Raw genomic sequence first — 71,722 nt, 5'->3', positions numbered from 1 at the left:
GGGCATCTGGAACATTCAAGGTCCCGAATCCTCACAGCCTCGAAGCCTGCTCACGACTATGAGTTACTTTGTGCCCAGCCTGGGACCTGATGCTTCCTTTTTCTTCTACACTTGCTCAGCCACAACCGACCCTTACAGACTACCTTCCTTCCATCCGCACCCTCCCAACTCTCTTCTTTCACATGCCCGGTGTCTTGTCGCTGGGTGTAGCTCTGTTTTCATGCCTGTTCCCAACAGTATGGCCAGGGTCTCCGTCTCTTCTTGGAACGGGTGTCTCCTTCTTCGAAGGATCAGACTCATAACTATGCATCACCACCGCCCACAGACTTGTGACAAACCTGGGACGTGGTGCCACGCTAAGTGCTTCCCGACCCTTTCTCTCAGACCTCTGCAGTCACAACTGCCCGGCACCACGCGCAACCCAGAATTCACAAAACCAGAATTAACTGCAGCTGCAATTGTTTGTCCTTCTCCCGCTCTCGAGTTTTGCCCCTGGGGACAGGGAGATTTCCAAGTCTCCTTGCCTCCTCCTCCTCCTCTTCCTGCCATCTGCAAGCCTTGCTCGGCCTGGCTGAGTCCCACACCATGACACAGGCAACAGTCATGCGTGAACTAAAAGTTATGGCCACAACGAGAAGAGCCAAACTTTTAGCAAGCAGGGAAAACTTCAGGGCCCCATGCAAATCCTCTCCAAGTATAAAATGCCTGAAAGTGAGGAGAAGACAAAATGCTCTCTAGTTTCCCTATTCCTTTCTTTTACATTCTGGAACATTCTTACAAAGCTATCCGTAGGGTACCGTTTGCACTGTTTTCTTGTATGCTAACCTCTCTCGTGATGTGATCGTGTTATTTTATATAAATCATCTTGATGTGTCCTCAGAGGATATTAGAGGTAGCAGGAAATTATGGTGGTGGTGGTGGTGGTGGTGGTGTGCTCTGTCCTGGTCCAGTGTCCCTGGAATATAGTAGATGTCTGAACTAACCTTCAAGGGCCTTGCCCTTCCCATCTGTGAAAAGGAACATTTCTCTGCCCTCCCGCCTGCCTTGCAAGCTTGCGAAGATGAAACAACAAATCCCTTTATATGGATGTCACAGATAGGGCTGTGAGAACGAGGCTCTTTTGGCCTTGTTACCAAGGACGTGCATCTTGGGCTCTTTGTAAACCTTTCTTTAAAATCACCTTTGTCTTATCTTTTATTGCAAACTGCTCCGAGGAATAGGTTGAAAAGCATCATTGTTTCACTTTATGGACGAGAAAATGGAGAGTCCCGCAAGATAAAGCATGGGATTTACCCAAGATATCAGTGATAAGCAGACAGGAGAGAGGAAGGGAGTACTGAGTCGGCATCTTCTCTCCGGTTCACTCAGGCCTCGGTCTACCCCACGCGAACACCCTATCCTGCGTTTGTTTAGTCTTTGGGAGCCAGGAAGCTCTCCTTGCCAGGCATGGGGCAGGAGCTGTGAACACTTACGGTCAGGTTGAGGGGCTGGGCTCGTCAGAGTAATGAACCAAAGTTGAATCGCAGGGAAGGAGCAAAGTTCAGGATGTCTAGCCCAAGATCAATTATCAAAAGATTAAAAAAGAAGATCTGAGTGGATAACTAGGACGGCAAGAGCTGTACACACAAGGCCAAGATCAAGCCACCTGTGTGGCTAGTTGTAAAAGGAGCCAGGTTCCGACTGGGGATAGTCTGGATTCCTTTTCCGGGAAGGGGTCTGTTGACATGCCTTTGGAGGCTCACACCTGACTCTGAATATGTACACTTCCTCATCCCAGGCCTCCTACCCACTTAGCCAGTCCGCACACATGAGCCAGGGCAGATTTGCTGAGACGTGCCAGGGCAGGCGTAGGGTTCTTACTGTCCCATGACACATGGTCTAGTGCAGGGCATCCACCAGGGCATTGATGGCATTTTACACAGGCCGCTTCTTGGACATTGGAGAGTATTTAGGACAGCTGCTGTCTAGAGGTCACTACAGACTATTTCTACCCCTCTAATTGTGACAACCCAAAATGTCAAGACATGTTTAAATGTTCCCTGGAGGTAGGCAGACACAGGTGACCTAAGGCTGAGAACCAATGGTTTAGTATTAATAAGCAACAATTACCAATTACTTACTAAGCACCAGGCCATGCACAAGGAAAAGCAGCTGAAATGGAAATAACAGAAACATGGAAACAGGCTCTCCTCTACACAATTAATCAGATCTCCAAGGCTTCCCATGTTCTTCAAACCATTTTCAAGGACATGTAGACCATTTCCAGCCAAGGACTATCGTTTGCCTGTGTGCTTCCTCTCCACAGAGTACACACACAGAGTTATATGCTAAATATATATATTTCCCCCTAGACCTCAAGTAAATGATGTCCCACTGTATTTATTATGATGGTTTCATTTAGTTACAGAGTATATAAGCTGAGTAGGTCTGAGCCTGAAGGGCTGTCACTAAGAAAATTAAGTTGAATGCTTTGGGAAAATATGATAAGCAATTATTTGACAAGTTAAATATGACGAAGAGAACCTCTAAAGAGGCATAGAAAAAAAAATCACAGAATTCTCAGAGAGTGTAAATTCTTCATACATTTGAAAGGCTTCAAAACTGGAAATTGCCACCAATGAATTGTAGATCTGGATTAGATAATACAAAGATGTAAAGTTCAGTGAGCTCAAGGAATAGACCTACGCCTTATAGAAAGATGAATAAAAGTGCATAATGTGTATGTTTAGGTTGGGAGAAGATGCAATGCCTCCTTCTGTATTTAGTGATTCTTTTTATTTACCAACCTGTTACCTACCTCTGTAGCTGAAGTTTACCTGTGTCCTGCCGGGCCCATAGTCAGGACAAATCTCTCTCACCAGCCAGTCCCGCAGCCACTCAGACCCAAGTACACACAGAGAGGCTTTTATTATTTTTAAACTATGGCCACGGCAGGCTTCCTGCTAGCTAGGTCTTATATCTTAAATTAACCCATTCCTATTAATCTATGTTTTGCCACATTTTCTGTGGCTTTACCTGCATCCCATTACATGTTGCTCCTAGGGCAGCAGGCTGGGGTCTCCTGACTCAGTCTTCCATTCCCAGAATTCTCCTTGTCTGTTTATCCCACCTATCCTTCCTGCCTGGCTACTGGCCAGTCAGCGTTTTATTTATCAGCCAATCAGAGCAACACATTCACAGCGTACAGAACATCCCACAGCATGCCTCAGTTGCTTCAGACAGCTGGGATCTCTCAGATTACCCCCACTTTTGATCTGAGAAGTTAAAATCATGGGAACTTACTGGTCTCTTCCTAAAGAAGATGTAACCTTCAAATTATTTGGACAATTGAATGTAAAACATGGATAGCAGATTAAATCATACTATTTATTTAATTTAAATTGTTTCCATACAAGGTATCATAGCTTAGGTCAGTTGGCAATGAATTTCCTAGGTAGCCCGACTGGTCTCATGGCAATTCTCTTGCCGCAGCCTCTAAATGTTGGGATTATAGGCTTGTACTACCACATACATGAAACCACAAAATTTACATCAGCAATATGAATGGCAAAATTAAATAGGGAGGACTGAAGAGCTCCTTGTATGTACTGTTTCCTGTTTAGTTTCATGACAGATACTGTGGCTTTAAAGGCCATTTAGAGGAGGGGGCAAGAATTTGCTGGATTGAAAGAACTGGCCCATCCCTGAAAAACCAGAAATAGTTACAACAATTTCCATATTACGGGAAACCAATGCAAATCCATCGTGAAAAGACAGATATAACATCTGCGTTGACTTGGAATGCTTAGGGAAGGACCTAACTGGGAATGAAGAAACAATAGACACACACACAGAAACACTGGGATCAGGTGGGTCATGAGCTCTATGGCGACACACCATCAGCAGCCTGGAAACTCAGCTGTAGGAGATCTCCGTGGGGGAGCAGTCTCAGGCTGTAGTCATCTAGGAAGAAGAAGTTTCAGTGAAGAGTTCCTACAGACATTGGTTTTAGCTGAAAGTCAATCATTGCTCCAACCAGGGCAAGACTTTGGTATTCTGATGGGCCTGACTTGGGGGAAGGCTTTGCCATTCCTATGGGTCTGAGGCACTGGGGTGCATGACATGACCATGCTCATGCCAATAATACACATCCACTCAGGGCTCTATCTACTCCCTACAAATATCAAAATGTTTTACCTTGTTCCAGCATGGTAGCTCATACCTGTAATTGTAGCACTCAGAAAAATGAGGCAGAATGTTGAGTGCTGACATCTGTTCTCCACATACACAGGCACCCACTTATGCACACTCATATGTGTGAGTGAGTTCATAAACTCAAAATAGAAGAGTATTACTTAGTATATAACTAGGTAATATAGTAAATCAGACATGGTAAGTCTTAAGCAAAATCTGGGTGAGCCTGCCATGGTTCAAACTTTTGACCAAGACATAATGCACAAACACTGTCCAGTCCTAGATTATATTAAAATTAAGAACTTTAGTTCAACTCAAGACATCATGCATACAATTCCTAGATGGTAAATTGGGAAGTGTTTGCAATGTGCAAGGCCCATAAGGGTTCAACATTCAGAACCTGCAAGCAGTTTTTAAACCAAAAAGTAAGCAAACATTGTTTCTTTCATAATTTAAATATAAAAATAGGAAAAGTGAGAGTCAGGTGTGGTTGCATATGCCTTCAATCCTAGCACTTGGGAAGCATATTTAGATGGATCTCTGTGATTTCAAGGCCAGCTTGGTCTACATAGTTAACTCCAGGAAGCCAGAGCTATAATAGTGAGACCCTGACTGAACAAACAAACAAACAAAACAAAAAAAAAAAGTGTATAATAGGAAAAAGAACTCATACAGATCATTAAGTATTGAAGAAAAGGTAATAATTTTAGTAATCAGAGAAAAAAATGATATCATTCTATGTCTCCTAAATATGAAATTATGGATAATGCCCCGAGTAGCAGGGAGGCAGGGGTTATCAGCCTAATGAGATTATGATGGGAACAGCCACTCCAGGGCATCTGATTCAGCAACTCCCCTTCCATGTAAGCATCTCCAAGGGATCGCCATGGAATTTTTATTAGGTTATATCACATACACACACTCACAAACACACACACACACATCACACATAGCATATAACCATATAACATATATGGTATCACATGATAGGTGAGCTTGATCTTCTGTGAAACAGATACCAAGATAAATATACCAAGATATTGTTAGCTAATATTAGAGGAAACACCTGGGAGTGTAACGTGGGCGGGATGGCGACTTCATCCCACAATGAAAGTCTAACCCCAAGTGAAAGAGGAATAGAAAGAAGATTGGTGGGTGTATCCTAAGGAAGGTTGGGAGAACCCCCCAGGAAGACCTCAGATAGACCTAACTCCGAGGAGCATCCCCCTCTCTTAGATGGGGCTTATCTCAGTGTCACTGTTGGGACAATCCGTTTGCATTGTCAACTCCGACGGGGCCAAGACAGAGAAAAGGGGAAAGGAAGAAAGCCAGATGGGCATGGAAATTCTGTTTCACCATTTCCTTTCCCCCAGTGAAGATGCTGCTTTGCAGGGCTGCCTCGTGGTTAGACACATGTATAGCTCTTACAGAGGACCTGAGTTCGATTCCAGCACATAGAGGGAGCAACTCACCCCTGCCTGTAACTTCAGCTCTAGGGGGATCCACCACCTCTGGCCTCCATGGGTGCTTGAATTCACATCTACATTCACAGACACAGACACAGACAGACACAGACACACAGAGACAGACAGACAGACAGACACACACACACACACACACACAGAGAGAGAGAGAGAGAGAAGAGAGAGAGAGAGAGAGAGAGAGAGAGAGATAAATAAATCTTAAAGAAAATAATAAAAGATCCTCTGCCACACAGGACCTGCCTCTGTGATGTCCTGCCTCACAGCCAGCCAAGTGAACACATACTGCACCCTCTGCTGAAATGATGGGCCCCTGGAAACCATTGGTCTATTGTCTGTCTTGACAGACATACTTCTGGATCATTCCGATATGTGGAATCCTATGATCTGTGGTCCTTTGTGACTGGCTTCTTTCACGCAGCGTAAGGTTTGCAGGAGCCATGTATTCTGTGGCATGAATCAGCACTGCACCCTTCCTTAGCACTGAGCATCCATCCTTCATCTCTCAGTTCTGCGGCGGGTTGGCGTCCCTGCTGTTTTCGTGTCTGGTGATTATGACTAATGCTGTATGGCATTTGTATGCAAGCTTTTGTGTAGTGATATACTTTCGCTGAGCACATTCCTAGCAGTGAAATGCCGGGTGGTAGGCTGACTCTACATTCAACCTTGTGAAGAACTGATAGGCTACTCTCTAAAGCAATCTACACCATTTCACATTCCCACCAGTGACATATAAGGGCTCTAGTTTTCCCACATCCTCGACAACATTTGTTACTTTTTATTATGGTTCCCTCTCTAGCGCTTGCTCTTGGCTCCCAGATCCTCCTAGGCTCACAGGCTCTGAGCTACCTTCCATTCATTTGCCATGCTTCCTTCTGACAGGGTTCTTCATCCAATAGAAAGGGACTGTAGATAGATCAGAATCCCACTCTCAAAGAGATAGGAAAATGTGACCGAGTTACTTTTGACTTTGTGATAATTCTGTATATTTACTTGACTGATGCTGTGGAATATTCCTTTACACTGTGTGAAGATATGTCACTGTGGTTGGTTTAATACAAAGCTAAATGGCCAATAGCTAGGCAGAATTTTCAGGGCAGAGAGGATGCGGGGGATAAGAAGGCAGAGTCACTAGCCAGATGCAAAGGAAGCATGACATGTAGGAAATGAGGTAACAAGCCATGAACCACGTGGCAGCATGTAAATCAACAGAAATGGGTTACTTTAAGTTCTAAGAACTAGTTAGAAACAAGCCTAAGCTATTGGCTGAGCTTTCATAATTAATAGTAAGTCTTCATATCATTACTGGGGAGCCGATCTCCCAATGAAAAAGTCCGATTACAGGCTGAGCTAGCAAATAGCTGAGAAAACATTACTTCTGGGTATGTCGGAAAAGATGCTTCTGGGAGAGACTGGCATTTGAGTCAGCAAACTGAGTAAAGGTAGTCACACTTACCATTGGTAGGCATCATTGGTTAGTTGATTAACAACAAAAAGTTGATTGATTAACAACAAAAGGCAGAAGCATGAACTGGCTATCTTCTTAAGCTGGGATGTCTATTTTCTTCAGTCCTCAGACACTGGAGTGCCTTGTCCTCCACCCACAGACAAGGAGACGTTCACACCTCTGGCTTTGCTGGGACTCCATCATCTAGAAGGCAAATCTCGAGACATTTTTGCCTGTCCAGGAGCATAAATTAATTTCTATAGTAAGTCTGTTTATCTGTCTATCTATCTATCTATCTATCTATCTATCTATCTATCTATCATCTCTTCTATCTAGAAAATATAATCCTTTTTATCTTCCATCCTGTTCCTGGGAAGAGCTGATGGGTCCAGGTGTGGGTGACCTGGGGACAGAAGCCAACCTGAAAGTGGCGTGAATGACAGCAAGACTTGGGTGATTAGCCATTTACAGGAAAATCCTCATTCCTTTCTTTCTTTCTTTCTTTCTTTCTTTCTTTCTTTCTTTCTTTCTTTCTTTCTTCCTTCCTTCCTTCCTTCCTTCCTTCCTTCCTTCCTTCCTTCCTTCCTCTCTTCCTTCCCCGCCCCCAAAAAAATAGTGTTTCTTTAAACACCAGAGTTGTACTCAAGGCAGCAAGATGTTCCCACGATGAAGAGCCAGCCAGCGCTGTGGAAGGTTTCCCTTTTCCACCCAAAGCTAAACCTGGAGCGCATGAGAGCAGAGTCCCCGGCTTCTTCGAGCTCGTTCATCCAGATGTTCTAGTGACTAGCTCTGCAATACACTGGGGGGCACATGGAAGAGAGCCCCCTTTCTGATCATTCACCAGGGGACACATGTAAGAGAGCCCCCTTTCTGATCATTCACTGGGGGACACATGTGAGAGAGCCCCCTTTCTGATCATTCACTGGGGGACACATGTGAGAGAGCCCCCCTTTCTGATCATTCACTGGGGGACACATGTGAGAGAGCCCCCTTTTACTTCTGCACAAGCCTGGTTCCCCGATATGCACGGGTCCAGTTCCTTTTTTGCATTTTTTGCCTTTCTTCGCCTTCATTTTCCTTTATTTCTCTTCCCTTCCCTCCATCCCCATCTGTTCCTACCCATTCCATTTTTGAGACAACATTTTGCATGTAGCATAGTCTAGCCTGGAACTGGCTATGTGTAGCCCAGGTTGGCCATTAACTTGCAATCCTCCTGCCTCAGTCTACCAAGTGCTGGGATTTATATATGCTACCATGCTCAACTAGTGCTAAAATTATTTTTAGTGTTATTTTATGCAGTGTGTGTGTGTGTGTGTGTGTGTGTGTGTGTGTGTGTGGTGTGCACACGTGCATACCAGACAGCACATATGTGAAGGTCACATGACAACCTCCAGTGTCAGCCTTTGCTTTCTGCTTGCTTTGAGGTAGAATCCCTTGTGGTTTCCCTGCAGCAGCTACAAGGTCAGCTGGTCACAGGACTCCAGTAGTTTCTGAGGGGTCTTCACACCTCTGCCTCCCACCCTGCTGTAGGAATGAGGTTACAGGGTCTGGTCTCACATAGGTGCTGGGGTTTGAACTCGGGTCTTCGCACTTGCATGGCAAATGCTTTTCTCCACGGAATCATCTCCTGTGTGAAAATTCCTAAATTACGCCTTGAGATTTTTCCAAAGTCTGTCTGGCTTCCACATGCGGTACAGCAGAAAACTACAAAAAACGACTGTCAGTACTTTGTGTTGAGATTTCTGTCCTTTTTGGTTAAGCTTAGAGAGGTGCTATTTTTATATAATTGGTTAATTAAGATATAAGTACAAATCTTCATAGCATGTCTTTTGAAACACACGTTGAAATAAAGGATGCATAGTTAACTTTCCAGCCATTCTCCCCACATGTTCAGTCTTCCTGTCTTGTGTGTATTTTGCAGGTTAGACTTGATGAGGGAGGGAACTCTTTGGTTCTTGGTGGGATTTTCTGGTATCAAACACAGGACACTGTGTAGTGAAGGGAGTCGACAGGGTCGTTCTTTTCACTTAATGACCTATCTCGATCCTTGGTCTTGAAAGAAGATCTCAGAGAGCAAAGAGAAGGAGCCGGGCTTCAGGGCGAACACCAAACACGACATAAGTGTAAGTATTTCCAGTTCATCCGAATTCATCTTTAGGCTATGATTTTGAAAAGAAACAGGTGTTTTCAGAGACTGTGGTGGTATTGTGTTCCCCAAAATATTGTGTACTCTAATAAATTTATCTGGGGTCAGAGAACAGACAGCCACTAGATACAAAGGCTAGAAAATGGTGGCACTCACACCTTTAATCCTAGCATTCCAGAGATAGAAATCCCTCTGGATCTCTGTGAGTTCAAGGCCACATTGGAAATAGCCAAGCATGGTGACACACACCTTTAATCCCAGAAAGCCAGCCTTTAATCCCAGGGAGTGGTGGTAGAAAGCAGAAAGATATATAAGGCGTGAGGACCAGAAACTAGAAGCATTTGGCTGGTTAAACATGTGGCTGGTTAAGCTTCAGGCTTTCCAGCAGCAGTTCAGCTGAGATCCATTCTGGATGAGGACTCAGAGGCTTCCAGTCTGAGGAAACAGGATCAGCTGAGGAACTGGCGAGGTGAGATAACTGTGGCTTGTTCTGTCTCTCTGACCTTCCAGTATTCACCCCAATAACCGGCCTCAGGTTTGATTTTATTAATAAGAACTTTTAAGATTCCTGCTACAAGAGACTTCCACATGTGTATGAAAACTGGATAAAAGCCATGGAATGGAGAAGCTTATGTATCTATTCTTATAATATTTTTTTTCTATTTCACACTAAAAATAGAAGGATACAGGCTCCTGTACTGATTTATTTTTAGCAACATATACCTTTCATTGTCATCAAATACAAGAGAAAACTTTCAGTGTATCTGAAATTTGTGTGACATTTCTCAGTTTTCACTCACATTCTTTTTTATTTCCAAAGCAAACATCATAGTTTCACACATACATGATCACATGCTGTTACAGTATGCCATGACAAAATACAACAGACTGGATAGCTTAAACAAACTGAAGGTTGGAAGACCATGATCAGGCCATGTGTCCCCCAGGGTCAGTTCTGATACAGATTCTCCTGGCCACAGATGGCTGGTTGTCTTTTTATTATGTCCTAATATGCCCTCTCCTTGCGATAGGCACACAGAAAAATAGGGATAGAAATTCTCTCTCTCTCAATTGTGTGTGTTGTGTGTGTGTGTGTGTGTGTGTGTGGTTAAGTGCCCATGGAGATCAAAAGAGGGTTGGATTCCCTCGGAGGCAGGGTTACAAGCAGTTGTGAACCACCAAATACAGGCGCTGGCAACGGAACAGGGGCCTTTGCAAGATCAGTTCATGCTCTTAACCACTAGGCTATCTCTCCAGCCCCCAGTATCTCTTCTTATGAGTCTACCAGTCATTGGATCAATGTTCCAGACTCATAACCTCAATTGCGTTTTTAGAGGTCCCATCTTCAAATCTGGTTGTTATGTATGGATAGAGATAAGTTCTGAGAAATGTGTCATTTGACGATTTTGTTTTTGTGCAAACATCATAGAATGTTACACAAATTATAAAAATCTGCAGGTTATAAAAAAAAATTTTATGGCCAGGCAGCAGTGGCGCACGCCTTTAATCCCAGCACTTGGGAGGCAGAGGCAGGCAGATCTCTGTGAGGTTCGAGGCCAGCCTGGTCTACAGAGGGAGTTCCAGGAAAGGCACCAAAACTACATGGAGAATGTCTCGAAAAACCAAAAAAGAAAAAAAAAGTTACCATTTTAGTGTTTTTACATTATTTACATATTATTATGGTATATTATATTATATAAAACTAAGTAATGATGAACTAGTTGGTTTGTATGCTCAACCTTTTTAATTTTAACTTCATTTTCTCATGTTTTTATAACTCAATATAAATGAAAAAATTCTATTTAGATTTTGCTTCTTTTTAATCTTGAATTTCCCACTTTTAGTAGTCTGTCTTGTAATGAGCTTTATAATTTATTTCTTGGTGATTTAAAATATGTCTCAGCATCTCTCAACCCTCATCAGAGAAGCTTCTCCTTGAGTAGGTGGCAATTAACACAGAAATTCTCATCTGGTCAAAGTGCAGAGAATAAGACCATTGTGTGTCAGAACATTTCCTGGGGAGACACAACATGAACATCTACTCACCCCAGAGAAGGAGCCCAGGACAGACCAAAGTACGGATACCACCAAAGTCCAACTTGGTGAACCAATGAGTTTTATTGGGGTTACTACAAGAATATGGGTCAGGGGTTACTTAGAGGAGCAGAAAGGATTCAAAGAGAGCTGCATCACCAAGGCCCACCCCAAATGGCTGCCTGCTTAGAAAAGCTGGGAACCTGGAGCACAATGCACGGCCTTCAGACAGCTCAACAGTTTGGGGAGTGTCGTTTTCCAAGGGACTCAGTTGGTCTAAACCCTTCCCAATAGCTCATGTTGTTTATGTTTCTTCCAGGCAGCTGCTCTGGAAGAATCATCTTTGCAGCTCGGCTTACGTAGGAGAGACTCGCAGCTTTCCCTGTTTACTCTGGCCGGGGGAGACCTAGTGAAGTTGGTCTGTTTCAGGGACCTTCTGGGGCTGTTTTGAGTTGTTTACCTTCCTGTTTAGAGAGCTTCCCTGTGGGGCTGACACGTTCCAATCTCAGAAGAAACTGTTGCACAACCAAGACACTGCCGAGTCCTTCAGCCCTGAATGGGACTTTCATGTCACACCTCTCCCCTCAAGGCTCAGGGACTTCAAGAAGGAAGGTGGTGAGTGATTTCAAGGGAACAGCGTTTTCCAGACCCAACAGGGCAGTTGTACGTATGAACTCATGGCAGTTGTGACAGCGTGCACAAGACCTACACAAGTTCAAGAGGGATGACATCCTAGTGAAGATGGGGAAAGGTAGACAGGAAATCCCATCCCCAGCCGAAGAGCTATGGACATCTGACAGGTGCTGGGAGAAAGGGAGTCAGTCTCCTGTATGATACGACTCACCCACCATGACTGGTTAGGGAAAAGAGAAAGAAACAGAGAGAGAGACAGAGACAGAGGCAGAAAGAGAGAGAGAGACAGAGACAGGCAAAGAGAGAGGCAGAGAGACAGAGAGAAAGAGAGAGAGAGACAGAAACAGAGAGGAACAGAGAGACAGAGGACAGAGACAGAGAGAGAGCTCAAAGTTGAGAGGGAAGGAATGGGAGGCGGGAGGGTGTGTTTATGGGAGGAATTGAGAGAGGAGTTTGAATATATTCAAAGTACATTTTATGAAACTCTCAGAATTAATAAAGCTGTTGTAAATAAATAAAATAAGCTTTGAAAGAATCAACATGTTCATTAGAATTGAAGCATGAAATGAGACTTTCCTAAAAGAATCCCACTGTGACTTGGCGGCTAGGTTCAACAGAGGGTCCAGTAGTGTGGAGGGCATTTCCCACAAGCTGAAAGGGCTTTAATCTGCAGCACGGAGAACTTGACGGAAATATATTTTAAATGTGTGATGAGATACAAGCATTTTACTTACAAATACTGCATCGGAGAGAATAGGGGAATAAGAACACTTCCATTTTGACTCCTTTCTGAGACTACTGAGGGAAACAGAGTCTTGAAGCGAAGGTAAGTAGTGTGATTAATAGTTACTTCACAAACCTAAGCATTCTTTTGTTGGTAACACTGATATTGAAGTAATTGTGAAAGACTAAAGGGCTGAGTGATCATTTTGAAAGCCAGTCTTTAATTCTTTATCTTCAACAAAATTTCAGTTTATAGATCATTTAAAAAATTTTTTGAATATTATGTGATGCTTACATCTTCGTGTTCACGATTGTGGAAGCCTCAGGAGATGGTTGGGTGTCCTCTACTGATTTTCACTTTTTCCTTTAAGGCAGGTCTCTCACGGATATAGAAGCTCACTGTTTTGGCTAGGCTGGCTGATTGGTGATGGAATCCACCTCTCCCCAGCCTCCATTCTTGGGGTTCCAGGCATGTGCAGCCCTGCTTGGCTTTTATGAGGTGTTGGGGGATTTGCAATCATACTCTCATGTCTGCACAGTAAGCACACATAGGTACTGAGCCATCCCCCAGTCTCCAAATACTATTTGAGCGAGAATAACAACATGACGAGTACAAAGAATTTCAGTGAATGATAATTTAAACAATTTGAAAAAGGTTGGCTGGTGATGGTGCATGCCTTTAATCCCAGCACTCGGGAGGCAGAGGCAGGTGGATCTGAGTTCAAGGCCACCCTGGTCTACGGAGCGAGTACCAGGGTACTCAGGCCTACACAGAGAAACTCTGTCTTGAAAAATCAAAAATAAATAAATAAATATGTCAAAGAGCTTAAATGATGATTTAGTAATAAAATCCATTTCTAGCTATGCATCTTATAAATATGATTTTTCAAAGGGTGTATCTGTAAAAAGACCAAGAATACAGTTGACATTAAACTTGTATTCTAGCATTAAGCATCATTCATTAACAGGGACATGAATTAATGTTTAAAGATGCTATTTACCCTACTGAGAGATTGACTCCCAATGTAATTTTTGTTAATAAGCTTTAATAAAAAATAATGCATGTACACTGTTTTGATCAATGACAAATTGATAATAATTAGACTGATAATGCAATCTGGAGGAAATTTATCTTGACTGAGAAGGATATTTTTGCTGCAAAGAAAGTAATATATCAGGAAAAAGATTTCCACACATAAATCACAGTGTACTTGCTTAGACTAGAATGGGAACGTGTGTTCTAAGAGAAAAGAGATTTGGGTAAAATTTTCCTGTTGTTAAAGAAGAAACATCATTTTTTGTTTGGTTGGTTTTTGGTTTTTCGAGACAGGGTTTCTCTGTATAGCCCTGGTTGTCCTGGATCTCGCTCTGTAGACCAGGCTGGCCTTGAACTCACAGAGATCCACCTGCCTCTGCCTCCAGAGTGCTGGGATTAAAGGCGTGCACCACCACCGCCCGGCACAAATGGGTTTTATGTGCCACGTGCTTTAGCTATGTGTCACTGTCTTGGTTTTCAGTCTTTCACACTCCTGCTGCCCTCCCAGGACCCCTTTGCCCACTGGCCCTCCCTCTCTCAAATAGCCCCTCCTTTTCTGATCACATGTACTCCCTTTCCCTTTCTCTCCACGCCCCAAGATGACTCCATTTCCACTTTCATAACCTATGTGCGCACACATACACACACACACACACACACTACACATATATACATACACACTACATACATACTCACACATTCACACTACACACACACAGACACACACACACTACACATACATACACAGACACACATACACACACACTACACACATACACATACACTGCACACACAGACACACACTACACACATATACACACACTATACACACATACACACACTACACACACATATACAAACACTACACGCACACGCACATACACATACACTGCACACACAGACACACACACACACACATACACATATGCACACACACACACACACAGAGACTTTATTTGTTAAAGAATAATGGAGTATCAACTTCATATGGTAATTAAGAATCTATTGTATACATTTCGACGTGTTATACAAAGGCTTAGTTTTGCCGGGTGGTGGTGGCACACGCCTTTAATCCCAGCACTTGGGAGGCAGAGGCAGGCGGATCTCTGTGAGTTCGAGGCCAGCCTAGTCTCCAAAACGAGGAAAGGCACAAAGCTACATAGAGAAACCCTGTCTTGAAAAACCAAAATAAATAAACAATAAAAAATAAAGGCTTAATTTTAATGGTCATTACTAAAATATGCCAGAGGGCATATCCTTTGCAATTATTTAAACAATAAAATGTCAGGTTGGAGAGATGGCTCAGCAGTTAAGAGTGTTTGCTGCTCCTTCAGAGGACCTTGGTTCAGTTCCCAGTACCCACATAGGACACCTGACAATTGCTTGTGACTCCCGTTCCTGAGAATTCAACACTATCTTCTGACCTCTCAGATGCCTGCAACACGTGGTGCACAGACAAGTAAGTGCACATGTGTGTGCATGCACAGAAATACACGCACACATAAAAAAATGGAAAAGGACATTAACTTGAATTTGTGGGGAAAGCACAGTTATTAAAAATATTTTGAGGAGTGAAGAGATGGCTCGGCTGTTAAGAGCAGTTGTTGCTATTCCAGAAATCCCCAGTTCAGTTCCCAGAACCCACACTGTAGCTTACAACCAACCATGACCCCAGATCTAGGGGATCTGATTCCCTCTTCTGATTTTTGAGAGCACCAAGCAGGTAAGCGATGCACAAAAATAAATGCAGGCAAAACACTCATGCAAGGGATGGGAGAGATAGCTCAGTGGTTAAGAGCACTGACTGCTCTACCAGAGGTCATGAGTTCAATTCCCAGCACCCACATGGCAGCTAACATCTGTCTGTAACTACAAGATCTGACACCCTCACACAGACATGCATACAGGCAGAACACGAATGCACATAAAATAAAAATAAATAAATTATTTAAAAAAGTATACTGTCTCTTTGAAAAAAATACTCACACACTACAATAAATGTAAACATATGTATTTTATATAAATGTATATAAAATATATATATTTGAGGATGTAACTTAAATAAATGTGAAATCACTGAGTGGAGGATGGAATTGGGGTCACTAACAAGGCTATGTTAGCTTAATGAGTCCACCTTAGGTTTTTTTTTTTTTGGTTTTTTTTTTTTTGGTTTTTCGAGACAGGGTTTCTCTGTGTAGCTTTGCACCTTTCCTGGAACTCACTTGGTAGCCCAGGCTGGCCTCGAACTCACAGAGATTCACCTGCCTCTGCCTCCTGAGTGCTGGGATTAAAGGCGTGCACCGCCACCGCCCGGCTCTTGGTTGCTTTTGAGGCTGGGTTTTGCCATGTTGTTTGGGGCTTCAAACTCATGAGTTCAAGTGGTCTTTCGGCCTCAGCTTTCCAAGTAGCTGAGACCGCAGGTACCTACCATGGCGCCTAGCTTTTTTGTTTTTTCTTAGTCAACAACCTTAAAAAACAAAATGAACAAAAAAAAAAAAAAAAAAAAAAACCCAGACACTTCACATAATTCTGCTTCTCAGCTGCTGCTGGCAAACTGGAATGTACCGAAGCCCTGGTTCCACCTTTTTCACTGGTCAAGCGCCAGTCTGCTGAAGCTTGGCTGCTGTCCGGTTAGGCAGTACATACCGCATCCGCAATGGCCGTCTCTCTGGCTTTTGCCTACACTAGCCTGCCTCACTTCTCTCTGGGTTCTGCTTGACTGTGATAGGCGTTTTAAATGCCTCACGTTCAGAGAGCTTGTTATTTCCCCTTGGGCTAGAGGGAGCCTATAGATAGCTGAATATTGATATTGCCTTATTGTAACCGATTACAAACCACTTTCGATGCAGTTTCATGATGGAAACTCCATGACACAGTTCATAAAATTGGCTAGGGCTTTTGGAGCCCCGGCAAAGGAAGAGGGTGTTTCCTTAAATTACTGATACGGCACAGCACAGGCAGGACATTTAAAGTGTGCTGAATATCTGTTCTAGTGAAGGATCTCCATGTAGCGTCTCAAAGATGACCAGGATCAAATAACTGATTGTATTGACTTTTGTTGGTGGTGTCTGACCGCCATGCTTTATGCTGTAACTGTCACGTTTTATTCTGTCCTTCATGAGATGTGCTCTTCTTTTCTGTGGGGTTAGCCTCCTGGTTGAGACAATTTCAGTGGCTCTAACTTTTTTTTTTTACATCTATAATTTCTAAATATGGCTGAAAGACTTATTACATTGTGATTCTACTTACAGGGTTACTGCTATTATACTTTTAATTTTCCCTCTCTCTTGCTCTGTCATCGATAGGAATTACTTTGACAGTAGTTTTTAGGGGACACCGACTTTTATGGTAATCCCATCGTGCCTGACATCCGACATAGGACTGTCTATATAATGGCCCCTGTTGTACAGTGTCAGAATCACAGGAAAAAAAACAATAACAAAAACACTTATTTCAAATCACAGGAAGAAAGGGACATTTTATCTGAACTAACTCTTGGAAGTCTTATTAAGAAGAACAAAAGAGCCGGGCGGTGGTGGCACACGCCTTTAATCCAAGCACTCGGGAGGCAAAGCCAGGCGGATCTCTGTGAGTTCAAGGCCAGCCTGGGCTACCAAGTGAGTCCCAGGAAAGGCGCAAAGCTACACAGAGAAACCCTGTCTCGAAAAACAAAAAAACAAACAAACAAAAAAAAACAAAACAAAAGAAGAACAAAAGATCCATCTACATAGTAGAGTTTATACATCTAAAAGGGATGTGTGATGTAAGGCAGGGTGGTAAAAATATAAACTGGTTTTCTAGTGATTGGGAGTGGGAAAGTATTTATGCCTCTCTAAACTGCTAATTCGAGCTGCCATCTTGCATCCCAGTGTGTGTGTGTGTGTGTGTGTGTGTGTGTGTGTGTGTGTGTGTGCCTTATCTCAGCTGGTCTACCCCGAGACCCCTGAGCACGAACCCTAGCGCTCACATGCGGACCCATTTCCACTACAACAGGATGAAAGAAATGACCACGAGCCAGGAAAAACTCGCCAAACTGCGGGCATGATTGCTCATCAGTGTGCATGAGTGCAAAAAGACCTGCTTGTAGGAAGAAGGTGGTTCATAGAGCAGCGCAGCAGACGATAAAATACTGCAGTTCTCCTTAAAGAAGTGAGGGGTAAGCAATATCTCTGCTATTGAAGAAGTCAACACATTTACATACCAAGGAACGGGGATCCATTTTAACAACCCGAAAGTTCAGGTGTCTCTGGCGGCAAACACCTTCACCATTAACAGGCCACGCAGCAGCTGACAGAAATGCTTCCCAGCATCCTAAATCAGCTCAGGGCAGACAGTCTGACTAGTTTAAGGAGACTGGCTGAAGCTCTGCCCAGTCTGTGGATGGAAAAGCACCATTAGCTCCTGGAGAGGATGGCGATCACGAAGTCCCAGATCTGGTGGAGAATTTTGATGAGCCTCCTAAGAACGAGACACACGGAGTTGAAGCGACTTCTGAAGATGGTGACACTTGCCGAAGTTGCTAGAGCTGCTATTTTATATCATGACAGCCTTTTAAAATTCTTTTGCTTGTGTGGATCTGATAAAATCTAGATCTCTAATATTTCTAAGCCCAAGCCTCCTGGACGCTGCAGCTCTTTTCCGTTTTTTGCTCATACACAATTCATTCTTTGTGGCAAATTAACCCTGAAGAAACCTGGGGACAAAGTTTGGAAAAGGGTTAATAAAAGTTCTTTGCCTAGTTAAAAAACAAAAAGCTACCAATTCATTTTACGGTATCATTTCATGAACTTATTCTGACTACAGACAGAGCTTCCCCCGTGATGTGGATTATGTAAGCTGTCCAAACGGTAACAAGAAATCTACAGAAACCGTCGTCCATTATACAGAGCTAGAAGCCCATATAGTTCTCAGAATTGGCAAACAGAATCTAAGGCCACATTTGTTACATAGATTTGCCAAATTTGGTGGGATGAAACATTTTTTTTTCCCACGGTGTAAAGGGGAGGCGGGCTTTTGGAGACCTGGGCGTGATAGAGGCAGGGGCAGCGCTTAGTGGCTCTGTCCACAGGGCACGCTCACCACCTCATCTCGGGGGCTGACTGACCACTTACACTCCACTTCAAGCCACTTTTTTTTTTTTTTTAAATTTTGAAAACTCTGAACGCCTCACTGAGGACCGTGGGTACAACATGTGCCAAGCCGCCGATTTCAAAGTTCAGCTGTTTTTGAGTTATTTGACTGGACAAAAGGTCACAAGATATCTTTCACAGTAGGGAAAGTGTAATTTTCCATGTCTTTAGGATGTTTTGAAGTTGTTGAGTTTTTTTTTTTTTCTGCAAAATTTCCATAAATAAATAACTTTTTTTTTTTTTTAGCAGTGTTGTAAGCTTGATTTTTGAGAGTGCCTTGACAATAATCGTTAACCCTTCTTTCTTCACAATCCAGTCTCCAGCCTCACCCTCATAGAGTACAGGAACTGGAGACCCTAGGTTAAAACCCCAACAGTGCACGTTTGGATTAAAAGTATGAAATTTGGGGGCGCTGGAGAGATGACTCAGAGGTTGGGAGCACTGGCTGCTCTTCCAGAGGATCAGGGTTCAATTCCCAGCACCCACATGGCAGTTTACAACTGTTTGTAACTTCAGTTCCAGGGGATCTGACACCTTCACACCAATGCACATAAAATAGTTAAATAAATTACCCAAAAAAGTATTTTTTTTTTTTTAGCATCTTGAAAGTGCTTAATTTAGCCGGGCAGTGGTGGCACATGCCTTTAATCCCAGCACTTGGGAGGCAGAGGCAGGTGGATCTCTATGAGTTCGAGACTAGTCTAGTCTACAAGACTAGTCTACAAATCGAGTTCCAGGACAGCTGGGATGGTTACACAGAGAAACCCTGTCTCGAAAAATCGGGGGTGGGGGGGGAGGGAGGCTCTTAAATTTATGAAGTTACAATGCAAACCTCATTTTTGCCATTAATATTACATATTCCTGGCAGACAGCTGGGAGGCGAGCTCTGGTGTTTGCTGGCACCCTTTCCAAACCCCTGTAAGGCCCTAGCATTTCCTATTTGTGTATCCATGTCTCATGGATCCAGGTAGTTAAGACTTCCGTTTTCATACTTATGATTTATTTCTAGCATCCCACCTAAAGACGTGTCTTCCAAGTTTGCCAGAGTGACTCCTCACAGACTTTCTTCTTGCACAATCTACCTCTGCAGCCATTAGCCAGTTGTGAGTGTATGTTTTTGTGTACTTTGCTCAGTGGGAATGGGGATCAACCAAAGGCTAGACTTAACTCCCAACACGCAAAGAAAGTGGCAATCAAGCCTATGTGGAGCAGATACATCTGCTAAATCTCCTCCTCTCTGGTCCATCCATCCACTTGCCCATGGGACTACATTTATTGTATAATCTCAAATGTTTGTTCCCTTTCCCCGGAGATGAGAGGCAGTTTTGGAAACTCGGTTGAGGGTCTTTGGTACACTCTTACTTTTAACAGGTTTATCAAGTGTAAATCTTTGGGTCATCTTCCAGACTGTGATTAATATACTCATAGAGCTGGTCTATTTTTTTTTTAAAGGTATTTAAATGCACAGTCTCTGAATGTCTTGTTTGGATCGCGCAAGCCTGCTCATCATGTCTGCCCTGTCGGTCTTCCGCCTTGCCTTCTGAAACTGCTGTCCTTATCTTCCTGAGCCCGTCTGGCAAATGTCTACGGCCACAGTTCCCTCTCCACGCCCCGGGGACGCCGATGCGCATCCCATTCCTGCAGGTGCCTGGTCGTCGGGTCCCCTCCCTCTGCCGGGTCCAGCATCCGCCACTTGCTTCACTTCCCATCGCGTTACTCTTGCTCACTTCGGGGGCGGGGGTGGGGAGTCCGTCGAGTCCTCCTCCAAAGTCCCCACCGCCACCACCACCACCACCGCCACCGCCACCACCACGGCGCCCCCTGCTCCGGGCCCTCCACGGCACCGGCCGGTCCCTGCACCCGCCCGCCCGCCCGCAGTTCGCCTGGAACTTTACTCCAGCCAAGGCAGAGCGCCGTGGGCGCGCGGGGCGGGCGGGCGGGCGGGCGAGCGGGCGCGTGCAGGAGCGGCGGCCGCGGGAGCGCCGGACGGCGTGGGTGTGCGAGCGAGCGGGGGCCGGGGGCGTCGCGGGGCCGGCCTGCCCTATAAGGGGCCGAGCCGCCTCTGCCTCCGGGCGGGTGCCTGGCGGGCCGCGGCGGCGGCGGCGGCGGCAGCGGCGGCGGCGGCTGCGATTGGCTCAGGCGCCCCATCCGGGGACTGGGCTCGGCGCTGCTCGTTCGCCCTAAAGGTACCAATATGGCGGAGGTGAGCGGAGAAACCGGGCAGCGGCGGCCGCGCCGGAGCGGGAGCCGGGCGGTCCCTCCGAAGCCCCGCAGCCGGCCGGAGACCCCGGGCTCCTCCCGCGGGTCCTCGGAAGGCGGCGCGGCGGCGGCGGGGGAGCGCGGGCGGCGGCGAGGCGCGGCGGGGCTGCCGGGGGGGGGCGGGAGCGGGCGCGGGAGCGGTCTCCCTTCGGGACTAGGCCGCGGCGGCTCCGACCCCAAGCCGGGCCGGGCGGCGGCGGCCGGGCGGCGGCGGCGAGCCTCGGCCGGGGAGGCTCCGGCCGGGGCCGGGGCGGCTGACGCGGGCCGCCGTTCGCTCGCTCGGCGCCTTCTCCGGGTCAGGGTGGGTGGAGAGCGGCCGATCCTCCGTCGGCGACGGGATCGCAGCGCCGAGAGCGGGCTGCGCCACTGCCCCGCCGGAGTGAGCCGGCCCGGCCCTCGGCTCTCCGGCCGCCCCGCCGCCCCTCCCGGCCGGGGCTCCGAGGCCAGCGGGAACGGAGCGGGACTCCCTGCCCCGAAACCTAAGGGGGTGCGGCGTCCCCGGGCGCAGGGACCGACCCACACCTCGACGCCCTCGCCGGCCGAGCGGCCCGGGAGCCCCCTTCCCCCCCACCCCCCCACGCCCCGGGCCGGACGGGGATGGCGGGGCGAGCCGAGCCCACCGGGCTCTCTCTCTCCCCCGGGACGGGGAGCTGGGGGAGGGGGCGGAGTGACACGGGAGCCCCCGCGGCTGGGCAGGAGCGAGCAAAGCCGGAGCCGACCGGGCGGGCCGGAGATTGACCGCTCACCCGGGGAGGAACCGGCTCATCCCGGACCCAGGGGCGGTGACTCTGGCCCCCCGTAAGGTGGAGGGGGCTCCCGCTCAGGGCTGGGGACCAGCGTCCGGGTCTAGCAGGCCTACGCTTGGGGCAGTGGACAAACCCTGGAGTTGGGGCACCCGCGGCGCCCCAAAGGGCAGGCTGGGTCTCAGACGGTGAGACCCTTCTGGGGGGAAAAAGGGGTTGCGTATCGAGGACTTGCCCTGGGGCCAGCGGAGAGCAGGGTGAGCTGTGTTTGGGGGGCACGGGGACGGACGACTCCCGAGATGCCCGGGATGAAGGACTGATGCTGCGAACCGACCAGCTCTGCCCTGGCTTCGGCTTCTCGGCTTTGTAACTTGCCGAGCTCCAAACGGTGGCTGGGAGTTGCCTGTTTTCAACTCCAGCCTTCCTCGTCGTCCCGTGTCTGCGAGTTTGTACACTGGGGACTTGGGGAGGAAGGCGAGGCAGCCAAGAGGGGGCCCGAAAGGGGCCGGGAGCGATTGGAGCGAAGCTGCGTCTTGCACTTTTTGGCAGCTGCCTGGGAGCGCTCGGCTCCGCCCCCTCTGCGCCCTGTTGCCTGTGCTGCCTGCCTCCTTGCCTTGCTACGCGATTCAACCTCACAGTTTTCTGTTCTCTCTCTCTCTCTCCCCCAGGCTTCTTTTGGAAGTTCGAGCCCAGGTTTGTTCAATTTTCTTACCTCTTCCGGGGGGCGGGGGTGTGTGTCCCCTGAGGGAATTGGGAGGCTCAAAGATCTGTTGCCAAAAGGATCTAGCTCACACCGAAATTCATCCTGCGAGTTTTTCATCGTTTGGATCTTAAAGAGCTCCCATGTGCATTTGGAAATTACGGCGTTAGAAGAAGAAATAGTTATACGGTTATTCTCTGTACAGGTTGGAAAAAGAAATACCCCAAAAGCCTTATTACAAAGCTGCAGACAGACTTTTTTCTTTTAAAGTAATGTGTCTATTATTCCCACATAACTTTTTTCCTCCAAGCTGGAAATAGTGAATCCCAAATCCACTTTCCTCAAATGTTAACAGTTTAGTTTGTCAGGACTTGGGGCAACTTAGATTACTTACTTTAACTAACTTTAACATTTTCCTTTACTTTGTCCTTCGAGAAATGGCTGTAATGTATTTAAGTTGAAAATTGAGTTAGATAAAGCTCCCATAATAATAAAAGAAGAAAAGCAACACACATTTTCCTTGTTTGGCACAGAAAAGTGTTTGATGTAGTTATTTTGAGCCTGGACCATCCTAACGTATCTAGTGCAGAAGTCAGAGGCCACTACAGGGATCAGATAAAAGGAGCAGCCCCCGGAATCTGCAGAGGTAGACCTACAGAGGAAGGGAGCTTGTGGCATCTTTTCCCAGCTGCTAAAATGTTTTAGTTTCTCATCCTCTTTCTAGCTCCCGTGTTTGATCTGGTAGGCTCCAGAAAAGTGCCTCTGGAAGAATCTATACCTTTATTTTACTCGGAGGTGATTGGAACGATTTTGCAGAGAGTCTCTCAGTTAGGAACGGAGTGTTAGCTCTTTCTTTCTTCTTTTCTGGATAGGGACTTCCATCATCCCCAGCTCCCCCAAGACTTTCTTTCCATGCTGCTTCGGAGGGAACAAGCCGCTTGGCTTGCAGTCTTAGTTTTTGTGTTTAGGTAACTTTCACAGACTTTCTTGGTTATCTTTTAAGGCAATAAAATTGATCAACACAAGATGAAAGGAGTTTGTGATTGTTTTCAAACTTGTTATCTGTATCTGTCCAAGAAGTGTTTTTACAATTTTTCCTAATTTTGAGACAAGCAGCTTTTGTTATAAGTTCAGGGAAGGACTATTCATGCACTTGATTTGAAGCATCAGGTTGATAATGTAGTCTTTCCATTTTTTGTTATTGTCTGAATTTAAGAAGTTGCAATTTAAATAAAAATTCAAAGGCATTGTGGCTTTGATAGCTAAACAGACACTTACACCATATTTTTAATGAATTAGCCAATATTTGGAGAGAATTTTAGAGCTGGCAGATTCCATTAGCCCTCAGATGAAAACCTCAAGCTAGACCCAGAGATTTTGAATGGCGTGCCTTGGGGAGGGCACCTTCAGAGCGCTTTGTTTCATCCCTGACACTTTGGCATACCACAGATGTTTCTTGGGAAAGAAAATTTGTAATGATGGGTGTTCTGGCTTGAGCTAGTTAGTAAATATTCATCTTTCTCTTTGTTACACCATATCTACTTCAACGAAATGGGCATATATCTTTTTTAAGCTTTAAAGAAATTACAGAAACCTCCTGGCAAATAAAGTCTCATGGGAATTTATATTATTTGTGTGTATAGGAGGGTGCTGATGATTAGAAGTCTCTGAACTCGGACATGGAACTGTAGCTGGAGCCTCTCTGTCATGAAAACATTTTGGCCTAGTTCACTGTTTTGGTAATGATCTCACATGGCCCTTAAATATTTGAAATTTTAAAATAGTAAAAGCTTGCTTAAAAATAGAGCAAGCTGTGTTTAATATTCTTCGATCCACCTCTGACCATACCCCTAGATTTCAGTGTTACTTTCTTTCCATGCTCTGAACTTCACTGGTCTAATTGTATTCAATACTAGAGCAAAACAAATGGAGAAAATACTGCTTTTCATAAATCTTGTTTCTTTTGGAACAGGAAATTTCTTTCATTCATTCATTCATTCATTTATTTATTTATTGTAACCTGTTGATTTTTTTTTTTTTTTTTTTTTTTTTTTTTTTTGGTTTTTTGAGACAGGGTTTCTCTGTGTAGTTTTGCGCCTTTCCTGGAACTCACTCGGTAGCCCAGGCTGGCCTCGAACTCACAGAGATCCGCCTGGCTCTGCCTCCCGAGTGCTGGGATTAAAGGCGTGCGCCACCGCCGCCCGGCGTAACCTGTTGATTTTATATTAAAAAATAATACAGTTATAGACAAGTTTGTATTGACAATAGCAACTTGCAGTAGGATGTCTTCCAAAACCTTCAGATAGGATTTTCTGTGTTACTTTCACATAGTCCTAAACATTTTTTAGGAATCCAAAGCATGGGCTTGCATTTTGATGTCTGTCTGATTAATTCTGGGGAGTTTGAAATACTCTCAATATGTGAATAAAATGATTCTGTGCTTTAAAAAAACTTAGCCGGGCGGTGGTGGCGCACGCCTTTAATCCCAGCACTCGGGAGGCAGAGCCAGGTGGATCTCTGTGAGTTCGAGGCCAGCCTGGGCTACAGAGTGAGTTCCAGGAAAGGCGCAAAGCTACGCAGAGAAACCCTGTCTTGAAAAACCAAAAAAAAAAAAAAAAAAAACTTAATTGTTATATAGCTGCTTCATAGAAAGTTGTATTTGTTTAAAATTTTCTGTTGAGTTTTGTGTCTTTGTTAAGGGTTAGAACTAATGTAAAATATATGGTCTATTTGAAATGTTAGCTTCAGTTTGCTGGCAGATTCTTGGGGAGTCTCCCATTCCCAGGAACTTAATTCTTCAACCAGTTTGCCATTTTGTTTGTTGGTTTTGATTGTGTGTTTTGGCCACACTGGGTATTGAACCCAGGACCCCTGGAATTGGATGCGGCCATTCTTCCACTTTGCTCTGTGCCCAGCCCTTGCTGTATTAAGCAAATGAATTTGACTAATAAAAAGTTTGACCGATTTTCTCTTCGGACCATGCCATTGAAATCATTTTGTTACTATTCTAGGTTTTTTCAAGTTGATGCAGTAAAATTTTTAAATCTTACTTTTTTCTGCTGTTTAGATCTTTTCAGACAAGTCTTATTTACAATAAAGTTATATAAATTCATTTTAAAATCATGTATAATATCAACTGGAAGAACAGCAGGCATTCCTACTTTTTCTTGTAAATGACCTTGTGGATGTGTAGAGTGATGCAATGTGTTCCATTCCAGTTGGGTCTCTGTCTTCTGAGGACCATGACTTTGACCCCACTGCTGAGATGTTGGTCCATGACTATGACGACGAAAGAACTCTTGAAGAAGAGGAAATGATGGAGGAGGGTCAAAACTTCAGTTCTGAAATTGAAGACTTGGAAAAGGTAATGGCTTTACTTTGGCGTTAGAGAACACAAACTTCGGTAAAGACTTTGAAGTCTTACTGTAAATTCTTTCAGAATCTTTCTGAAATAAAAATATCGTATGCATCATTTTCCTTTTCAACCTAACAATGAAATATTCCTGACTTCCTCATTATTTTGAGAGTAGCCTAGTCAGAACATTTTCATTTCGTTATTTATCTGTTAGCCTGATTTTCAGCTTATCTCAGAACAATGAGGGCCAAACTTGAGTTAAACTTAGTTCTGTAGTAGAAGAGGGAAAAATCTCTTCCTTCAAATAACTTATAATTGGTAGGAGGCTGCTAGACACTGAACAAGTTTTACTGGACTTTCAAATGGAAATTGCTAATATCCCGTCTTTACCCTCCAGTCATCTTTTAAAAACTTGGCTGGATTGAGGGTAGCTCACAACTTCAATTGAATTCAAATGGACAGTGTTTAAGCCTTCACTTACTAGGGCTGCAGGAAGGGCTTCCTTCCATAGGTCACCTTGGAAGGCTGTAGGATTAAACTCTCTGTAAATTAACATCATTTGAAAGTTTCTAATAGGCTCACAGTAACAAAAGCCTTGAGGAATAGTAGAGAATAATACTAATCGCCCGGGTTTCCATCCTCTTGTGCAAACATGTGGCTTCTTCGCTGTCTTTGTGAGGCAGGGCTGTGCGCCCTAGTCATTCCTTCCTGTTAACATACAGGGAGACAGTCTTCAGGGCCGAGACTTCCAAGCTTGTTCCAGGAAACCTGAGGTTTTCGAAGCATCTTCGTTCACATGGTTAATTAATCCAGTGTGATTATAATTGGGTTTATTAATTTAAAAAGTACATCCAAGACAGAAGTGGTGGCTATGCCTATCTGTATTCCTAGAATTTAGGAGGTAGAGGCAGGAGGATCATGAATTTAAGGTCAGCCTGAACTAAAAAAGAAAAAGAAAAAAATTAAAAAAAAAAAAAACAAGAACAAATCAATAATAAGAAAGACTTACTGACTTAAAATATGTAGTCCTTTCTGTGCTTTTCCTTTTTTAATACGTGCTGGTAATTACATCTTTTCTTTTTTTTTTTTGATACCCATCTCTGTACATTTAGAAAATGTATGCTTTTGTAGTCTCTAAAGTGTATCAGTGTCTCTATTTAGATGGTTCTGCTTCTTGGCAGAGTATAATGATCTTAAATTTTTTGAAGACTCGAGCTGTGTCTCCATTCAGAAGGCTGATTTTTCTTTCATTGTGTAGTGGATGAGAGACGCTCTGAGTTCCTACTACTCTGATTGGTGGTCTTTCTGCAGGAAAGCGCAGCTATCTCTGTTCTTTATTGCTATTTAATGAAACATGAAAAGAATAAAAGAAACAGATATAAAGATAAAGAATAAAGCTCCTTAAGCTTGTGGATGAAATTTTATATTTTTATATAATTTAAGATACTGTATTGATCTTTCTTACTGAAACCACAGTTTAGGCATTGGTATATTTTGACAGTTTTAGGGATAGGGTATTAATGTTCATTTTCAAAAATTACACCTAAGTTTTATTTTTACAGTAATTAGATTGTTGACTATGAATGCATTTTAGTGCTTACACAGTTTGGTCATGTGACATGGAAAGAAAGAAAGTGAGGCAAAATCAGTTTTCCTTCCGTGGCTCTTTGTAAGTGGAGACTGTGGCTGGAGTTGAGTTGTGACTAGTTTAGTTTTATCACAGCTTTATCAAGGCTTTATCACAGCTTCAGAAAGTTTGATTTTCCATCTAACTGCTTTCCAGGATTTTAAGTTAGTAGTTCTAAATTTGGATTTAGCTCCTTTAAAAGGTTATTATCATTCCTGATTTTGTTAACATGTAGATTCTCCCTTAATGTTTAAAATTTCCTAAAAATTCAGAAGTTTAAATAAGAAACTTTAAAAAAAGCATATTTTCCACTAGACTTTGTGTGATTTTTTAAAAAAACCATTTAAAGATTCTCTATGTATTGTTTGGCAAGGTCTCCAGGATTGGATACTGAGCTGGATCTGCATTACACAGTCTTAGTTCACCTGCCCAGCAATGCCCCCGGCCTGTCAGATGGGTGCCAGCTGTTGGTTCCCCGTTCTTGACTGTAACATGTCCCGTTGCTGAAGAAATAGCAAAGTAAACATGGTAGTAGGTGCATCCTAATTCTAACATGATCATCAGATTAAATTAATGGTCTTTTGTTTTTTTACAGATAGGGAACTAGAGATGTAAGGGGTTAGGTGGTTATAAACCCAAGGGAATGATGAGCAGTTAGCATGCCCTGTGACTCTAAAGTGTCTGTTCTACTGTCCTAATACAGACTAACCATTATAGAGCAGTTCAGTACAGATATGGCTGCAAACTTACCTGTGCTCTTAAAATTAAAGAAACTCAACAAAAGGCCCAAGAAAAGGGGAGAAAATCCTGTCGTTAGCATGTTTGGATCAAATTTGTAGGCTGGGCTCGCTATCGCAGGTCCTCAGAGACCTCGAGATTCAGTAATTCGGCTTTTCGGGGAATGCATAGCAACACTTCATTACTAGGTTCTCATAGAAAGTTCATTCAAGAAATGCGTCCGAAACTGGACTCCCTTTGAGCGGTATTGAATCCAGAGCTCTCACCCTGCAACATTTGCATCTTTATTATGAAGAACCAAGAACTTCTTGCCTCCTCCCTGCCTCTGATTTTTCTGTTCTTTTCACCCTGCCCATCCTGGAAGTATATGCCTTATCTCACACTAATCTGTATAGCCATCCCTTTGCCCTCGGTTTATTCTACTAAGAGGTGTTGTTTGAGATCGGATCTCCTGTGGAGGCCAGGCTGCCTTCACGTCTGGGGTCAGTCTCAAGTGCTGGTACTGTAGGTGTGCACCGCTATGCTTGGTTGTCTTCTTTTAAAATATATGTCGTGGCACAACTCTGCTCGTAGGTTTCTCACATTTGGAAGAAATTATCTCGTGACCCTCTTGGTCACTCTCCCTTTTAGTCAAGTGTCACAGCATAGCATCTTTGTGCATCTCCTCTCCCAGTCAGCCCTTGGCTTGGCCTTTTCCATCTCGTGGAAGTCACCAGTGATTCCTGGAAGCCAAGTTCTTGCCTGTCAGAATTCTTTTTCTCAATTGATTTCTCTTTGCTGTTTGACCACAGTGAACACCTTGGTCTCTCAGCATTGCTTCTTCACTCCCTCCCAGGCTCCTGCTTTCCTGGGTCTCCCCCACTCACACCCTTCCAGCTCTCTTAGCCACAGGCTCTTCTTTCTCTCGGGTTCAGCCCTCGTCTTTTCACTCACTTTGCCCTTTCGTGGGATCTCACTCAAGTACACCCCACTTTGGCTTGATCTCTTCATAGCTATCCTAACCCCCCCTGCCTTGGTTTTGCGACTCTGTGTCATACTGGTGCCAAAGTTAGCTGACTTCTCAGGCTGGAGGTCTTGCACTCTTTAGACTCAGAGATCTCTTTCAATTCTGCTATCAAATAACTTTAAAAAAACCAATCTTTCCTCTCTTACATGGTACATAAATAATTCTTTTCCTTAGTTCAGGTTCCTATTCTCCTTTGTCTGGAACACTATTTTTAAAATAAAAACCCCATTTTAAGATTTGTAGCTGTACCCTATTGCATATAAGCTCCTGTTTCTCAAGTTCTTGGACTAAGGCACAGACCCCTTATTTCTCTCTGGCCTTTTGTAGGTGAGCTCATCAGCTCCCATGGCTTTAAATATCATCTAGATGCTAATGAATGCCAGATTTATATCTTTAGCCCAGCCGGATTCTCTGCGCTCCAGGCTCCTGGCCAACTTGACTTTTCTTCTTGGATGCCTTGTAGTTCTCTCAAACTTAACTTGTGTCCTCTGTGAAATTCTTGAATAGAATTCCTTAAAGAAACAAAACACAAGGCTTTTCCCCCTTGATCTTTCCTGTCACTCTGAAGGAAGCGCCCTCTCGCTCAAGGAGAGATCTGGGAGTCCTCCTCCTCCCTTCACCCCCACACTTAATAACCTGCTTGATTCCACCGCAGCATACGTCTGTCTCTTCTCTTCAACACGAGGGTCTGTAAGTGGTTTCCATGTCTCCAGTTGCTTTCTGCGTGCAACTTTCCAGTATTTTAAGAAGAAATGATGTCAGTCCTCCTTTTAAAAACCATGTTTTATGCCTCTCTCTCTCTCTCTCTGAGAGTGTGTGTGTGTGTGTGTGTGTGTGTGTGTGTGTGTGTGTGTGTGTGTGTGTGTGTAGTCACGCCTGTGTACATGTTGCAGTCAGAGGAGAGTTTGTAGGAGTCTGTTCTCTCCTTCGGTCACGTGGGTCTCAGGTTGAACTCGGATAGCCAGGCTTGGCTGCAGGTGACTTCGATGGCTGCAGGCCATCGAGCTCGCCCTCCTGTTCCATTATCCTCCAGTGGCTTCCCATTCCTTTGGAATACAGCAGTCAGGTTCCTGTCCTCATCATGAAGCCTTTTGATCGTCACTGCTGCTCTTGCCATTCTCCTTTCCAGTCCCTTTTCATGTATCCCACTGAGCTGGGCCACGCAGCTTAGTGAGAAACCAGCTTTCAGGTACGTCTTTTCCTTTGGATGGAATGCTTGCCACTGGACGACTCTGTCCCATGCTTAGAGACTCGGCCAGAGATGGTTTTGTGTCTTCTCTGCTACCAATGAAAATGGACACCAGCCTCACTCTTTGTCTTTCGGTCCTTTTATTTGCACTCATCATAGTTGGCAGCTCAGTCTGTATTGTTGGGTCTCCTAATCCAAGACCAGGCTGGGAAAAGGCAAAGCCTGTGTGTCACCAACACCGAGTACAGTGACCTGACACACAGTCGCTGTCACTCCTGGTGGATCACACCCTGAGATGCAGCCTCTGTCTGTCCTCTGGACATCCGTCCTCCATACTGTTTCCTGGGGTCAGGTCCCGTGTCTGGGTACTCCGCTTCAGCACCAGTTTCCGAGCTGGGCATCACAGCCACTGTGTTGTATGGCGGTTAGCCGGTCTTTCAATAACACTGAATTCCTTCAGAGAAGGATTTTTCTGTAATTTTCTATATCCTGGTCTAGTATCCCTCAGCAGAGTACCTAGAAGTCGTTAGTGATGCAGTAGACCGTCAGGGAATGAGGAGCAGCAGCAGGTGTCCCAGTACCGAGGGCTGTCACCTGTGAGGTCTCAGAGCTATGATGCTGCTGACAGGTGGTTTAAAGACTGCAACCACTCACCTCTAGTGAGTGAGATGAGCCATAGGAATGCTCTGGAGAGACCGCGTGGTGTGCTAGTTACCTTTCCAGGGTTCTTTAGGTTGTGCCAGAACTAACCCATGCTGGTTTCTCCTTGGGACCATTCATCTCAATTTGGGCTGTGTAGCAGGAATCTTAGAAGGTCTTATTAATAAGATCAAACCTGAGGCCAGTTAATGGGGTGAATGCTGGAAGATCAGAGAAGCAGAACAAGCCACAGCTACCTCGCCTCGCCAGTTCCTCAGCTGATCCTGTTTCCTCAGACTGGAAGCCTCTGAGTCCTTATCCAAATGAATCTCAGCTGAACTGTGCTGCTCAAAGCCTGAAAGCTTAACCAGCCAAAAGCTTCTAGTTTCTGGTCTTCATGCCTTATATATCTTTCTGCTTTCTGCCATCACTCGCTGGGATTAAAGGCTCATTTCTTGGGATTAAAGGTGTGTGTCACCATGCCTGGCTGTTTCTAATGTGGCTTTGAACTCACAGAGATCCAGAGGGATTTCTGCCTCTGGAATGCTAGGATTAAAGGCGTGTGCTACCACTGCCTATCCTCTGTTTAATATTGTGGCTGTTCCATTCTCTGACCCCAGATAAGTTTATTAGCGTGCACAATATTTCGGGGGAACACAATACCACCACAGGGCTGACTTCACATTTATGAGTTAGCTTGTGTTACATGACTTAGTCTGAGCTCTGTGCGGTCAGGCTCAGTGGTATACCTGAGTTTCACATGTATGGAGGTAAAGCCAGAGTTCAGGGACCTTCAGCCTACATTCCCTGGGCTGTGGTAGACACCTCGCATCTCTGTAGGCGTTGTCGGTGCGTGATTCACTCTGTGCTCCCCGTGGACACTATTGACACGCTCCACATTAGCATCTCCTTACAGTGTACTGTGTGACAGAGTTGTTTGTCTTGAAGTTCCGGAAAACTAAACCAGTCAGCAAGCTTTAGGAAGAAATCTCTTATTGATGTAGGTAAACCTCTTACAATTCGTAAGTTATCAAGTTGATTTTGAAGTTGTTTGTGAATGGTAGCTGTAAGTAGTCCTAGGCATTGTATTAGTTAAAGCAAGTCTGCTCAAGAAGCGCATGATGAGTTCGGGGGTCGGTGGGAAGCAGGGCGTGGGGTCCGGTACTGCAGCCACAGCATGCATTTCATCAGTGTAGTGTTGTCGGTAGGACGCGGGGTTCTGGGGTTCCCACTCAAAACTGAGGACATAAAAGGAGAGTTGTGGTTGGACATCATTAGATTGGTTCAGCCAAGGTTTCTTTTGAAGTCTTCAGTTAACATGAAGAGGAATCCAAGTGGTGAATGGATAATTGACTGAGAAACAAGCCAAAAATGATGTGAAGTTGTCTGTCGATCAGTCGATATTTATTGGAACTATTTGCTTTTGTTCATACACTAATTAAGCACTAGGTTTAGTATTTTCCGACAGCAATACACAATGAAAAATCTGTGCTGTATAAACTGAGAGCATTGAGTTTATCTGCAGTTCAGATTGCGCGTTGCTGAGTCTCTCTGTGCCCTGCTCACCTAGGAAGGAAATATGCCTTTAGAAGACCTACTGGCATTCTACGGCTATGAATCTACAATTCCGACGGTTACAAATTCCAGTGCCAACAGCCCCCCAAGTGAACTTGCAGATGAACTACCAGACATGACTCTAGACAAAGTGAGTACAGGCCTTAAGAAGAAGGTTTCAAGATTGCTGACATCTCCTGCTTCACTAGAGATGCTTTTGCTTAAAGCAGTTTTTAATTCTGAAATATAAGCTTACTATTATTTTGGTGACTGGTTTAAACATTGTTTGGCTTTGATCTTAATACTTTCTGAACAGTAGTAGTTTTTTCCACTCTTCTCCAATATTTTTCTGTTTATACGTTGTGTCTGATGGATTTTGCCTTAACTACCTTTGATCTGTAAACACATGAAAACATTAGTTAACAAGTCTCCCAGAAGCGTTCAGACTAGGTTGGCTTAGGCATAGAGTTCTGTTTCTGGGTCCTGGGAGTGACAGTGGTCACAGCAGCTAAGGCCATAGTGACCTGTCTCTCACAAGCTGCTGTGGGGGTGCCCACTCCTTACTGAGGAGAAACATGCAGCTGTGGTTCCACATGGGAGGTTTTCCTTGCCTGTCAGGCTTCAGGCTGGAAGAGGAATCCGCGTCTCCGAACCTCTTCCTGTGAGTTACTTTGATACACTCTTGAGGCATTCAGTATTGGGTGCCTGCTGTATACCACCAGTGCACTTCATGTGCTTCGGTTTCAACAGTGTTACCGGTTAGTTTTTAAAGCATTGGAAGAGTAGAGTTTGGAGATATTTCTAAATTTTTAAAAATAGGTTGGAAAAATGAATATAATTGCTAGCCACTTAGAAGTCACATTTTTGTTGTTGCTTTATTGTTTTTTGAGTTAACTCTATTGCTCAGACTTGCCCTGGACTCCTGAGCTCATGAAATTCCTGTGTACTGTAGACACACACTGCTGTGCTAAACAGATTGTTATAAATCCACTGAAAATTGGTCTGCACCTTCCAATAAATTCTTCACACGCCCACAAAGTAGCCAAGTAGTTTAAGTGTACAATTGCATTTGTTATTCTTATTTGATAAGTCATTAAAAATTTAAAATAGTATATTATGTAGATAGCTGACTATTAAGTGTTATTAGTATTTATGCACATAAAGTAAGTTACAGAATTTCAAATTTCTCAGAACTAAGAAGACATGAAATAGTTCTTTATGATTGTGTGTTATAAAATCAAAAAGGCATCTCTCCTAACTGATGAGAGGCCACTCTTCCTGACTTGCGTTCTTCCCTCTTCTTCCAGGAAGAAATAGCAAAAGACCTGTTGTCGGGTGATGATGAGGAAACCCAGTCTTCTGCAGACGATCTGACACCGTCCGTGACTTCTCATGAAACTTCGGATTTCTTTCCTCGGCCTTTGCGATGTAAGAGGTTCCCCCCCCCCCCATTGTGTTAACAGTGATGCCACGAGCTTCAGGGCATCATATTGTGTTCAGTATCCAGTGTAAATAAAATGTCGTTATAATCGGGATAGGATTTTAGCCTTTATTATTGGGATGGAGCGAAGCCATATGCTGTTAAAATTCACTCACCTAGTTTTACAAGCTGCCTGTTTTCTTTCCCAGAGCTCATCTGTTGCTGTGGTAACCCACCTTACTTAGTTCAGTCAAAAATGTTATAGATTGTATTTTGGGGGGCTTATTAGAAGGCCCTGCTTAGCTGTTTTGAAAACTTACCAGTGGTCAAAAAGTATTTTTGTTTTTAGTGATTCATTATTTTTTTCCCTTATAGTTCTTGGTGTTTAATGTTTATTAGTAATACTAAAGGGCTTTAGACTGAAAAAGTGCTTAATTGCAGTCCCCTTTATCCTGAAAGCTGCTCTTGGAGTAGTTAATATGTCTGGGTACACATGAGTACACATGCATGGTGTGTGTGGGGACAGCTTTGATGGACTCAGCTGTCTGTGTGCAGTCCTGGGTTAGTCCCAGGAGAGCAAACCCGCGTGCTCAGGCGGTGGCACTGGCTTCCTCTTAGTTCCAGTCTTTTCGACCATGCACTGGAATAATAATGATAGGGTACACTTGAAAGTCTTAGTGTTCTCAGGGTTTCTGTCATTGTGACAGATGCCAGCTGTGAAAACAGTGCGGGCTTAATGATAACTAGTGAATCTTACTTACTCTATGGGTTTTTATAGTATATAAATGGCATTCTCTTAGGTGTTTCAAAAACTTTTTGCATTTTTTTTCTCTAAGCAAACACTACCTGTGATGGAGACAAGGAGTCAGAAATTGAGGATGTTGAAACGGACAGTGGTCACTCACCTGAAGACTTGAGAAAGGTAGGTTGAGTTACCGTTACAGTCTAATAGAACGTTTGGACTAGTGTCTTTAAAACATTTGTAAGGGCTGGTGTGACGGCTTAGTAGTTAGGAACATGTACTCTCACAGAGGACTGGAGTTCAGGTCCAGCCCCAGGTCTAGTGACTCACAACTGCCTGTAACTCCAAGTTGAGGGGATTTGACTCTCTGACTTCTGTGCGCATCTGCGCTCATTCATGTATGCATGCGTGTGTACACACAAATACACATAGTTAAAAATAAAATGAATCTCCAAAATTATGTTTGAAATGGGACCAGATAGATGGCTCAACAGTTAAGTGTGTGTACTGCTCTTCTAGAAGACCATGTTGGGAGGTTCACAACTACCTATGACCCCTACTCGAGGAAATCCATCACTGTCTTCTGGCCTTGCACCCCATTCATGTGCACATACAACTACCCCCCACCATATTTAAAAATCAACTAAAATCTTAAAAAAGAAACAACTTTCTAAAGCAGTTTGTTCATTTTATTGATAGGTGGTAAGGTTTATTTGACTTTGTGAGAACAGATTAATGATTTGGGATGGTTTTTCAGTGCTTTGTATAATAATGCTGCTTTTACTTTGCCCTCTCCTGTAGGAAATAATGATTGGTTTACAGTATCAGGCGGAAATCCCCCCTTACCTTGGCGAGTACAGTGGTGAGGACAAAGGTAAGGTCAAGCTATCTCCCGCCTGTGTTAGTAGTCTGATGATACAGCAGCAGCTTAGTTATGCAAAGACAGACTGATCATCAGAGCGCCTTCCAGAGTGCAGGTAGTTAGGCCTGTCTTGGGAAGAATGTGTCAGAAGTGACCATGAAGCCGGGCCAGGTGGGGCCTGCCTGTGTAGGAAGATCAGGACTTCGGGGCACCCTAAAGGGTGGGCCACAATGGTAAGTGCCTGTTTCAAAAAGACAAAAGGAAGTGACCCGGAGCCCCACCGCAGCCCACAGCGCTTCCCTGTGGAGACAGCCTTGTCTTTTTAGAAGGAGCACCTTGGTCCAGGCTTCACAGGAGTTGGCAGTCTCCTCACCTGAAGTCGTGAGGTTGTTACAAACATGATCTGTGGAGAAAAAACTCTGGACGGAAAAAGAAACCAGGAGGAATTCTTTTGTCCTGTCCCCCGAAGAGCAGGAAGTTGAATGTACCCCGATGTCCTCCTTTGCTGTCCACCACTCACGTGGTGCCTCCTCTCACTTGTAGTAGATTCCAGCTGTATTTGGTCCTGAGAGTGTGGGCAGCAGAGGGTATTGGGATTATATGGACTGTTTCCCTGGACACCGGGTCTTTGCCCAAATGAGTTGCTTCGCCTCTGGAAGCCATTCCGACTCCGCTTTTCTCTTGTCCTCCATGTTACATTACTCTCCATTTCAAAGCCCAGGGACTAAGACCCTGGCCATAAGCTGGCGGCCACTAGCAGCACCATTTTCCTAAATGCTTTCTGACTGATGGAGAGGGAGCAGGAAGAGCTGATGGTCTGCAGCGCATCACGCCCTTCCCTCATTCCATGCCATACACAGACAAGGCCTGACGTAGCCTTAGGTCTGCTGGCCAAACCCAGCTCAGGGAATAGTCTTTCTAGCCTCAAATTCAGGAGAAAAACTGTGTGCCTTCCGGATGTTCCCAGCAACTAGCCCAAACATTTCAGTTAAAGAAACTGGTTCTGGAAATCTCTCGGAAGAAGACACCTGAGCCTTGACCGGGTCTGGTGGCATACCTGTCATCCCGGCACTTGGGGCTCGCATATTTGAGGGAAGCCTGTGCTGTGTAGTGCTCCTGGGTAGCCTCTTACTGTGGAGATGTCCGTCTTGATGCTGCATGGCCCCTTCAGTCTGACTTTCCTGCTGACTGGGAAGGAGAGTGCCGATCTTACATAGTTCAGAGCATTTGGGTCCTGCTGCCAGTGAATGGTTTTTATTAGTTATATGTAAGGTGTTACATGCTCACAGCGTGGATTACACTCCAGACCCTGGGGTGAGTACTTGGGTCGTCAGTGTTACTCCCGTGTGAAGCGTAGCTTTGAGTATGGCGCCAGAGCGCATTCATAGGACAGACCTGTGGTAGTGACGGTACAAACGCGTCAGTGTCTGGCTCATTTTAAGAGACTGTGCAGACTGTTGTTCTTACGTTTGCTCTTCTTTCTAAAGCCTCTATAGGGCTTGATTAATCTGCCTCTTCCTTTAAATAAAATTCACCTTTGATTAAAGCACTCTGTAAAGGAAAAAATAGGCCTTTCTTAGGCACCAAGTTACTATTTGATATTTTGGCTTTTTATTTTTGCTTTATTTATTTGTGATTTTAGCCTCTAGCAAGTTCATAAGGTCATTTGTGGAATTCAAGAGAAAATTCTAAAGAGATTGTAGAGAGTTTGACGGGGTTTTGGTTGATCTTTTACAGCTTCATTACAGACAGTAAGATGCCAATATGGGGTTCACAGTCGTACTTGACTAGACGTAGAGAACCCTCCAACCCTCAGTAAATCCAGCTTCCAAAACGCCTTTATTCTCTGACCATTGGGCCCAGAGAGTCAAGGTAGACAGTTCTGTGTTCTTCTATGCCAGTGGAGGGCTGTACTTGCTCAGCGTTCACACCGATGCTTAGTTACCTGTCCCAGTCAGTGAGCTCTGTCAAGGAAGGGAGGCACAGTCTGCACGTTTCTTAATGTGTTCACTCTTTGTGATGTGTTAACGGGATTGCCTTTCTCAGCATATGAAAATGAAGACCAGTTACTGTGGCGTCCTGATGTGGTTTTGGAGAGCAAAGTCAAGGAGTACCTTGTTGAGACATCGTTAAGAACTGGAAATGAAAAAGTCATCGACAGAATTTCTTCAGGCACACACACCAGGGACAATGAACAGGTACGTTTTCTCCCCTTGTATTGGGATTCCAGACAACTTTGTAACTCCAGATGTCTGAGTAGTGTAAATGTGAATGGGGCAGTGAGGGGTGTGAATGGAGACTGGCGGTTGACAGGAGTGTCTTCCTCGATTGCTTTCGACATTATTTTTTGAGACGGGATCTTAGCAAGAATAATGTTGGCACTTGATTTAACACTTGCCATCTTTACTGTTGCAGGACAGTGTCCATCTGTTTATCACTAGTATTGCCTCCCTTTCATTAGAAATTGATGCTAATTAGTCAGGTCCTTTTACAACAGCTGTTGAATGATCATTTAAGTTAAAACATTTTTTTGATATTAATGTAATATGTCATTTCCTACTTCCCTTTCTTTCAGACCCTCCCATGTACCGGTCCTCCTGCCCTCCACCCCCCACCCCTGTGTGGGTTTTCAAATTCATAGACTTCTTATCACGTGTGTGCGCTCTCTCTCTCTCTCTCTCTCTCTCTCTCTCTCTCTCTCTCTCTCCCTCTCTCTCCTACATCATAAGTAGAAACTGCTTAGTCTGTATAGCACTGCTTGTCTGTGCGTGTTTTCAGGGCTGACCATTTGGTACTGGATAGTCCGCTGGTGTGGTCCTCATCCCTGGGGAGGACTGTCTCCCTCTCAGCACACTCCTTAGTTGCCTGTAGTTCTTGGTGGAGGGTTGAGGCCCCATGGGCTTTCTTTCCCCTTCTGGATTAGTGTGTCTTTTGATGTCATCCTTATTCAGCTCATGTTTAGGCAGCCTTGGTGAGACTTCAGGGGTATAGCTTCTGGCATTTCTAGGAAATGTCACGGTCTCACAGCAAACCCTGTTCGCTGGTTCTTAAAGACTGCCCCTCTTCCGTTATAATCCCTGGCCCTGGGTGCAGGAGTTGAGTTGGAGGCGTGCAGCTGGTACTGGGCACCACGACTCTGCATTTTGATTGGCTGTGGTGTTCTGTAATGGTCTCCTTCTGTTGCAAAGAAAAGTTCCCTTGATGAGGGGTGAGGACTGTACTTACCTGTGTGATAAGGAGTGGTTGTTTAATGTTGATATATTCAGCACTTTTCTCATGCCGTGAGCCTCATCTTTCCTGAGATTTACTTTGGAAGGTGCTTATTACTGAACTTGCAGTTGAATTCTGTCCGTTGCCGTTTATTTCGGTAACAGTCCCAAACACTTCACAGCAGGAGATTGGTTGACATAAACGATCCCGGGCACAGTTCTGGAGAAGGCAGGCAGCTCCTGTTACGGAGCCGCCGAGTCCCCGAGGAGTCCGCGCTCTCAGAGGCCCTGCCGCCTCTTCCCTTGCAGCTCCCAAGAGGGGGGAGAGAGCAGCAAGGGGAGACGCAGCTCCAGCTTTCCCAGCTTCCAAAATGACCTAAAATTGGGGAGTTGGCCCAGGCAGTGAGTGCCTGTAATCTCAGCACTTGGGAAGCTGAGGCAAGAGAATCAGCTTAGGGCCAGCCTCAGCTAAATGAACTCAAGGCCATTCTGGGCTCTATTTCAGTAAACCTTAAAAAATAAATAAATAAATAAAATCTTCCTGATTGAGAAGACCCAGAAAATTTAAAAGTCAAGAATGATGATAATGGATGACTTCTGGGTAAGAACGAACACATTGCTCTGGGTAGATGGCTCAGTGAGTATACCATCAGGACCAGAGTTTGAATCCTCAGTACCTACATTAAAAAAAAAAAAAAAAAAAGATGAACATGGTAAAGCACACTTGTAATCCCAGCGCTGAGAGATGGAGTCAAACCCTTTGGGGCTTGCTGGATAGCCAGTCTGGCCAATGGGTAAGCTCCAGGCTCAGTGAGAGACCCAGTCTCAAAAAATAATGTGGAAGTAATCCAAGAAGATAACCTGAAATCAGCCTCTGGTCCACACGGTGCACGGATGGTTTGTGTTTCTGCATCCACCACCTGTAATACATAGACACTCACACAAACCTGCTCATATGTCATGACTTGTTTGAGCAGGGTCCCTACATAGCCCTGGCTGTCTTGGAACTCACTCTGTAGAGCAGGCTGGCCTCAAACTCCCTAAGATCTGCCTTCTTCTGTCTCCCAATTGCTGGCATTAAAGACATGTGCCGCCAGGCGGTGGTGGTGCACGCCTTTAATCCCAGTACTGGGGAGGCAGAGCCAGGCGGATCTCTGTAAGTTCAAGGCCAGCCTGGTCTCCAATGCAAGTTCCAGTAAAGGCGCAAAGCTACACAGAGAAACCCTGCCTCAAAAAAACAAAAACAAAAACAAAAAACTAAAGACATGTGCCACCATGCCCAGCTTGTCATGACATTTGAAAGTGTTTTAGAATGTTTGTCAGGACTCTCCTATAAGATGCCTGTTCCTTAAAATGCTCTTAGATATGAACTGTTTCGGTGAGTGTTGAATTTTTTTCTTCCCCTCTTGTTCTCTTAGGCATTATATGAACTTCTCAAGTGTAACCACAACATAAAGGAAGCAATTGAAAGATACTGCTGTAATGGAAAAGCATCTCAAGGTGAGAAACGCGGGGATTAAAGAGAGATGGCAAGGGCTGTCCATGTAAGGATCAAGATAGGTGATGTATTGTGAAGGGTAGAGCAGTCCTGTGACGTTGTTGTGAAATCTGTGCTCATTTTCAACCCCCCATCACCTCCACTTTGTTGTAGAAACAGTTACAGAACAAAGTAGACCCCACAAGTGACATTATGGCAAAGTAGTTAAAAAGAATGAATTTGTGGTTCATTTTAAAATATTGGGAATATTTTGGTTTTTGTTTAAGTCAGAAAATAAAATGGAGATTTAGATTAAGGGGGAAAAGAGGACTGGCCAGATGGCTCAGCAGGTAAAGGCGCTTGCTGCCAAGCCTGAGGACCTGAGTTCAATTCCTAGGACCCACATGGTGGAAAGAGAGAAATAACTCCTGCAAATTGTCCTCTGACTTCCCTACACATGGATACACAAACACAGATAAATGAGAAAAAGCAAAAAGATGACATTACAGTCCATGGAGTTCTCTGAAGGAAACAGTTATAGTGATCGTGTGGTGATTTGGTATAGCATTTCCAGTCTGTATGAGTGATAAGGAACATGGCTGCTCCTTGAATGTCTTCATCTGTATATGAGTGGATTACATGCACTGCGGCTGTCATTAAGTGTACATAGAGTGAAAATAATACTTAGTGATGTTCTATACATGGCATGGGAAATGTGCAGGCTGGAAATGTATATTGAAATTTGTAGGTTGAGAGAGTACATTGCAATACTTTCTTGTGGAAGATGCATCTTTGAAAGGATTATTTTAAGCTGTCAAAACTTTCAGTCTTTAAACACCAGTTTTTTTCCTGAGTTCAAAATATTTTTCACTTTTTTTGTCTACTGCTATTAATGGCTTTGAGAATCTGGTCCACAGTATCAGTGAGTGAGTCAATTCAGAAATAAAGGAGAATAATGAATAAGTCTCGACTATAACCTTGTGAAGCCTTCCTGCCCTAACTAGAGTTCTAATCTGCCAGCATTAGCATCTGCTGGAAATTTTAATGGGATTTAGTATTTGGAAATCATGGATTAATTCTCTCTATATTTCCTCAGCATTCACATACTGACTTGAAATAAATATATATAGATTATTCTTTATTTACCATCTTGAATTAAAGAACTTACTTTTTATGTTAAACCAAAATAGTTTTTTCATTTTACTCCAGAAAGATGATAGTCATTTTTACTTCACTTAAAAACATGTTTGTTGGGCCTGGGGCAGCAGCTCAGTTGGTAAAGAGCTAGAGTTGGATCCCTAGAGTCCACGTGGAAAGCCGGGTGATGTGTGCTTGTAGTCCTAGTGCTGGGAGGCAAACATAGGTTGATGCTTGGGTCTTGCTGGCAGCAAACTTTGCCTAATCAGCAAACCCCAGGTTAGGGAGAGACCATGTCTCAGTAAAACAGGGTAGATGGGTCCTGAAGAGACATTCGTGATTGGCCTCTGGCTTCCATATGAGTCTTCGTGCACTTGTGCACACACAGTGTTTAAAAATAGTTTAAAACACCATTAAATCCGTGTCCCACAGTGCAGAGAACAAAAAGTGGGGTTTTGTTGTTGCTTTTTGTTTGTTTGTTTGTTTTTTCTTTTCTGAGACAGGGTTTCTCTGTGTAGCTTTGCGCCTTTCCTGAAACTTGCTTTGTAGGCCACGCTGGCCTCAAACACACAGAAATTCGCCTGCCTCTGCCTCCCGATTGCTGGGATTAAAGGCATGCACCACCACCACCCAGCTGCTTTGTTTTTTTTAAGATGTATTTTTACTGTTTTAATTATATAGATATATGTGTCTGTGTGTGGTATGTGCCTTTGAGTGGAGGTACCCACAGAGGCCAGAAGAGGGCATCAGATAGATCCCCTGGAGGCTATGGTGAGCTGCTTGATGTAGATGCTAGGAATCAAACTCGGGTCCCCTAGAAGAACAGTACACACTTAACTGCTGAGTTCTGTCTTTAGCCCAATATTTTTATATTCTAAAGGACTAGTGTGGATAGTTGGGTAATGTTACCTGAAATACCCTAGATTCAGAATGTGTGTGGCTCAGAGAAGGGTTGAGTTTCTGGCCTTTCCCAGGGAACGCAGAGTGAAGATAAATCAGTGATGCACATGGAAGAATTTGGAGGCTGATTGAGTTCTTCCCTTTTCTCTTTAGAAGGAATGACAGCGTGGACAGAAGAAGAATGCCGAAGTTTTGAACATGCACTCATGCTTTATGGAAAAGATTTTCATCTTATACAGAAAAATAAGGTAAATTAATAGAGAAATTTCTTACTAGTTACAATGGATATAAGCAATGATTCAAGTTGTTTAATTAGGGAAAACTGAGCAATTTGTTAATGTTCCCTGCTAATAGTATTTCTAATATTATTCTAAACATGATTGGAATGTGCTTACAGATGCCACAGTTACCAAATTCAGTTCACACAACAGGGATTCAGTATATTTTTCAGGAAGCCTTCCATGTGTCTCCTTGACTCTCACTTTCTTCCAAACTGTTCTGATGTTTGTGGTCTCCTCATATATTTTGATTGATTGTTGAGAACTGCAGTTTCTAAAAAACAAGGAGAGGGTGAGGGAGAGAGAGAGACTGATTCAGAGAGAGTGAGTGATTATTACTAAGAGCGACTACGAATCCATCCAGTGCAGGCAGGCAAGTTCAGCAGCAGCAGCAAGTCCCATTGGTTGCTAGTGTGGCTGCAGAACAGGACAGCTGCAGTGGATAACTGCAAGTCTCTGATAATCTGAACATTTGCCAAATGAGTTAGCAGTCCTGCTCCTTATATTTATCTAAATGGGTTGAAAACTTCATGTTCAAGGAGAAACATACATACAAATGTTCAGAGTAGATTTAATTAGCTTTCATTATATCACCAGACTGGGAATCAGTATCTCCTTAGAGATAAATCCATAAACTAGTGACAGTCTAGACAACAGGTTATCACTTACACAAAAAAATAAAGTTAGCAAATAACAAAAGACACAGGGAATAGTTTAAATATTTAATACTAAATGAAAAAGTAATCCGAAAAGGCTACATGCATTCTAAGAATTCAACAGTTGGACACCGGAAAGGTCAGAGCTGCTTGTAGATTGGAGAGGCTAGGCGGGAAGGAGGGGTACGTAGGTACAGAGGACCTAAGGCAATGAGCCTGCCCAGTGGGATACTATAAAGGAGTCATGCATGAGTCTTGATGGAAACTCCGGATGCTGGGTAGCAATGGTCGACATATCAATGGAGGCATATCACATTCAGCAAGTGTCCCATTCTAGCCTGGGACACTGACAGTGGGAAGCTGTGCATGTTTGGAGCAGCAAGTATGTGGGAAATCTATACCCTTTAGCTCAATTTTTGTATGACTCAGAACTATTACAGGCTTAAGATACGAGGTCTGTGTCTAGATGCATTTGTTCGGCTTTTGTTTGTTCTGGTGCCATTTGTATAAAAGACTATGCTTCCTTCCCCCATTGAACTGCCTTCCTCCTTGGTCAAAGAACAGTTGGTTGTGTATCTGTGCTTATGGCTCTATGCTCTTTAATGATGTGTTTGCCTTCTCTACCTGAACACCCCGCTATCATACTAATTTTCCTTCTCTCTCTTTTGAGACAGGGGTTCACTATATACCCCTGGTTGGCCTGGAATTCACTATATGGGACAGGCTGGCCCTCTATTAGTGACTTTAGATCACAGCTCCCTCTGGAATCAGGATAGAGACTCTGAGATGTCTTTATTGGGGGCACTGATCAATCAGGGAAGAGAGTGTTTATTGAATAAAGATAAAGAGGTTTGTCTGTATAGCCAGACACTTACTTGTGGCAGTTAAGTGATGATTTGAAGGACTGAGGTTTGGGTATGGAGCCAACTATTTGACTTTTAAAAGTTGTTAAGCCTGTTGGAGCGCAGAGCCAGCGGAGTAGAAAAGCCCTGCCTTTGGTTAGTGAATGATGGGAAACCATCTCCAGATGCTGGAGGTTGGTGACTCCTTTGCCAGAGCCTCCTAACCTCTTTTTTATGGAGCTTTTAACTAATCTGGGGAGGCGGTGTTTTTCTCTCTGGTTCCCCTGCCCATCATTTGGGGAACTAGTAGGTCCCACGGAAAAGCATTCGTGGACCCATCCTTGGAGGTTGGTCAAATTCAACAGCAGTCGGGCGCAGTGAGGGTTCGTTCAATGGCAGTTATGTGAGGATTTTCAGTAAACACACACATAGTTTATGGGTGTGTATTTTGTTTTATTATTTGGGCAACCTATGCTTTTGAAATCTGTCCGTATTACATATAAAGACATGTCACTGATAGACATATTTAGAATTTTTTAATTCTAATAATAATTGTGATAGAAAAGACCTATGGATTGAAGCTTTTTTGTTGTGGAGTCTTGCTAAGAAATGGGAGCATCGGTTTGTAACGTCTGCTTTTCTTCACTAGGTGAGATCTAGAACCGTTGCTGAATGTGTGGCCTTCTACTACATGTGGAAGAAATCAGAACGCTACGATTACTTTGCTCAACAGACAAAATTTGGAAAGAAACGCTATAACCATCACCCTGGAGTTACGTAAGTATAGTGGGCTTGACTTGAGCAGTGATTACTGTTTCTAACTCTGATGCACAGTCACGATTACTGGTGTGTGTTTCAGGGACTATATGGATCGTCTCGTAGATGAAACAGAGTCTCTAGGAGGTACAGTAAATTCTTCAGCCTTAACTTCTAACCGGCCTGAGCCCATTCCTGATCAGCAGCTGAACATTCTCAGCTCCTTCACTGCCAGTGACTTGACAGGTAAGGGCGATGGTTGTGGGCAGCATGGTACAGCCCCTTCTCTGTGCGATCACTCACTGAAACCACTTTCCATTTCTTTTTAGCTTTGACCAACAGTGTAGCAACTGTCTGCAACCCCGCAGATGTGAACTGTCTGGATGATAGCTTTCCTCCACTGGGAAACACACCCCGTGGACAAGTCAATCATGTGCCTGTTGTAACGGAAGAGTTACTCACCCTGCCCAGCAATGGTGAAAGTGATTGTTTTAATTTATTTGAGACTGGATTTTATCACTCAGATCTAAACCCTATGTGCAGTGAAGAATCGGAAAGACCAGCAAAGAGATTGAAAATGGGCATTGCTGTCCCTGAATCCTTTATGAATGAGGTTTCTGTAAATAATTTGGGTGTAGACTTTGAAAATCATACACATCACATCACCAGTGCCAAAATGGCTGTCTCTGTGGCTGACTTTGGCAGTTTGTCTGCCAATGAGACCAATGGATTCATCAGTGCCCACACTCTGCATCAGCACGCCGCCCTTCATTCGGAGTGACGTAATGAGGAGCCCCGAGACAGTGGGTGTGCAGCCCCAGTAAACTTGAGGGGAGCTATCAGGTTTGCCTAGTCTTTCACTGGAAGTTTGAACCTTTTCACTATGACATCAGTGATGTCAGTATGTATAGAACTATATCTTGATTTATCAAGAGTATTTTCATTTTTCAATCCAGAAATGTGGAAATGAACTATGATCAGCAGAGTTGGGAACTAGGATTGAACTCTGTGGTGCAGCTTTAAGCTCTGCTTCTCTCCCTCATCCCTTCATACCTCTCCACTTCCTCCTCCTTCTCTGTCCCTTGCCCTCACTCCCAGTTTAAAACCTGTAGACAGAGGCCACCAGTCAAAACCAGCACAGATGTTCTGAACTGATCTGTGGCCCCTCTTCGTGTAAATTCCTTTTGCCGTAATGGATGCAGTGGAATAATGTTTACAGGTACCAACCCCAATCCCTGCTCAATGTAGCATTTTTTTTTTTTTTTTTGGTTTTGTTTTCTTTGGTGATAAAGCAGGGGTAGGTTTCTTTAAACTGCACAAACATGCAAGGATTTTTTAAAAATGGAAACTTCTCTCATGTTACTCAACTAGAGCACTTCAGTTTACAAAGCAGCAAGACCATCTGTCTGGAAGCCAGCACGAGGAACTGCGTGCGAATGATGAAGACTCTTGCTTGGATCCTGTTTCAAAATTCTAGACGAGGGCTACCTTACACAGAATTGGTCGTTTTACTGCCGGGAGACTTCTGTGTAATTTTCTTTCTTTTTTTTTTCTTTCTTTCTTTCTTTTTTTTTTTTTTTTTTTTTGACTACAAATTTGGCATTTGAAGATGTGGTGTTCATATGGGGTTTTGTCCACCATTGTCAAGATTGTAATATTAAAAATCATACTGGTCACTGATAATTTAGTGTATTCTGAGGCCATTGACTTGCAGTCTACGAAGCCCAGGAAGTTCCACTCTGTTGTTTACGTTTGGAACACCTCTTAAGTTTGGAGCAGTGCAGTTCAAAGTATTAAATGCTTCGAGAGACTTCTAGATGGTATGCATAATGCAGAACCTTGAAGGATATTTAAGCTAGTTGGTTAGCTTGAATAGCTGGCAAGAAAAAATGTGAGTTTCTGTCTGAAACAGAATGGTACGTTACCACTTTTAAGTTTTAAAAAGTGACAGACGTTCACATGCATCTCAAATGCAATTTTACTTTTATTCCAAACGTGAATAAGAAGCCATTGTCATAAGCTTTGACCATTTTTGCTTTATTAGATATGCTCCTTTAAGTTTTAAGGTGAATCAAACTATACAATACAGTATTAGGATATAATAAGCTTTGCTTTTATAGTACAGTTAAAGCAATTACTTTTTGCACCGTCTTAATTAAAATTTTTGATTTTATTACTAGTTTTGTTGCTTTGCAAAAACCCTTACCATTTGACTGTGTTGCTGTTTGCAAGTGTGAGTCGCTTCAAGGTTGTGCTGCTGACTAGATAGGATGTAGTGGTCTTAGTGATGAACGGGAGGGTATTTATTATACAAACTGTGAACTGCAATGACATCCTTAGTTTTGGATGATGTGTATTGTTTTTCTTTGCAGCATTTTAATGAAGATTGCTTTGAAGTGTTTATGCAGTAGCACATTGACTATAAAATTTTAGTTTAGCACAGAGGACAAGGGTAGTTAAATTAATAACTTAAAATCAGTCTCTAACTTATACATCTAAAATCTAGTATTCCTGTATGCACACAGTAAATAATGGGTAGCCTGGGCTCTATGTTGCTTTCTGATATTTTATCCAAGTGGTTAGCTTCTTATTGCTGTGTTGTGCTAAACTTTGAACCTTATTTCTTTTGTTCCCTTAGTATACTTTCTTTGATGTAGGAAGATACTGGGCATACTCTTCCATTGCATAACTTTAATTTTCACTCTGGGTTTACAGTGGCTGGTCTGTATAAATAATTTACACAAAGATGACTGAATGCTAGTACCAGTTGCACTTAATGAAGATGCCCATTCTCATTAGCTGATGCAGTAATATATCCAGTTTATCTATGCATTGCTGGGGTCTTGATACAAGATGGAAACAGTGTTTCTTATCTAGAGTTTTGATTATCAGCAAGTTGAATGGACACTTTAGTTATTTAAATAGATTTTTGACCAAAATCCAGAAAATGATATGAGAGAAAAATAAATTCCAGCTAGCTTAACAGATTTTTAAATGCTAACCTGATTTTAGCCTCTTAGAGAGTGCTACCTAGCTGGTAACGTTTACTTTTAATTCCTTGTTAAAATGAGGCAATAATTTGCAAGATTTTTGTATATATATGTAAAGTAAATTCTTCATATCTTTTTAGATCTAATTCAATATTTTCTGACGACTCCTGCCATGTATAATACCATTTTTGTGCATGCTTGATGTGACATTCATAAATTGTACCACTATGACTTTATCCATGTAAAATAGCTATTTATTGAATTTTCTTTCAACAGCTGGACTTATTTTTTTTTGTCTCCATTTAAACATCTTAACAGAGAATTTGTTACTGTTTATTAAAAGAATTGAATTTGAAGGCATAAAAGAACCTGATTTGTAGTTGTATGAAGAAAAAAACAATGCCTTGATTATCACGCATTAAGCACAATTCTTATAGCAAACTGTGATAAATTCTTTGTTGTTTTTTATTTGCCGCAATATTTTCATATGAACAAACCAAAAATTCATGGTGAGCAGCTGCAGTGCCGGCTGATCCATCCTTTGTGTACAGGGAACTGGAGAGGACGCGGACTCATTCAGAAGTGTACCTGGTGCTGTGACTAGAGCAATACTTACTTTTGGTCGTTGTGCTTCGCCTCGCTCATGCTAGCTTACTAAATGTTTAGTTTTCCTCTTGTCCCGGTCAACTGCTGAATTTACTTGAAGGATGTAGAATACTGTTTAAAAAATACTAAAGTCTGTACAATTAGGTCAAAGAATTGTGCAATCGTTTCCTTTTTAATTTTTAAAATTGAAGGTCATAAATATTTGAGAACATCAGACCTACTAGAGTAGTAGTACTATTTAATTTAACCAAAGTCTAGTAAATACTTCAACTTTGAATGTAAACTAACAAACCCAACCACCAAGGAGATTGTTTGCCCAGAGTTTCAAAGCACATTGTCTACGAATGGAAATTGAAATAATTTATAAAATATTGACATTACTATGTTTTTTAAAAAGTTCCTAATTTTTTCACTAAAAGGAGGGAAACTATTAGTTTTATTGTTAAATATGGTAGATATTAATATTCCTCTTAGATGACCAGTGATTCCAATTGTCCCAGTTTGAAATAAGTACCCTGTGAGTATGAGATAAATTAGTGACAATCAGAACAAGTTTTAGTATCCAATGTTCAAGAGGAAGTTGCTATTGTTGCATTGATTTTAATATTTGTACATAAACACTGATTTTTTGAGCATTATTTTGTATTTGTTGTACTTTAATACCTGGTGTACAGTTCCAGAAATAAAAATCTGGAAATCTGTTTTTCCTGGTTTGTGTGACTATTTACCAAAAATTCAAAGCCAATCTTAAGCTATACCCAGATATGTAGATAATTCAGCTTGAGAGACAAAATAATTTTCTTAAATCCTCTCTATTATTAGTTTTTGATCTATAATAATTCTAAAAAAATTTTTTTTTTTTGTTTTTTTTGTTTTGGTTTTTCGAGACAGGGTTTCTCTTTGTAGCTTTGCGCCTTTCCTGGAACTCACTCTGTAGACCAGGCTTGGCCTCGAACTCACAGAGATCTGCCTGCCTGTGCCTCCCAAGTGCTGGGATTAAAGGCGTGCGCCACCACCGCCCGGCTCATCTAAAAATTCTTGAAGTGAGGATCCTCATTTAGTTAAGGAGGCAGTTACTGAATATCTGTTCAAGCAGTCCTAGCTAAATGTATTTTGGGAAGACAGAACTGAAATATGAGACATCACGACTTAACGGGCTGGTATTTGTGACATTACTCTTATTTATAATTTTCATAATCCAATTGCCTCTGGTCATAGCTTTCCCAAGCCTTCATCTTTTGAAGCTAAAGATCCCAGCATTCTCAGGTCCTATTTTAATAGTTCCAAACTGTACATGATATCCAGAGTTTACACAGCAAGGTAAAAATAGGAAAGCCCTTAACCCTTTCCTTTTCATTGCTTGTCTAGAAAAGCCACACCCCTCCATTCCCAAACACCACAGTGCTTTCCCATGACAGATCTGTGTTAAAGTAGCTCCATGAGTATTCTAAATACAGCTAAGTACCATGGGAGAGCTGCATAGTACTTCAGGCTTTGGGGGAAGGGAGAAACCTGTGGAAGCAGAAGAATCTCCAGTGACTTCTAGGGACTTGATGGCCCAAATGACTTCCTGACTCCCTGTGTTCATTCCTAGTTGGACTGTAACATAAATGTGAGCCTTCAAGTCTTAAGTGCTGTAGAGAAAAGGGGGGCATAAATTAGGGCTGTCAGATGCGGGAAGGGGTTAAAGGTTCATTAGTCAAGCCTCAGAGGACAGGCTCCTAGGTGATCTGGGGCGAGGTCTCTGCAGGTAGAGAAACTGAGGCACAGTCAAGAGGTGGCTGTGGGTGTGTGGCTTGAGTGAGCAATGGGAAAGAGGAGATCTGAAGTCACAGCCAGATTCCCTATGTGAAGTAGTCCTTATTTTCTCTAGGGTTTTAAGTAAGGACGTGTCAAGAAGTTAAAATACCTTTGGCGGCTGGGTGTGTTGGCACACACTTTCAATCCCGGTACTTGGGAGGCACAGGCAGAGAGATCTCTGAGTTTTGAGATTAGCCAAATCTACAGACCTAGTTCCAAGACATGCAGGACACCCTCTCCACAGAAATAGGAAACAGGAACATGTGTCCCTGCCACCAACCTTGTCTTTAATAATATTCCCACAGTAAAACAATCTCTAGCACTCTTTTTAACACGCCCAGTGCAGAAATGTTCAGTGAATAGAAGTCAGGATGATGACCTATATCCAGTTGGAACGATTTGTAAATTACACACACGAAGAAACTATCTCGAAAAACCACCCCTTGGAGATATAGTCTGTAAGGGCAAGAGTGGAAAGAGAGAAGTCAATTAGGAAGCTACTAAAATTGCAATAAACGAGGCAAACCAAGTTAGTAACGCAGCTGTGACTGTGGTCAACATCTGAGCCTAGTTTCCCTCGGGGGAGGGGCTAAGCAAATGATGTCATCCTAGCCAAGCTGGGAAGTGGGTTGGAGCAGGAGTCAAGTGGATGGGTCAAAGAAACCATTAGGAGTAAAACTGGCACAGATGGCTTCAGGACTGAGTGCGGCTGGGCTGGCTTGATAGTCTAGTACTTCACCCCTAAGGACGGTCATTTGTCAACACCTGGACTGGTGTCTGCACAGAGTCCACAGAGAAGTGGAGGGTGTGAGCCACAGGTGCCTCGCTCGCTAAAGTCGCTTGTCTCCAGTGGGCGGAGGAAGGTTAGGAGCATTACCAATGGAGGCCTTCTCCACAGAAACAGGAGATAGGAATGGGCGTCCCTGCCACCAACCGTGTCCCTTAGCTATTTCTACATTAAAAGAATCTCTTACATCCCTTTTTATCACCCCGCCTTGGTGTAGCTAGAGGAAGGAGGAGGACGACCTCATGAACTGTTTGCAAACTATACATGGACATCGATTTACTCATGGCATCAGAGGCTTGTACAGATCAACAGTACTGTAAGGATTGCTGGGGCTGGAGAGAGAGAGAGCTCAGTAGTGAAGAGCGTTTTCCTGCTCTCCCGGGGACTAGTTTGGTTCCTTCCACCCATGACAAGTGCACTGGGTGACCCATAACTGCCAATCAGCCCAGCTCCAAAACATCTGACACCCGCTGATCTCCATCAGACAGACACACAGACAGACTGGGTGACACATAACTGTCAATCAGCCCAGCTCCAAAACATCTGACACCCGCTGATCTCCATCAGACAGACACACAGACAGACAGACTAGGTGACACATAACTGCCAATCAGCCCAGCTCCAAAACATCTGACACCCGCTGATCTCCATCAGACAGACAGACAGACAGACAGACAGACTAGGTGACACATAACTGCCAATCAGCCCAGCTCCAAAACATCTGACACCCGCTGATCTCCATCAGACAGACACACAGACAGACAGACAGACAGACAGACAGACTGGGTGACACATAACTGCCAATCAGCCCAGCTCCAAAACATCTGACACCCGCTGATTTCCATCAGACAGACACACAGACAGACAGACTGGGTGACACATAACTGCCAATCAGCCCAGCTCCAAAACATCTGACACCCGCTGATCTCCATCAGACAGACACACAGACAGACAGACAGACAGACAGACAGACTGGGTGACACATAACTGCCAATCAGCCCAGCTCCAAAACATCTGAGACCCTCTGATCTCCATCAGACAGACACACACACACAGACACAGACACACACACACACACACACACACACACACACACACACACACACACACAAAACTATAAAACTGTAAAGAACTGCTAATGCTTGGCTAAACATTCACAACTATAGAGGTATGCAAAATAAAATAAAAATAAAAGAAAACCTGAGATAAGTAGTTTAATAAACTATTATGAAAACCGATTAGAAATTGCAATTGTATCATAAATTTGAAATTATGAAGCAAGTAGGTTATGCCTTGAAATTGGGGCATAAATATAACAACAAATACAAAAAGTCCAGTTAAGTCTAAAAGTTTCTTCTCTGCAGGTGGAACTCACAGAAGTGATTAGCAACCAACCAACCAAGCATTTGGAATGAATGCAATAGCTACTTAGAAAACCTCATTTTTAATTCACCAAATTAGCTGATAACCATGTCGTAGTTTGACCAAAGCTCCTGTCCTTGCTTGAGGTCCCTAAGTGCAACAAGAACACCACATCGAAATGGACTGAAAACGAAAAGGGCAAAGGGAAGTAAGCGTTCAAGCACCAGTTGGCATTTGTAACCAGTGAGGAGTTTATCGATGTGCCGCCACCTCTGTGCAGATTCCTAAACGGCGGTACAGGGCCTCAGTTCCACGAGGCAACAGCTCCTTTCCCTCAAGGAGGTATTCCAGAGGGGGTCTATCATAGAACCTTTTCAAAGACCACAACTCAGTAAGTTTAGACCACCCACCACACCTTTGAAAACATCTCTGTGGTTTCCCAAACTGGAATCACAAAAAACAAAAAGGATTTTTAATTATTTTAAACAGATTATGGCTTAACATTTATTAATATGTGGATCATATTTTGAAAGACAAACATTTAAAATTAATTGGGATGTTTAAAAACACCATTTTTTCTAGACACAAGACACCATTATTATATATAATATAATTCTCATGACATCACTGTGGAGAGAATACGATCAGAACACTTCATTGTTAAGCACACAGACACATACAGGACCCAAAGATAATGAATTTAGTATTGTTGGTATTTGGATTTTTCTGAGACAGTGTTATCATATAGCTCTGACTGGTCTTGAACTTCTATGCAGTTGAGGGTGATCTTGAACTCCTTATCTTCCAACCTCTACTTTTTAAGTGCTAGGACTACAGACATGCACCATACCAGGTTCTCTGTAAGAGTAACAAGTGCTCTTAACTGCTCAGCCATTTCTCTAACCCCAACAATCCAGGTTTTAAAATATTCACCTTAAAAGGGTATTTCAATAGGTGTACCCCCCCCCATAAAGTTCTTTAGCAACTCAGTGAAATGATATAAAGTATATGTCTTCTGAGCCGAGTGGTATGTAGTTCTAGCACTTAGGAGGGGAAGACAGGGAGATCTCAAGGCCAGCCTGGGCTACAAAGTAAGGCCCTCTTTCAAAAACAACCACAGTATAACAATTACCTGAAGATTTTGTGGAAAGGAAAAAAAAATAATAGAATCACTTATTGACAAATATTGCCCACATGGAAAAATGGTTCCTAATAAGCAGAATGATCTTAGAAAGCAGAAGTCTTTATTTTCAGATAAACCTTTATTAAAGAAATATGGTGTTAAGCGGCGTGGTGCACATGCTTAATCCAGCACTTGGAGCAGAGCAGGGATCTCTGTGAGTTGAGCCAGCCTGGCTACAAGTGAGCTCCAGAAAGCGCAAAGCTACGCAGAGAAACCCTGTCTCGAAAAAACCAAAAAAAAGAAAAAAAAAGAAAAAAAAAACCCAAAATGAAATATGGTGTTATGTTCCTTATGGATTTTTATTTTAACAATCCTGGGAATCAATTATTTAACAGTCTGGGAGGTGGTAACGCACTATTTCAGTCCTAGCACTCAGGAGGCAGAGGTAGGCCGATCTCTGAGTTCAAGGACAGCCTGGTCTACAAATCGAGTTCCAGGATAGCCAGGACTATGTGAGAAAACCTTGTCTTGAAAAAAAACAAAACAAAAACAAAAAAAGCAACAACAAAGCCCAGGGTCTTGAACAAACCAATCAAGTGTTCTGCCACTGACCCACCTCCCTGTCCATCAATTTTTACTAAAAAGAAAAAGTTGCTCCTAATTCTATAAAGATCTTTCTTAGAAATCTTAGTTTTCAAATGTAGTCTAACATAGAATACAGGACACGCTGATTGTAAAGACTGACTGACTTTGTCACAGCTGTAGGCAGTGTTTGGGAGATTTGCTTGTTTCACAGGGCAAACTGCAGACACATCAAATTCCTAATAACACATCAGTGGCGTTGTCTAGGAAGAGGCGCATCATTTTGGAGAAAAAGTCACAACACAGGGTGAGAGTAAAAAACACTATTGAATTATGATGCTTAACGAATAGAACACACTCAGAATATTACTAATATGGAGGAAAGTAAAAATTTAAAGTAGTACATGTGTTTAGATTATACATAAACCTATGTAATAAACACAGATGTTTTCCCTTGTTTGTTTGAGACAGGGTCTTCTTATGCAGCCCATGTTGACTTGAACTCGTGGCCCTCCTGCTTCAGTGATTATTTCCAGTGATGGAATAATAACCACGCACCACCATGCTCAACTTGATAGTTTACTTTTGAAATATCAGGAACTAAGGGTGCCAGACAGTCATTTGGTTAAATGAAGGAGTCAGGCCTATTTCCAGAGGGTCAGGGTTTTACCTGTGGGAAAGTCAAGCCAATAAACAGACGACTCCCAAACTTATCAGCAGAAAGGGTATGCTAGTCTAGCGTTGAGTTCGTTAGGCTATGCTACAACACCAATAAAATACTCTGGAATCATTTAACAACTCTAAAATACTAATGATCAAAAGTCATCTCTTCTCAAAGTTACAGCAGCTTAAGTGCTGTTATTCAATTGCCTTTGTACGCAGTCACGTGGTGAAGAAGAATTAGCCATTGTTGTACCTCCTGTCAAAAGCCTCATCATGCCAACTTACTGTCTGAACAATCGTTGACACACTGTCCTCTAGTGAGTGGATTGTGAATTTCAGAATGTTAACTCTGGAATGGCACTCATTCTTAAAGCCTAAGTCGGTCTCTCGCAGCACAAGATAGAAGAGCTGAAAACGTGAGCTGAGAGGGTTCTGTGTATCAAAGTAGAATCCAAAAGCTCAACATGAGCCCTGCAAGTGCAATTTCTTTCCAAAAAGTTTCCGTCTACCAATCAAACCAACATCACACTAAAATATTAAAATAAATGTTACGCCAAAATAGAGTTTCCTGCTGCCACAGTCAAAAACCTTCAAGTCACATCATCAGACCAACAAGTAAACAAGAGACTATATGCTTACAAACTGTATGCCGTGCAGCTTTTTAATGTTCTTTATTTAAAGTAATTTCTACAATCTATACTTCAGTTGTGCTTACCAGATTTCATGCTCTTTCTGCATGCTGCATCTCTTTTTTTTTTATTTTCTCTCTGTTAGTCCGCTATTCTGCTAGCCACGACAATCAGGTTTATTTATTGACATCAGTACTTGACATACGCATCCCATACAGCCAAGTGCAGAATTCAGACACTGCATCAGCCATGTCTAATATCCTCTATGCAGACTGCTGGTAACGCACAAGAAAAAAGGTCACAAATACATTACATCACAGCACCATAATCCTTAGGACAAATGTGCCTCTACATCTGATAATGAATTCAGATATGGATATTAATTACTTGAATATAATTCTTGGTATTACTTTGTCATTTCCATCAATGAATATGCCATCCAAGCATCTGAAAATAAGTGGATTTCCAATGGGCTGGGAAAAGAATGGCTCATACTTCTATTTACTGGACCTACTATACAGCAAGGCAGAGACAAAGTAACATGTAAAACTAAAATATTATAAGGACATTTTTGATTATAAACCTAAAATAGAAGAGTCTGTTTTAATCCCTCCATCTTTAAAAATAACTCATTAGTGTATATTAATTGCATAAAATAATGGGTTATTATGACACTTTTATATATATGTTCTTCCATCTTTTTTTTTTCTTTCTTGGTTTTCCAAGACAGGGTTTCTCTGTGTAGTTTTGGTGCCTGTCCTGGATCTCGCTCTGTAGACCAGGCTGGCCTGGAGCTCACAGAGATCTGCCTGGCTCTGCCTCCTGAGCGCTGGGATTAAAGGCGTGTGTCACCACCGCCCGGCCCATCTTTTTAAGCAGTTAATTTCCAGTTTAGAACATCATGTTTTTGAGGGACTTTTCCCTTTACAGCTCATGAAGCACAGAACCACCTGTCCATATAGCAGACAGAATCTAATTTTCTTACTTAATGATAATATGAACAGTATATTTTAGGCTCAGTTTTACAAAGTTTTATACACATATATATGTACACACATATTTATTTAGACTATTATTTGATATCCACTGGAGAGTATTTTTAAAAGTGCATTTTGTTAATGTATAATGTAGACTTATATAAGGATAGATGAATCTGACCTTCAGGCTGTTTTTTTTTTTTTTTTTTTTTTATTGGCAAAGAAGGAAAGGAGAAAATTAATATTGGGAGAGTCTTGTGACCAAAAAGATGGCTCTAAAAATGCAATTATTCCATTAAACATTATAATATACTTTTCAACACACAACATAATTCATAAGGTTAATCGTGAAATTATAATTTTAAAAAGTATGGGGACTTGGGTTGCAAATTCAAACCTTTGCTCTGATTACAAGGCTAAGCATTTTGTTGAACTTTATCAATATATAAGGAATTTATGGCAGTACTAACTGAGATGTTACCGGAATACACAGACACGACTGCCCCTTTTGGTATCAGTCCTTTAGTGGCAAGACGCCTCTTCCTACAGAAATCAGGGAGCTGCTCAAGCAACACTGAATGAAGCCCAAGGTCTTAAAAAGCATGTCTTCTGTTTTGAAGATGCTTTGTTGGTGGTGTCTGTTTGTTTTGTTTTTTTTTTTTTTTTTTTTTTTTTTTTGTTTTTTCGAGACGGTTTCTCTGTGTAGCTTTGCACCTTTCCTGGAACTCGCTTTGGAGACCAGGCTGGCCTCGAACTCACGGAGATCTGCCAGCCTCTGCCTCCCGAGTGCTGGGATTAAAGGCGTGCGCCGCCGCCGCCGCCGCCGCCGCCCGCTTAAGTGGTGTCTGTTTCTAAGCAGTTTCACCCTTGGATGCTGAATAGCCAGTAGGTGTTGATATTTTGACTCAACAGGTTCTGGAAGCACAGTCAAGAGATTGTTTACTACAGTCATTTCAAAATAGAGCCTGCCCAGCAGTAACCATGGCCTCCGTTGGCAGTGCAGGCCACTCTGATTAGTATGGCCCGAGCAACAGCATGGTCCTTAGACATCAACATGGCCTCAGGTGGGTGCAGACTGCGGGCGTCAGCATGGTCTTTGGTGGTATCATGGGCCACGGACCTCAACACAGACCCCATCTGCAGTAGGGCCATAGACCCACACATGGCCCTCAGTGGCAGCTGGGGCCCAGACGTCAGCATGACCCTGGGTGGCAGTGCAAGCACTCACTCAGATTTGTATGGCCCTGGTGGCCACATAGCCCTCTGGCACCAAAGTGGCTTCAGATGTTGGCCCTGACCCCAGGCATCCACATGGCTTTCGGTGGAGGCCTGGATGACCAACTCAAGCTATTATCTCCCAGACCCACACTCAGGGCTTTTGAGTTGGCCCAACCTAACATCCACCCCATCTATGACCTGCTAGAGTGCATGAAGGGACGGGTCCTGCTGAACCATAGCTGCAGGATCTCCGTGACGTGGGGCAACCGTGGGACAACTGAGAGACGTTTCAATGAGGGTGTTGATGGTGTACCCGAAGTTAGAGGCGTTGAACCAGACCTCTTGGTTCAACTCACTGCCATGAACATTTGCAAGCAAAGCTGTTTGGGCAAAGGGCATGCTGTGTGACACACCTCAGCTCCCAAGGCCACTACGACAAATATATACATATGATGGAGAGGTGGGAAAGACGGAGAGCAAACTGTTTATATTTTATTTTGAATATGATTGGGGTGAGAAAGGCTATAGGGGTGGAGGGTAGACATGGAAGGATTGGGAAATGAATGGGATTGGGATGCATGAAATGAAATTCCAAAGAATCAATAAAAAAAAAAAAAATATGAGAAAACAACTAGAGACTGTGAAGCCTTCAGTAACATTCTGAGTACATCTTCACCTGAGATAATTCTGTCTTTGGACTCCTCTGGAATGTATCGAAGAATACGGAAAAATGGGAAAAGTTTCCATTCACTATCCTATCAATCGACTGAAGTCAGTGTTCTTCAGGCTTTCTGAGTTATTGGCCTTAATGAACTATGCTCTTCTCAGTTACTGAGAGGACGTTAGAAAAAGCAATTGTTTGGGAAAGCGCCAAACTACCTAACTCCCAACAATGCACCCCACTTCCCCAAGTAGCCAGTATTTATGAAAAGGTCTATTCTAGCCAACATGCTGTTAAGCACTAACATACTTGATTGCGTTTTTGTAAAGAAACGGAGGCATGGAAATGTTAGGGAACTTGCCGGAGGTACTAAAGCTGTAAATGGAAGGGTCAGAAGCAGAGACGTAGCTCAGCTTTCCCTCAAAACATCCAACAGATACTTGAATGGTCTCAAATAAGAAGAATCCTCATAAACTCTTTTTTCTCATAGGCGTTTTCTCTTCAAAGGCAAACTTAAGTCAACTTCGCACCCCTTGTCATATTCTCTCTCCCGGGAGCGGAAACTCCTTGGACTATTATCACTTTTACTTCCAGAACAATTCCACAGTAACGATGCACCCGGAATTCACGTCTCTGTAGTGTGAAGCTTCGGGAGAGCGCTCGGGCGTGTCCCAGTTTTCCAGCAAACGGCTTTCAGGAGTCTTCTGCTAGAATGGGTACTGCGTAGACTGACTGAGGTCAGCAGCACCCTCTGCAACGCCAGGCAGGGACAGGCCCGAGGCGACCCACCCCGATTTGCTTGCAGTTTCTGCTCGTTTCTGGGCATTGGTCCCTCCAAGCAGTTCTTATCCGACCCGGGCAATTTTCAACACACAATTTCCTTCTACGGAGCAGTGAGAAAAACCTTCGGCTCTTCTAAGGGGTTCAAGCACTTAGCTATGAGGGGGCTGGGAAAAGGTCACACCCAACTTCGTAAGCGTCCACTTACTCCGCTGCAGCGGGACTGGTTTAAAAAAAAAAAAAATAAAGCGCGCGGGAGACCCAGCGGCGCGGCGCACACTGGGAAAAGGGACGCAGGCCCCGCCCCCGTAAGGTGGGCGTCGGCCCGCAGTCCCGACCTCCTCCACTACGCCCGGGCCCCGGGCTCCTCCTTACTTTGGGCCCCACCCACCGAGGGTTCCGCCCTCTTCAGACCTCTGGTTGCCCCAGGCTCCACCCACCTCAGGCTCCTCCTCCTGGGCCCGTCCGCCTCAGCATTTGACCGCCCAGGCTCCACCTACCCCAAGCCCCGCCCCTCGTCCCGCTCGCCTCCGCCTCGGCTGCCCAGGCTCCACTCACCTCAGGCTCCTCCTCCTCCTGCGCCCGCCCGCCTCAGAACTTGGGCTGCCCCAGGCTCCACCCACCTCAGGCTCCGCCCCTTCGTCCCGCCCCGCCTCCTCCTTGGCTTCCCGGGGCTTCACTCACGTCAGGCTCCGCCCCCACGGCACGCCCGCCTCAGCCCGCTGGCGTCTTCGGGCCTAGCAACCGAGGCCGCGCGGAGAGCTGCGGGAAGTCGTGCGGTCCCGCCGTTCCGCCCTCCCACCTCGGGTTGTGGTTTAGGTTAAGCACGGTCCGGGAACGAAGCGGGGCCACAGCGGGCGCACACTCTGCAGCAAGCCGCCCTGGCATCGCTGCGGGGCTGTGCGGTGCCGGGGAGGGTGCGGGAGAGGCGGGTCGAAGTCCCGGGCCGGCTCAGCCGAGGGAGGAGCCGGGTTGCGCTGGCCCGCCCTCCGCACCTTGGTGTCCTGTCTGGCCCGGCTTCTGCTGCCCGGGGGGCTCGCAGAGCTGGAGCAGCCCACGATGCCCGCTCTCGGTCTCCGTGCGTTTTCGCTCCCACGTGCACACCGAGCTTGGTTGTGCGCGAAGGTTCCCTGGGCTGCAGGGCATCCTGCCCTCCTGGAACGTGCCGCACCTCGGAGTGGGCCGTCTGGTTTCCCCCAGGCTTGTTCCTGCTGCTTGTCTAGTACCTGTCGGCGGCGTTTCCCGCTGCCCTCGCTCAGCCCCAACTCTCTCCTTGCCTCCACGCAGCCCGAGTCTTCCCGAACAAGTTCCAGCCCTATCCTAGACATCAGGCGCTTCTAAGAGCGAGCGGATGCATTCAAAGAGGTTTTTTTAATTTTTTTTTAAAATTTATTTTATTTTTTGTTATTGTTTGTTAATGTTTTCTAAAGGAGCTTTCAAAAGTGTAGTTGGGATATATGATAAACCACACACAAAGTGAACAATTTGCTAAGTCTTTTGCACATGCATTAATCAAAATCAAGATCGCAAACATCCATCATTTTCAAAACCCGCTTACAACTTTCTCTAACCATTCCCATCTGTTCTCTTACTCCCAGTACCCAGGTTAAGTTTTCTGTCATTGGATTAATTTAATCATGATATATTATTCTTTAAATTGTATTATTGGATTTTTTTTCCAGTAAGATTTTGTTTAGAAGTTTTGCATATATATTTATGAGAGATAGGGGTTTGCAATCTTGTGTTGGATGGTTTTTTACCCAATTTTGATATTTAGTAATACTGGCCTCAGGGAATGAGGTGGGAGGCTGTCCCTCCGTAGGTGACAGTTGAAAGGACTTTTAGAACTCGCCCGGTGCACAAAGGAAGCACCCATGTGTATCAGTAGGTCGGGTGTCCACAGGACAGATCTGGGCAAGGTTCAGTTCCATTGAGGACAGCCTAATAAAATCCCTGGACCATTTTCAAATCAACATGTGTTTATTCAAATGTGAATGTGTTGCTGCTGTTTCTTCAGGCTGGAGGATTGGCTTCCCTGTTCTTAGCTTGAGAGTGAAGGTGAATCCCAACCTGAAGTTGAAAACAGATGGCTCAGATTTAGTGAAGATTCAGGCAGATGCCCGTGGCCTTGGAGCTGATGTGCTCTGTTCCTGAGAAGTACAGAGAACGCAGGAGTGTCTGTCTGCTCATAGCTCCTTTTATCTCACTTGAATGCCATGAAAGGTGTGGGCAAACTTAGAGCCTTTCCTCCTGGACGCTGCCTTTAGCAATGATAGAGATCAGAGTTATCTGACCTGCTCAGTGAAGCTGGTTCAGTTCCAGGATGTGTTTTCCACACTCACTGACAGCATATGAACTGAACGTCTTTATGATCTCCAAACTTACACAGAACCAAAAAGAATTAAGAATTGGTAGAATTTTTACTTATATCAAGTATATCTCTCCGGTGCCTTTTTGTTTTTGTTTTGAGACAGGGTTTCTCTGTGTAGCCCTGACTGTCCTGGAACTCATGATGTAGACCAGGCTGGCCTCTCTAACTCAGAGCTCTTCCTGCCTGTGCCTCCAGAGTGCAGGGATTACAGGCGTGTGCCACCACCGCCCAGCATCTCTGGTGCTTCTAGTGTTAAAATTAATTTTTAGTTCAGCGAGGAACTTGTGGCAACCTTCTTCTTAGATAGAGAAGCGTGATAGCTAAAGCTAATCATATTCTACTTCCACTACGGTCTGGTCCCCGCCATCCGTACTCAGCGCAGCTCAGGGTGATCTGTTTTCTGCAGGTTTTATTTCGGGGCACTGATGTTTTACCTTCGTTTGTTCCTGTAAAGCCATAGTCTTTGGTGTGAGTTTTAAATCTTCTGGTGGGTATAATTTGTGTAATATTTAAAAGTTCTCTATTTTTGACTCTCTAAGAAGTTTTATCTTCTTTGCACGCTTTATACACTCGAGCAGGGATCTTGTAGTTCGACAGCTGTAAAGTATCAAAAGCAAATACAGAAAACTCTCGAAAAAAAAGAAGTTTTATCTTAATTTTCAGTGAATGATAGGTATCGGGTGTTTCCCCTAATAGTTACTAAGATGGTGGACTACTTGTTTTATCTGCAGTCTTGTGTTATTGTAGCCAATTACAGGCATGCATTCTCAAGTACTGAACTGTCCTTAGGAGTTGGGGATCAATCTGCTAACCTATGAGTGTCTCTTTGGGAAGACCCTACAGATAGTTATAGATGCTATTGCTTTTAGCCAATATTTGTTTTTTTCTTTTTAAATTTTCAGATAACGTTTGCCAGTAGGGACTGCCTAAGTGTGTAGTTCACTTTGCCAGTAGGGACTGTCTGAGTGTGTAGTTCACTGTAATACTGACTTCAGTTTGCAACAGATACAAAGGCTATTTATTCAACACTCCTTTTCTCCTTGCATAACATTTGGTAAGATTTTTTGTTTTTGTAATGAAATCTGTTCATTTAGTCTAGGGTTTCAGATTTGTCAGTGTGAAATTATTCAAAAATGTTCGACTACTATATATTTAAATTTGTAATTAATATTTCAGTTGTCATACAGTGAAATGGTTTCATTTTGACATTTGCATACATCTATCTATCTATCTATCTATCTATCCATCATCTATCTATATATCTTAAACTTGGCTCACATTCACCCTGCTAGCCCATTCTCTATACCATGCCTTGCTGGTGTCCTTCCTCCTTGAAAAAGGTCACCTGCTTTATGTCATATATATGCATATATTGTTGAATATAGATTCCACACGTTGGAGGAAACATACTATACTTTTTATTTCTGACTCCCATATTGTTCCCTCCTGATCCCTGCTTTCTCTTCATAGTCACTCTTATAGTTGGATATTATTCTTATATATTTAAATAAATATAGCATGATATATATTTAAGTCTAGATTTTGCATGTAAGGGAAAATGTGATATTTGTCTTTCTGAATCTGGATTGTTTTTCTTAAAATTATGATCTTCAGTTCCATCCATTTTTCTGCAAATATCATTCTTCTTTATGGCTGACTTAGTCATCATAATGCTATATATACCATGTTTCCTTTAGCTGTTCACCTGTTAATGGGCATCTGGACAGGTACCATGTCATGGCTATTATGAACAGGGCCATGGTAAACGTGAGTGTGCAAGTATTTCTGTGGTCTGCTTCAAATCCTTCCAGAGAGACATAACTAGTAGTCATATGGTAGCTCTGTTCTAAGTGTGTGTGTACCCCATAGCAAATTCCATAGTGGCCACACCAGTGTGCATTCCCATCAGCAGTGGATAATCATTCATTTTTGTCAAAAATTAGGTGCTGTAGCTGTGCGGGTTGATTCCTGGGTCCTCTATTCTGTTTTGTTGGTTTACCACTATGGTCCCCCCCTCCTCCTGAAATCTTGTTGATTTTGTGATAGTGGCTCTATAATGTAAGTTGAGATTAGGGATTGTGATACCTCTAGACTTACTCTTTCTGCTTAGGCTTTTGGAATTTTAGGATTGCTCCGGCTGTTGGAAAACTGCTGTTCTGTTTTTTTGTTTGTTTGTTTGTTTTTTTGAGACAGGGTTTCTCTGTGTAGCTTTGGAGCCTGTCCTGGAACCTGCCTCTGCCTCCCGAGTGCTGAGATTAAAGGCATGTGCCACCACCGTCCAGCAAAACTGCTGTTCTTGCATATGAATTTTATAACTATTTTCTACTTCTGTAACCACAGAGTTGAGATTCTGATAGAAGATTGTAGGATGTTCTGATAGAGATGTCACAGAATCTATATACTGCTTTTGCCAATAAAAATTCTGCCAATTCATGCATATGTCTTTCCATCTTCTAATGTCTTCTTCTATTTCCTCAGTTTTTTAAATTTTATTTTATTTCATGGGTCTGAGTATTTTGTCTGCATGTATGTATGTGCACCATATGCATGCCTGGTGTACTTGAGGGTCAGAAGAAAGTTTTGGAGCCCCTGGAACTGGAGTTACAGATGGCTGTAAGCCATCATGTAAGTTCTGGGAACTGAATCTTGGTTCTCTTGAGGAGCAACAAGTGCCCTTAACCACTCAGCCATCTCCCCAGCTCCATATCTCCTCAGTTTTCAAGTATTCATTGTGATGCCTTTCACCTTTTTCATTAGGCTTATTACTAGGTGTTGTATTTTTTTAAAGCTACCACGAATAGGATTTTTTTCCTGCTGGTGTCTTTCTTTGCAGATTTCCTAGTGGTGTATAGGAAGCTGCTCATTTTTGTATTGACTTTGTATACTGATACTTTACTAAAAGTGTTGATTATATCCAAGAGTTTCCTGCTGAAACCTTTAGGGTTTCTTAAGTATAGCATCTTAAACAGCTACATCTACAAACAGGAATAGTTTGACGTCTTCCTTTCCTGTTTGAAGTCCCTTCTTTCTCTCTCTTGCTCTATTCCTCTGGCTAACATGTCAAGCAGTATTTTGATTAAGAGCGGAGATAAAAAGCATCCCTATCTTATTCCTAAGTTTAGAAAATACATTCTCGGTTTTTCCTCAGCTAGTAATATTGGCTATAGCTTTGTTATGATAACGGTAATTGTATTGGGGTAGGTTCCTTTTGTTCCTAGTTTCTCGAGGGCTTTTATTGTGAAGGGATGCTGAACTTAAGTGGCAGGCCTTTTCTATATCTGTGGAGATGATTCTAGCTTTGATTCTATTTTATGTGCTCTATTTTATGTATTGACTTGTGTATGTTGAACCATCTTTATAATCCTGAAATGAATCCATCTTGTTTATGACATGTGATCTTTATAATATGTTCTTAAATTCAATTCGCCAGTCTTTTCTAGAGGATTTTTGCCAAGTATTCTTTAACGATCCTTTAATTGTTTTCTGCTGAAAGACTTAAAATGCTGCATTAAGAGGAGAAAAATGGTCTCTGCTAGGTTGCATGCAAATGAGCAAAAGTCACCTTTTTCTTCAGCCACTTTACTGCTATCTGCCAGGATATAATTATAATAAATACACGAACCAAATAAAACCATAACATGCACGGTGCTCACAGACCTGTGGAGAACGCAGGTGCTTGTGGCAGCCTCGAGTGTCAGCTGGAAGGTGCCGGCAGTTCTCAGCTGCTCTGAGGGAAAAAACAAGGTGGAGAATCACTGTTGTCCGCGAAGGTGCAGGGGTGGGCTTGAACACATGGCTTCACAGAATGAGAGGAATGGGAGAAGAGTAGACATTTTTGTGGGTAGTAGCAGGAAAGAAAGTTTTAGGTGGAGTGAATCCAGAGTGCTAAAGAAGCAGGCATCGGGTGATCTTCGAAGGTTTGTAAGCAGAGCACTGGTTAGGAATAGTTTTCGGAGCTCAAGGAACAATGATTGGCAGGATGCCTGTAGGTGGATCCATGGATGGATGGGTGGATGATTGGCAGCCGGGAATAAAGGTCTTGAGAGCAGGAGCCCTGGCAGGGGGCAGCGGGTATCTCCTTCCTGCACACGGCTGAAAGCAAGAGGAATAGGCACGTCCTTTTAGGAAGGGGTAAACACCGAGTCTGGGTTCTGGCTGGTAAAAATGGAATTATCGGTGTTTTTTGTGTGTTTTTCAGATTTCTGCGGAGATCTCTGGGATTTATGCTGTAGTTTTGAGAATAAGCAAGTGTAAGATTTCTTAGCAAAGTGAACACACTAAGAGGCCCTTAAATCAAAGCTTTACTCTGCTGCCCTCTACTGGACACGGCGTACTAAACAATTCTGTTCAGTAGGTGCAGGGGAAAGAAAGACAGGAACTGGGCTGCAAGAGGAGATAACGATTTTTTTTTTTTTTTGGTTTTTCGAGACAGGGTTTCTCTGTGTAGCTTTGCGCCTTTCCTGGAACTCACTTGGTAGCCCAGGCTGGCCTCGAACTCACAGAGATCCCTGCCTCTGCTCCCGAGTGCTGGATTAAAGCGTGCGCCACCACCGCCCGGCCGATTTTTTTTTTAAAGGAAAAATGAATGCACAATTTTTTTTTTTAAAAAAAAAAGTCTAGTCAAACCAAAGACTATTCAGATTTCAAAATATTTTTCTAATTTTTCATTTTGGAAATTTCTTGTTCTAGTCATACCTGAAGTAAAGAAGTTTCCCTTCTCTCATTCTGTATCCTTGTCCCCATTGTGTGTGTGTGTGTGTGTGTGTGTGTGTGTGTGTGTGTGTGTGTTTTTTTTTTTTTTTTTTGTGTGTGTGTGTGTGTGTGTGTGTGGTGGGTTGAACTCAAGGCTCCACACACACTAGGCTAGCGCTCTACCATCATTTGCTTCCTTCCGTTCCTTTCAGACCAGGAGCCTCTGCTGGCCACTCTTGACTTTGCAGTCTGTGGACTGAGAAAGCCACCACACACTCCTAAAACTCACTAGTTACCACCCTGGAATGGCTCAGGTTCTAGTCGAGGTAGATTGTGGGGGTGGGGTGGGGGTGGAGTGGTGAGTTGGAGGGGTGGGAGGTGGGTGGGGTGGCGGGATTCAGGGGCTGGGTAGTGGGTGGGTGAAATACTCCACTGGACCGTCAGAATTCTCCAGTGCTTGATGTATCCCCTGACCTCAGGGTCAGGGCTATCAGACAGGCAGTTGTCCTCAGTGATGGCCTCAGCTCCTAGGCACTGGAGGTGAGGCCTTCAGTTATGTACCCTTCATGGCCTGAGTTGAGCCTCATGCCACCTGAAACTTTTGGATATGTGGAAGTTTAACTCCTTCCCTCTCCATGACTGCCTCCCTGTGGCTGTCTTCTACCTTGGTCTGTGTCAAGTTGCCCCCAGGTTCCCTGACTTGTGTTAGTTCCTTGTTATTGGCCCCACCAGGGTAGCTCAGTCCTAAACAATAGTTGCCCTCTTAAAATAGTACTGTACACAGCCTCCTGAGACACTGGTATTATACAGTGGCCCTCTTCTCTTGCTGACTAGTTCAACTAACGAGTGTTTTGGCCTCTGTGTTAGCCACTGAGAACATAGAAATGAAGAAGATACTGTCTGTACTAGTTTGAATGTAATTGGCCCCTATAAGCTCATAGGGAGTGGCATTGTTAGGAGGTGTGGCTTTGTTGGAGTGGGTGTGGCTTTGTTGGAAAAAATGTGTCACTGTGGGGGGGCAGGTTTGAGGTCTCCTGTGCTCAAGATACTGCCCAGTGTCACAGACACTTCCTGTTGTCTTCTGATCAAGATGTATCCAGCACCACGTCTGCCTGCATGCCACCATACAGATAATGATGAGAATGGACCGAACCTCTGAACTGTAAGCCATCACCTCAATTAAGTGTTTTCCTTTGCAAGAGTTGCTGTGGTCATGGTGTCTCTTCACAGCAATAGAAACCCTGCTAAGGGCCGGCTTTTAATCCCAGCACTCGAGAGGCAGAGGCAGGCAGATCTCTGTGAGTTCGAGGCCAGCTTGGTCTACAGAGCAAGATCCAGGACAGTCAGGGCTACACAGAGAAACCCTTTCTCAAAAACAACCAAACAAACAAACAAAAGAGTCTTATGGGCTGGAGAGATGGCTGAGCAGTTAAGGGTACTCATTGCTCTTACAAAGGACCAGGGTTCAGTACTCAGCACCCACATGGTAGCTCACAACTTATCTGTAACTCCAGAGGGTCTGATGCCCTTTTCTCTCCCCACCACCTTTTTTTTTTTGGACAGGGTTTCTCTATGTAGCTTTGGAACTTTTCCTGGAACTCACTCTGTAGCCCAGGCTGGCCTCAAACTCACAGAGATCTGCCTGCCTCTGCCTCCCGAGTGCTGGGATTAAAGGTGTGTGCCACCACCGCCCAGATTGATACCATCTTCTGGCCTCTATGGGCACATACATACACACAAGCAAACACTCATAACAAAAATGAATCTTAAAAGTGAGCAATTTGAGGGGCTGGAGAGATGGCTCAGTGGTTAAGAGCACTGGCTGCTCTTCCACAGGTCCTGAGTTCAATTCCCAGCACCCACATGGTGGCTCACAGCCATCTGATGGCCTCTTCTGTCCTGCAAGTGGAACACTCATATACATAAATAAACCCCTTAAAACAAAGTGAGCAATTTTAAAAAGTAGGAGTGAGTCCAGTTCAGGAGAGGGGGCAGGATGTCCGGGTGGTAGAGGCATCCGCTAGCAGGAGATCATGCTGATGCTGGGAGACAGCAATGGCTGGGAAGCTCTCTCATTGGTCATGAGGTGGGTGGTCAGGAGAGCAGAGCTGAACAGACAGCAGACCATGAAAAGAACCCTGTAAGCTATGTTATTTGCTGTTTCTCTGCGTCCGTGCCCATTGCAGGGTACAGATTACACGCCTTGCTCCTAGGCAAGCTTTGTGACTAACTGTGTCTTGCACATCATCTTCCTGCCCACGGATTCCCCATGGCACTCACTGAAATACAGCCTCATTCTTCCTTTCTGCTCCACTGAAGTGGTCCTTGTCATTCGTCTTCAGAGACTTGGTGTGCTCGTGTTAGTTTTCCTTCCTGCGACAAAGAAGCTGAGATTAAACATGGAAGGGCTCCTTTGGCTCCCAGTTTCAGAGGTCCGTGGTGTGGTGGCTCCCTCGCTTTAAGGTGGAGCCAGAGGAAAGCCACTCACCTCACGAGTCTGCAAGAAAGCAGCTGGAGAGATAGGAAGAGGCCGGAGATGAGATCCGCATCTCTGGGACATGACCCCAGTGACTTTATCCATCCAGGCCCCACCTCCTAGTAGCTCCCTTCAGAGTGAACTCATTAATGGAGTTAGTGCCTTAAGGCTGAGTCAGATCCCAGCCGTGCCAGCTAGGAACCAAGCTTTAATTCACGAACTTACCGGAGACACTCCATGTCCAGACTGCACACTTCTGTCTTATCTCCACATTTGTGGCTTTTGAAATCATTGATTTCTCTTTCACCCCTCCCTTCCTCTCTCCCCAGAGTTTTGCTCTGTAGCCCTGACTGGTCTTGAGTCCAGGAGAGCCTCACACCTGACTCCTGGGACTATAGGTGTGAACCACCACTGTCTTTAACAATTTCTCTTCTCCTGATTTCCCTGATCTCCTTCCTGCCTTCCTAGTGTTGTAGGGGGACCTCTCGTTTCCCACCGTCTAATGTTCTGCTTCTTTTCTGATTGGAGCTTCAGTCTTCGTCTTCATTAAGATCTGGTCTCCATCACTTCTCAACTAGACAGTCTCTTTGCCCACTGTGGTGGTTTGAATAGGAATGGCCCTGTAGGCTCATAGATTTGAGTGCATCAGGAACTGGCACTACCCGAGAGGGATTAGGAGGGTGGCAGTAGGTGTGGCCTTGTTGGAGGAAGTGTATCACTGGGGTTGGGCTTTTTTTTGGGGGGTGGGGGAGGAATTCAAAAGCCCAAGTCAGGCCCAGTGTCTCTGTCTCTCTCTGTGGCCTGATGATCAGGATGTAGAACTCTCAGTTCCCTCTCCAGCACCATGTCTGCCTGCACGCTGCCATGCTTCCCGCCATGATGATACTGAACTAAACCTCTGAAACTGTAAGCCAGCTCCAATTAAATGTTTTCCTTTATAAGAGTTGCTGTGGTCTCCTCACAGCATTAGAACACTAAGGCAATTCTCAGAGGAAGGGAGAATTCTTTATCATGGGGTCCCATACTATGTCCACTCTTAAACAAAATGTCAAAACTGAAAAAAAAGCATTAGCTAGCAACCTATGAGAGCATTTGGATTTTGAAAGCCCCAGAACACTGTATTCTGTTCTTCTCTCTCCACCCTGGCTGCCTTTCTTGGTAGGAATTGTTTGAGTCACTTCTGTGACTACCCTACTTCTGTGCATAGAATATTCCAGAAAATACAAACACCTTGAGTTAGCATGCAAGGTATAGTTGTTACACGGTGTGAGAGAAACGGATGGGGATTGGGCTCTGGAGAGAGCATGGGGAAGGTGCAGAGCAGAATCTGTGATTCAAGTTCCAGGGGATCCAATGCACTCTTCTGACCTCCTCAGGCACCACGCTTATATATGGCACAGAAAAATGCATGGTGGCAAAACACCCATACACATAAAATAGTAAAATAAAAATAATAAATTTTTTTTAAGTAGGAGAAAGAACAAAAGCATCTTTATACAGTCAAGTCACTTAAACATGCAGCTGAGGAGTTCGTCTATTCCAGTGAGTGGTTCTCAACCTGTGGGTCATGATCCGTTTGGTGTTGCATATCAGATATCCTGCGTATCAGATATTTACATTACCATTCATAACAGAGGCAAAATTACAGTTATGAAGTAGCAACAGAATAACGTTATGCTTGAGGTCATCACAACATGAGGAACTGTACTAAAGGAAGGTTGAGTACCACCGACATCGCCTTCTGGCTTTCCTGCTTCGTGTTTTGCCCACATTTAACTCTCCAAGATTCCAAGTATAGATATGATCATACCACTCTGTCCCACCCAAGTTCCAGCTCTTCCATAGTGTCTATATAAATGTTGAGGGATCTTATTGGGCAAATTGGCTTTAAGGGAAACTGACATTTGGTTATCTAAGAATTAAACTCTAGTGACCATTTTGGCATTTCTCCTATTTATTAGAAAAGGAGCTTTAGGACATGAAGGATTTGCCCCTACAAAGTCTGTTTGGTTTTTATCTCTAAAGATCTGGCAAAGCAATGAACTATAGACCACCTGATTTTCCAAAGATCTGTTTTCCCAAGGCTGAGATCCTTCCTCTCTTTGAATTATGAATTTGTAAGCCTGGAACTAAGTCAGAGGGCAAAAAGCAACCAACCACAGGCCAATACACTCCAGTGATGAATTTTGTTTAGTCTATAATTCTATCTATCTATCTATCTATCTATCTATCTATCTATCTATCTATCTATCTATCTATCAATCTTAATTTATCTATATCTATCTATAAGATAATCTATCCTCTATCTATCATCTATCCTATCTAGCTATCGTCTATCTATCTACCATCCATCTATCTAATCTATCTATCTATCTATCTATCAATCTATCATTTATCTTTATCTATCCTAATGTATCTGTCTGTCTGTCTGTCTGTCTAATTTGTGGTGAGACAGAATTCTTGTTTGTTGTTTGTTTCTGAGCCAGGATCTCTCTTCATAGTCCTGGCTGTCCTGAAACTCACTATGCAGACCGAGTTGGCACGGAACTCACAGAAATCCGTCTGCCTCTGCCTTCCCAGTGCTGGGATGAAAGGTGTGTGCCACCACTGCTAGCTGACCTTGAATTCTTGATCCTCCCATCTTAGCTTCCTGAGTGCTGGGATTATAGGCATGGACCAAAGTATTTGACTGTTTACAATGCTTAGACATCAGGAAATTACAATGCAACCTAGATATCCAGGTTCTTTTGAAATCTTAAGGGCTTTGGCAACACTGGACTACCATTCTAACATGACAACCATTGCACCCCCTAGCCATGAAGCTGGCATGAATCTCAGGTTTGTTGTGAGCCTTTACCAAGCTTTTCTAGTCCCACAGGTCTTTGACTTTGTCACTTGTTGTTCAGACACATATACAACCATACCCACTGTGGGCTGGGTACAGTTCAAGGCCATTTCCATAAGTTCCATATTATTGATAACATGGTGGCTTCCATTTTATAGCAGAAAGCCTTGTATGTGAGGGCACAAATCTCTGTGCCTTCTGCCTCATTTGTCTTTATACCTAACTGCTTCAAAAAATTGTTTATCCAACACAGTACCACCCATTCCTGG

The 71,722-nt window shown here is 43.7% G+C and overlaps 2 protein-coding genes and 1 pseudogene across 3 annotated transcripts; 2 read left to right on the top strand and 1 right to left on the bottom strand.

Annotated features, from left to right (window-relative positions):
- The first annotated feature begins 11,277 nt into the window (after positions 1-11,277).
- Positions 11,278-18,196, top strand: LOC114702936 (annotated as a pseudogene).
- A 2,622-nt stretch (positions 18,197-20,818) lies between these two features.
- Positions 20,819-49,190, top strand: Mier3 (MIER family member 3). Of its 2 annotated transcripts, none has more exons than XM_028884403.2 (13): positions 20,819-21,005; positions 22,473-22,497; positions 25,723-25,868; positions 32,629-32,763; positions 33,920-34,040; positions 34,869-34,954; positions 35,576-35,648; positions 37,683-37,834; positions 40,264-40,345; positions 42,513-42,607; positions 44,785-44,912; positions 44,995-45,137; positions 45,221-49,190. In XM_028884403.2, exons 1-13 carry the CDS (start codon positions 20,997-20,999, stop codon positions 45,670-45,672), a joined length of 1,647 nt encoding a protein of 548 aa, XP_028740236.1. In that variant the 5' UTR covers positions 20,819-20,996; the 3' UTR covers positions 45,673-49,190. The 2 variants fall into 2 exon arrangements, with proteins under 2 accessions (XP_028740236.1, XP_028740245.1); XM_028884412.2 differs by having other exon boundaries at positions 20,921-21,005; positions 42,516-42,607.
- Positions 49,191-52,506: 3,316 nt separating this feature from the next.
- Positions 52,507-60,397, bottom strand: Setd9 (SET domain containing 9). The gene is given in 9 exon segments (XM_028883561.2): positions 52,507-52,619; positions 54,301-54,404; positions 55,090-55,225; positions 55,821-55,930; positions 56,881-56,942; positions 56,945-57,054; positions 57,262-57,375; positions 58,268-58,383; positions 59,933-60,397. Coding segments are annotated over 9 exon segments (1,305 nt in total). The 3' UTR covers positions 52,507-52,531.
- Between the last annotated feature and the right edge of the window lie 11,325 nt (positions 60,398-71,722).

This window comes from Peromyscus leucopus, chromosome 11, assembly GCF_004664715.2.
Source record: "Peromyscus leucopus breed LL Stock chromosome 11, UCI_PerLeu_2.1, whole genome shotgun sequence".
Lineage (NCBI taxonomy): Eukaryota > Metazoa > Chordata > Mammalia > Rodentia > Cricetidae > Peromyscus > Peromyscus leucopus.
The sequence above is the reverse complement of the archived record's forward strand: the minus strand, read 5'-3'. Positions and strand labels throughout refer to the sequence as shown.

Bases quoted from the DNA above. Each gene is read 5' to 3' on its own strand.
- Mier3 (XM_028884403.2), top strand. The intron at 42,608-44,784 runs GTAAATTAATAG...TTTCTTCACTAG, and splicing joins ATCTTATACAGAAAAATAAG to GTGAGATCTAGAACCGTTGC. The intron at 44,913-44,994 runs GTAAGTATAGTG...TGTGTGTTTCAG, and splicing joins AACCATCACCCTGGAGTTAC to GGACTATATGGATCGTCTCG.